The 62,353-nt window shown below is 38.7% G+C and overlaps 1 protein-coding gene across 1 annotated transcript; it reads right to left on the reverse strand.

Moving 5' to 3' along the window:
- Positions 1-40,891: 40,891 nt before the first annotated feature.
- LOC103219651 (spermatogenesis-associated protein 31D4-like) lies at positions 40,892-47,395 on the reverse strand. Its single transcript, XM_073022167.1, has 4 exons — positions 47,179-47,395; positions 46,378-46,423; positions 45,694-45,754; positions 40,892-45,406 (listed from the first exon to the last, which is right to left on the reverse strand). The coding sequence occupies exons 1-4, from the start codon at positions 47,362-47,364 to the stop codon at positions 41,035-41,037; spliced, it is 4,665 nt and encodes a 1,554-aa protein (XP_072878268.1). The 5' UTR covers positions 47,365-47,395; the 3' UTR covers positions 40,892-41,034.
- Positions 47,396-62,353: the final 14,958 nt, after the last annotated feature.

The raw sequence follows: 62,353 nt of genomic DNA on the forward strand, positions 1-62,353 counted from the left end.
TCAAAAAGGGAGTTCATCCTAATACTAACCTTGCATTTGCATCATCAACAAGCCTTACCTGTAATGCCTTAAGAAAGGTGTGTTGTGTATTCACCTTCTTCCCATGTTTGCTGTGACTGTTCTGAGTGTTGCTCATTCCATTCCTGAAGTTAAAGCTTACAAATACATGTGTTTGATAATGTGTTTGATGTCTATTAGCTTTTATAATGTGTCTATTACTATGATCAACTATAAAAAGTCATTTTTAGAAAATATGGTGAGGAGAGAAAAAGTGGTTCTAGAATGATATCAATAGATTGATAGTATATCTAACAGCAAAAAAGGGCTGGCATTAGCTGCAAACTGAAGAAAATTATATTTAACATTTCTATTGAATAATGTATATAACAACTAGTATTCCATCATAATTAGACTGCTGTGGTCACGAGATAAAAGATAATACTCTACTATGAGGCCAGGTGTCCTAAAATTAGGTTAGTTTGGACAACCTTTAAGTCACTGGGCAAGTTTCTTCTACTGCATAAAGAAAGAAAATTAAAAACACAGTCTCCTTTCTTAGTGCCTTATCATGGTCAATGAAACCGTGGATGACAATAAATAGCTTTCATTTGTATACAAATTTATAGTTCACAAAATTGATTCTCATTATGTTTGATCCTTTCTATTCATCTCATTTTGCAGAAATCTGAATTTGGAGAGGTTGAGTCATTTGTCCAGAATTATACATCTTATAAATGGGGGAGCTAAGGTTAAAACTAGCCTTTCCCATAGAATATTATTTAAAGAGACAGAAGGAAGAGGAATTGCCTGCTATATGTTATATAGCATTATAGAGAGTTCTTAGCTCAGATAATTCTGATAACCTTATGAGATAAAAATCATTTATTCTCATTCAGAGACGATAATGCTGAGGCATCAAGCATTATAAAACTAACCAAAAGTCTCACGTGCTGAGCAAGGATGAAAACCTAATAGTGTCTGATACCAAAACCAGATTTTTTCCACGACAAGCAAAGTCATACTTGCATACTTGTATGACATGTACAACTTTTACTATGCAGTGTCAGACAAGAGCAAAATTAAGGAGAATAATGACTTTCTTTTCAGAAAATTACTCCATCAGCAAGTACTTATTAAGTGTCAATTAAATACTTAGCAACGCACTCAGCATCATGGGAGAAATGGAAAAACTATGAAAGAGCCTGCTTTTTCCCAAGAAGATTTCAATGCTGTTAGAACAACTTTTAAAATGCCAAAAACATACATATTATTATACAATAATATTAAGGAATACTCAGTACAAACAAGCAGGGGAAAGGCATTAGTAAAAGCTATCACTCTATTTCACTGGGAAAGAGGATGAGGGCAAGAGGAAAACAACAAAAATATTATGGGCTGGGTAGGTGTGCTATACCAGCGGTATTTAATGTAGGATGGATGATGTTGATCCATGATCTGACTTAATATGGAGTAGTGTTTCATCCAAAATTTTACGCAGTTATTAGTTGAACTCTGAATTAATTTCCCATACCCCTCCTTGTGTTATCTTTCTCATTGTAATTGAGAAGGAGAGGGTCAAGTAGTCAACACCGGTGTAGGTGAAAAGGCACTATATCTAGGAGTGGAGTTTACTAGGGTAAATGTCTAATACATCATTATAAAATTCACGTCATCACTAAACATCATCTATTTTTATTAATCCATTTTTTGTTTACTCTTCCCTTAAATATATTTACTGAGTGTGTACTGCATGCCAGGGGCATCAGACTAGACACTGTGGACACAGTGGTGACCAAGAGAGCCATGGACGTCACCAAGATCATCTAAAGCAATGCACACACTTCACGGGAATCAAGCCATATAATCTAGGAAGAAAAAGTCAGAATTGGGGATCAGAAGATCTGAGATTAGTCGCTGATTCAGTATTTGCATGACTTTGGGCAATTATATGAGACTTTGAGGCTCAATGTCCTCATCTGTGAAATAAGAATAAAATAATACCTGTTCACATGTTTTGTACAAGGAAAAACAAAAAAAGCATTTGAAAGCAACTTCAAACACTAAAAGTCTACACAAATGAGATGAATTATTACTTTTACATTATGTGTCTGGTCTCATAATTCTGGCTCCTCCTCCATATGGGAAGTCATATGTATGTACCACTTCTTCTCAGAAATACATGCCCTTGCCTGAGTCAGAACTCAGTTCACTCTGCATGTGAATAGTGGCTGACTTTTGGTTGTTTACTCCTGTTCCATTCGCCCCACCCATACTTCATGTCAACTAACCTGCTATTACCAATTGCTCCTATGTGTGTGTGTGTGCGTGTGTGTGTGTGTATAAACTTTCTTTGCACACAGCTTTTATATTTTCAAAAACTCTTACCTTCCTTGAAGATCACAACTCAGAGGATCTCATAAATTGGAGTCATGGAAGCCTCCCTCACTCCAAAATATTCCAAGATTCTTATTTGAGCTACAGTCAGTTCCTATAATACCCCAGCCCTATCTCAGCTGTTTGGCATGAATATCCCTGCCACAACCCTACTCTAGAACCAACGAGAAACCTGGCAGCAGTAGCCTAACAGTATGCCCCACAGCAAGACTAAAATGAATTAACTGCCTCTGGCTGGCAGAGGGATAGCCAGGAATTCCCAAGGTACCCTCCAATGAAAGCCTATCCTAAGCGCTATTCCCTAAGAGAAGCTCTACCTTGTTTCTCAAGGAGTGTGGAGCCTGTTTGCCTGACCCATTCTCCCTTATTGGTCTCCCTTATCAGCCTTTATAATGTAACCCACTCAGAAATCCTGTATCTCAGCATCTTGAAAATTGTATCTCTCTTTCCTCTTTGCAGGAACTGAAGCTGGTGGATCTTATAAAATGCTCCAGATTAGCCTCATTCCGTTTTAGATTCTATATCCAATGCTCAGACCTCTTCTCTGGGGGCTCCATTTTTACACTCATTTTGTCCCATATTCATCCTGACTTTCCTCTAGTGCTGCCTTCTCCTGGCTCATGGCCTCTTCTCTCCCAGCAAGCCAAGCCACGTGACTGCAGTGTTTCCAACCTTTTGCCGGAAGCCAGCACTGACAGTTGCAGAGTAGGAGGAGGTGTGACTCACTCTTTTGAGGATTGGTTGCCACACATGTCAAAGCCCCAACACATTTTCATGCAACATTTTCATGCAAGAGACAAGGATAAGCTTTAGGACTCAGCCAACTCAAGTTATTTTTTCCTGAAATGTGATGCCAGCTAACATCTGCCTCATTTGATTATCTTGATTTGCTTAAGTAACTCTCTCCAAGGTTAAGATCTTTATCTAGGGTGATGTAATTTCACCTTGGTGTCTGAAGCCTTGTGTGTAAAACACAGAATCACTGCCTTCAGGTAATCCTCACCTAATGTCACAGTGTAGAAAGATGATCTAAGATCTGATACTCTTAAAGCCCAGATTAAAGTCCCAGATCTCTTGCATGACAATTGTGGGAACTTGGTTGATCCCTTTAATTTTTCTAGCCTCACTGAAAATGGAGGGAGGAATTTTATCAGTTGATTATTGATAATCAGCTGATAGTCTAATATTATTTTCTGTTTTTTACTGAAGAAACTGTAGAGTTTAACAGATGAGTATAAATAGAATTATTTTCATTTTAGCCCCAAAGTGCCCTTCTTCCTAATAAGTTACAGAATAACTTTTTTTTTAGTTCCTTAGCATATCTCCATGAAACCTCTAATAGTTCAATCAACAAATTATTAAGTGATGGTATCAGGTACAGGGACATAGGAGAAGGAACAAACCAAATATGGTCTCTGATTTTGTAATATTTATAGTCTAGCAGGGAGACAGAGCCTTAGAGGAAAACAACTAAACAAAACAGGTTTTCTCTCTCATTTATCAGTGTATATTAAGAGGTATGTAGAATACCTAACACAACAATGACTATTTTTGATTTGAGAATCATTGAATGAATGAATGAGAATGAATGAATGAAATTTGCATCACAGAAACTCCCTCACTATTCCAGGGTACAAGAATAATTGTAAAGCAGAAGTGAAAAATCTAGTTCTCACTGCACTTAACGCTCCTGTGAGAAATGGAATTAGGTACACAAACATTTGTCTTGAAAACTGACCTAATCTGATCATTACAAAATGACCTTTTGGACAAAAAAGAACAGACAAAATGTCACAAGATATGATGTCCCTGTGTATCAGAACATTTTGTGAGAAAGAAGAATAAAGACCTAAATTGGCAGATGTGTACATGAGTGGAAGTGAGTACCAGGGGAGGAAATGAATGCATCTCAAAGGTGGAAAAGATACTTACATTGCTAATAGCACTCACAAGATTCAAGCTCCCAGTGATATAATACTCTAGAAATATATAGTCTCAACTGGTTTGCCTGAATATAATCCATCTTCTACAATCCACAGGACTCTAGCCAACCATAGAGGTATAATATTAGTATCCTGGTTTAAAAAAATAGTGGACAAATGTTTACCTAAATTTATTTATTGGATTTGTGAACACACGGGAGACAATATTTTGAATTTGGTTCCAATGTCAACGTTATTTTAGATCATTTCTACAGTAAGTTTTCCACAACATTTGTAGCACATAATAATAAGACCCATTTTGGCACATTCTTAGGGTTTTCTGTCCAAAGAAGAGACAAAGTCATTTTCGATAGCTCTTGGTATAAATCATACATGGTCAGTGTAAATCAAGTACATTTTATAAATGAGCATAATCAGTTATAATTTCTGCAGCAACTTGCTCATTTGAACAGGGACACAGAACATCTTCTGAGGTCTTAGGTTTATTGAAAAATGAAATTATTATTAAAATCGTGAAAGAAATTTGATTTCCTTTATGAAAAGGTACATTTTCCAGGTCCCTATGTACTCTCTAATCATGTGCTCTTGAGAATATTCTAAGAATTTTATATTTAGAGCTCTTTACTTAAATCATCCTCACACATTTTAATCTCATTGTGTCCATGATACTACTAGGTGCTAAAGTATTCATAGAAAGTGAATAATACTCAGGACTAGACCTTAAAGCATTTATGGTCTGCAGATTTTACTGACTTGTAATAGCCATTCGAATTCTCAGTACAGTTAACAATTTTTTTAAATCAAGAAATTGTAGCATAAAAGTGTATTTAATAAAAGGGCAGTCATTTCCAATAAGGCAGCTCTCAGAGGACGGATGGAAAAGCTTGACATTTGGCTTATGATCAGGTAATTGGATCTTATCCTGATACTTTCATTAGAAAAGAGAGGCATTTGATGTTTCCCTTCAGGACTGAGTTCCAGCTGAAACAGATGCCCCCCTAACTGTCACCACCACCATCACTATAGTTTTCCCAGTAACAAATATCTATCAAGCACAGTTTATATGACCAGTATAGATTGGTGAAAATAGCATGGATTTTAAAACTGGGTAGATAAAAATAATAACACATTACTATGGGTCTAGAACTCTTCTAAGCGCTTTACTCATATTAACAAATATAATCTCAAAAAGCCCATGAAATAAGAAATTTGATGCAAAAAGTTACACACCTTGCCCTCACTGTATGATAATAAAATTGAAATTGAGAGAAGTCAACTAACTTGCTCAAAATCAAAAGTCATGTCAAAGGTGGTGGTAGAACAGGGATTTAGACCCAGAACTGTCCAATTAAAACATCCAGGCTCTTAATCACTGAGTTAGGCTACCTTAATGAGAAATTTGATAAAGGAAACTGTTATCAACTCCTAATTCCTCTTTTATTTATTTGTTTGTTTGTCTCCTTGTTTTTAGGAAAGGTTGCAAAAGCAACCATAAAATGCTTTACAGAGGAAAAATTGAGCCTTTTTTCTCCAGCTTCATTGAGGTAAAATTGTCAAAAACAGTTGTATATATTTAAGATGTACAATATAACGTTTTGATATATGTATACATTGTGAGAGGATTACAATAGAGCTAATTAACATATCTATAAGTATAGTCACCATTCTTTACATTAGATCTCCGTAACTTAATCATCCTGTATAAACTTTTCACCCTTTGACCAACGTCTCCCCATTTCCCCCACCTTCCAGTCCCTGGTAACCACCATTCTACTCTCTGTTCCTTTGAGCTCAACTTTTTAAGATTCCAGATACAAGTGAGGTTATGCTATTTCACTTAGCATAATGTCTTCCAGGTTCATCCACGTTGTCAAAATTGACAGGATTTCCTTCTTTTTTTAAGGCTGGATAATATTCTGGTGTTTATGTGTGTGTGTGAGTGCACGCACGTGTATGTGTATGTGTGTGTGGTTACATTTTCTTTATCCACTAATCCATCAATGGACACTTAGGGTGCTTCTATATTTTGGCTATTGTGAGTAATGCTACAATGAACATGGGAGTGCAGAAAGTTCTTGGAGATATTAATTTCATTCTCTTTGGATATATACCCACAAGTGGGATGGCTGGATCACTTGGTAGTTCTATTTTTAATTTTTTGAGGAATCTCCATACTATTTTCCATAGTGGATATACCAGTTTACATTCTCATCACAAGTGTGTAAGAATTCAATAATTTAAAAAAAAAAATCAACGATGAGACTTGGAGCAGGAAGACTTTCTAGGCAGAAGCAACAGAATTTATGAGGGCCTAGAGGTATGCTCAAACATGCTCAAACAACAGAGCATGTTTGAACGAATAATTAAATTCCATTTACAATAACATCAAAAAGAATAAAATATTTACAAACACATTTAAGAAAATAAGTATAAAATGTACACTCCAAAAACTATATAACATTGCTAAAACAAGTTAAAGAAGATCTAAATAATAAGAAAAAATATCACATTCATGAATCAGAAGACTTCACATTTTTAAGATGGCAATATTCACTAAATTTATAGATTCAATGCAATCTCATCAGAATCTCAGCTGACGGAAATTGACAAATTGATTCTAAAATTTATCTGCAATTGCAAGGGGCTAGAATAGCCAAAACTAAAAAGAAGAACCAAGTAGGAGAACTCTTGCTTCCCGGTTTCAAAACTTACTAACAAAGGAACTGTAATCAAGACACTCTGGCACTGGCATAAGAACAGACATATAGATCAATGGAATAGAACTGAAAGTACAAAACTAAAGCTTTACATTCATGGTCAACTGATTTTCAACAATACTACCAAGACCATTCAATCAGGAAAGGACAGTCTTTTCAATAGTTTTTTTCCCTGTGGTACTAAGACAACTGGATAGCCACATGCAAAAGAATGAAGTTGAGCCCTTACTTCACACCATATTTAAAAATTAACTCAAAATGGTTCAAATAATGTCAGAGCTAAAACTATAAAACTATAAGATGAAAAGATAGGGGTAAATTTTTACAACCTTGATTTAGCAAAGGATTCTCAGAACACCAAAAACTTGAGCAACAAAAGAAAAACTAAATAAAATGGACTTCATAAGAATTTAAAACTTCTGTGCTTTAAAGCACACCATCAGGAAAGTGAAAAGGCAACCCACGTAACAGGATAAAGTACAGTTGATTCTCCTTTTTCACAGTAATTATGTTCTATAAAGTCATTGCAAACACTGACTTATCAAATACTGAATTGTTTCCCTTAGGGGAAAAAAAGGATTAGGTTCCTGTGTGCATCTGGTCACAACATTTTTGTTCAACCAATCCACACATATTACCTTGTTTCATGTGTGTTTCTGTTTAAAGACACTTTATTGAATATATATTGTCGATTCATTAACATTGAACCCATGGCCAGCAGCACTATAGCTAACACCCAAATGAAGCTTATCTAACACATGTATTTTCTCCAAAAGGAACATCACAGCCTCCATGTGCTTTGGAACACTAGACAGCACTTTTGTGCTCCACTTGAGAGCTATTTTAAACAGCAAAATGATCAACGAAGCCCACAAAAATATGAAAAAATATAACACTAAATAGATTGAAAAGGAGAAATTTGTTTACAGGAAGCATGCTGGGAATAAGAAGGTAGAGCATTGACTTGTTCTACCTCATTGAAAACTTAACAGATGACTCAAACTTTTTGCCAATCTGCACCATCTACATGTCCTTGAATGGCCACAAAACTGCCACCAGTACTGATTTGAAAATTACAAATACATTTAGTGAGTAGGTAAATTTGCAAATATGGAATCCACAAATAATGAGAATCAGTTGTACTTGCAAAATCACATATCTCATAAAAATATATATGTAACAAAATACATAAAAAACTATTTAGAATTCAGTAATAAAAAAACTCAACTTAAAAATGAGCAAAGGATGAGAATAAACATTCCTCCAAGGAAGATATTCAAATGATGAATAAGCACATGAAAAGATACTCAACATCATTAGCCATCAGGGAAATGCAAATCAAAACCACAATGAGATACTACTTCACGCCCACCAGGATGGCTAGAATTAAAAAGTCAGATAATAACAAGTGTTGTCAAGAATTAGAGAAGTTGGAAGCTCCGTACCCTGCTGGTAGGAATGAAAAATGGCACAATCACTTTGGAAAACAGCCTGCCATGTCCTCACATAATTACATAGTTATCACATAACTATTACATGACCCAGCAATTCCACTTCTAGGTATATAACCAAGACTTTTAAAAAATATGTTCACGTATAAACTTGTACACAAATTTTTGTAGCAGCATTATTCGTAATGCCTAAAAGGTGGAAAAAACTGAAATATCTGAGTATATAAAATTCAGTATATTTAGACAATAGAATATTATTTGGCCATGTAAAGTAGTGATACATGCTACAACATGGATAAACCTTGAAAACATTATGCTAAGTAAAAGAAACTAGTCACAAAAGATCTGATATTCTGTAATTCCATATAATAATATGAAAGTCCAGAACAGAGAGATCTATAGAGATAGAAATTAGAGACTAGGCATGGTGGCTCACACTTGTAATCCCAGCACTTTGGAAGGCCTAGGTGAGTGGATCACCTGAGGTCAGGAGTTTGAGACCAGCCTGGCCAACATGGTGAAACCCCTTCTCTACTAAAAATACAAACGTTAGCCAAGCGTGGTGGCGCACACCTGTAATCCCAGCTACTCAGGAGACTGAGGCAGGAAAATCACTTGAACTCGGGCACCAGAGGTTGCAGTGAGCCAAGATCACGCCACTGCACTCCAGATTAGGCAGCAGTCAAAAAAAGAAAGTTCATGGCTACTTAGGTCTGGGGGTAAGGGGGTTAATGAGATTAGAGGATGATAGCTAAAGGGCATGGGGTTTTTGAGGTGATGAAATGTTCTAAAATTGACTGTTGTTGGTTTCACATATCTGCGAATATACTAAAACAACTTAATTCTACACATTAAATGGGTGAATTGTATAGTACATTAATTATATCTCAATAAATATTTTTTTTTAAAAAAGAATGCATGGAGTATAGAATTTAATAATGGCCACTCAGATAATGGTGCGGAATTGAAGTAGATGTATCATCAGGCAAGAGAAGGCAAAAAGGACAAGCCAAAAATCTTGTTTCTCTCTATATCAAGTTGTCTCACTCATCTTTTCTCTGGCCAACTAGGTCAAAGAAAATTTTCTGCTTACAGAAACACTTGCCTAAGTGATATAAAATTGAACATTGTGTTTTATCACAACTGATTCCAAGGAACTGAAGCTGATAAATGACCATGAACTCTGAATGACCCTGAGATGCCAGACCCTTCTAGACTAATGAAAGACTCTTTCCTGACCAATGAATAACAGGATTTATTTGAATCGGTCATATACAGACCAAAGAATTCTTCTATTCTACCCAGAGTACTAGTTTTCAATTTTTAATCAACACAGCCATCATGAGACCCCCTTCACAACACATTTCCCGCTCCGTGTCCACTCAGTGAGTTTCTTGACTAGTATGTGTTCCCTGCCTGACAAATAAATACACTCAGCTTTATCTCTTAAATTTCCTTTGAGGTTTGTTTTATTCTTTGATACTCCTTACCCACGTTCTTGGTCCCCCTCTCCTCTCACTTCTTATTCCATTTTGCCTCTTTTTTCAAAGCTTCATTCTTTCCTTCCCTCCTACCTATACTCCATTCCTAGATTTCCCAAACAAGGGATCTCAGGATTGCTACCATCACAAACCATAGCTGTCTTTCTTTTGACCTATAAAAGAGTCTGCACTCACCACCTTCATCTACTAAGCCCTATTCACATCCATCCCCATGTATGGAATGCCCTTCTACTTCCCCTTACTATCTTCACCTGTTGAAATCCACCTTGTCCTTTGAGACTCACCTTAAATTGTCTAATAAAGTTTTGCCTGACAAAGAAGCCTTTCAAAAATGGCCTCGGCAAAAAGTGATCCCTGGATTTTCTGTACTCTTGAAATCTTTGCTAATAATATCCTCATGCCATTTGTCACTTTCAATATGAAGTTTCACATATTCATATTATTCTAGTAACTTTCCTATAAGACAGCAAGCTCTTTGAGAGTCAGAGTATTTATGAGTACAAGGTACATTGTACATAGCCATTTCAGAGGAAACACTGGCTAAGTTAGGCCTTTAGCCTTCGGGCTTTTCAACTTTTTGCAAAATGGCTCTAGTTATTCCTTGAACTATAAAAACAACTGACGTATCTATAATGCTGTATATTTAAAGACATGGGGTTTTTGTTGTTGTTTTGTTGGGTTTTTTTTTTTTTTTTTTTTTTTTTTTGAGATGGAGCCTTGCTTTGTCACCCCGGCTGGAGTGCAGTGGTGCAATCTCGGCTCACTGCAACCGCTGCCTCCTGGGTTCAAGTAATTCTCCCGCCTCAGACTCCCAAGTAGCTGGGATTCCAGGCGCACGCCACAACGCCTAGCTAAATTTTTTTGTATTTTTTTAGTAGAGATGCGGTTTCACCATGTAGGCTGGGCTGGTCTCGAACTCCTGACCTTGTGATCCGTGCACCTTGGCCTCCCAAAGTACTGGGATTACAGGCATAAGCCACCACACCTGGCCAACAAGTTTTAATGTATTTTCTCATTTAGTCCTCAGAGAAATTCTGAGGGTTATTTTTATTAGCTCTATTTTACAGATAAAAGAAATTAGAGAGTTAAGGGGCCTGATGAATGTCAAACAATGGTAACTAGTTAATCCAGTCTGTGAATCCCAGTCACTGCTTCTTGCTGATGGTATCATCAATAAAAACAGGGAGTACTCACTTTCTAATGTGTCAGGCAAAGCCAAGCGGTCAGTATTTCTTCTACATTGTGCTCCAGAATTAGACAATATTAAGGTCTTTAGTATCTTGAATTTCCTTCTCTATCAACATGCGATACTCTGAAATCTTGTTGACTGAGACCAACTTATTATTCCTCTAGTTGACACTTAATATCTACATAATTCTAATGATTTGTCTGATCTATTAATGTTGGATCCCATCTCAATGACACAGAATGCTGAGAACTAATAAGATATAGGAGGTAACTTCTCAGAACAAACATCTCTATTTTAGGGGCAAAGGTCATAGTGCCAGGCTGACACCTCTTTGATAATGTCCCATCTTATAATCATGCAAAGAAACAAACTAGGAGGACATTGCAAAACACTGTAATAGCAAAACAGGTTTTTCTCTGATTTATAAAAGTGTATTCAAAATGTATAATTTTCATGAATTCAGACAGGAATCATGAAATCAACAACTCTGAGATTCTTAGTCCAGACAGGCCTGTATAAATTGATCTAGGACTCTCAAGGAATGCATGTTTCTATAAATGGGGCCCTGACAAGAACAATACCTCGCATTAAATAATCCTATGCTCTTCAATTATACTTTAAGTCTCCTGTGGTTAAGTACCACAGTTTATCAATCTATATGCCTCATTACTATCTTACTCCCCTGTACAGACAATGCCTAGTAAATGTTCCTTACCTTGAATTAAATTAATTCAAAGACATAAATTGCTAGAGGAGACAATTCAACATTTAATACAGAAATGATAATGTGTTTATCAAGAAGTCACATCCAAATAGTCCTTCATATTAGAAAGGGAAGATCTGATTCTTGTTCTGGGTCCCCTCAACTATTCCTGTTTATCTTATAAGTAGCAGATCAATAGTAAATCTCTTTTTCACATATGGGCAAACAGAAGTATGTGACCTAATTTCCAAAAATTCATAAAGAATTAGATTTTCTAGATATTAGAAGATTATATATCCTGTAGATGGTACATTTAGATTCCTCATTTTATTTCTGACTAAAAGGTTTCTAAATAAGAACTATTCACATATATTGAAAAAAAATGCTGTGCTGTTCCTTCTTGGATTTTTTTGAATTATTTAATTTACGAAACAATGAAATGCCCTAATGTTTTCAGCCAAACACTCTTCTTTGGCTCCCAACTGTTTTCAGAAATAACTTTTTCCTTGTTAATTTCCAAATCTTGGCTGCATTTCCTGCTAATTTCAAACATATGTCATATACGAAATATGTTATTTTTCCAAACCTAATTTTGGCAAGAGGGACTTTGGAACTGGCATAGAAAGATCTGGGGACAAACAAACAGGACAGCTTGAAGCTGCTACAACTCAATAACAATTTTATCTTTTTCACCCATCTCCAGGTCCACAAAGGCAAGGGCAATAACAAGGGGTGAGCGGGCTATGATAAAAATTTCAATGTGAGAAAAAACACACCCTGAAGTTTTATATCTTATCCTGTAACTTGATTTCTGAAAAGAATCTGTCACAAATACTAATGATTTTTTAAAAAATATAACGTGTGAAGTGAACTTAAAACCCTGATAACTAGGGTTATATAACCCTAATATTATCACTCTAGTTTCCTGAGACTTACAGTCAAAAGACATAAACGGGTAAAGCAATGTAAAAAAATCCTTCTTAACTTTCAAAAGATTCTCTATATTGGTAACATTTCAATATAGATTCTCTATGCTGAAAACATAAATGCTTTTTATTTTCCTCAGAAACATTCAGATTCATGGTATAGGTAAGTAGGAAGAAAAGCTAGTGCAATAAAAATAAATCTGGTCTAGAGGCATAAAACAGGGTTCTAGTCCCATTTCATCCTTTCCTAAAATACTGTGCTGATTGTAGAAATGACTATAATTATTCACCCCTCTGTGTATCCGCAACCTTTCAAATGTTCTTTGCAGTTCATCCCATTAAGAGATAGGGTCTATTTCATGAACCCTTGCAACCTACTTAGCCAATAAAATATGAAGGAAGTGGCATTTTGTCAGTTCCAAGCCTAAGCCTCAAGGTGTATGGTGCATTTTCTGTGTTCACTTGTACTCTCTTATTCACTCTCTCTCTTTCTTACCTGCTCTCCACTGTCTGCATCACAAGAACATGCCCGGGCTAGCCTGCTGGAGGATGAGACACGTGGAACAGAGGTGAGTCAGTCTAGTGTCCCAGGCAAAGCTCCAGACAAATAATTAAGTGTAGCCAAGATCAGCAAAGTCACCTAGCCAATTCACAGCCGACCGGAGAAACATGAGTGAGCTTTGCCAAACCCAGTCCAAGTCAGGAGAAACCACCCAGTAGAGTTATAGATTCAACTGTTTTAAGCTTCTGGTTATTGTTCCAATCATATAAATTATTTTAAAAAATAATAGCTAACTGATACCTAGGATAGGTTATGTATAAGCAAGTATAGATGATCCTCAACTTACAATGGGGTTACATCCCAATAAGCTGAAAATACTGAAAATCAAAAATGCACTTAATACACCTAACCTACTAAACATCATAGCCTAGCCTAGCCTCTCTTAAACATGTTCAGAACACTGACATTAGCCTACATTCATGCAAAATCATCTAACACAAAGCCTTTTTTATAATGAATTATTAAATATCTCATGTAATTTATTGAATGTTATACTGAAAGTGAAAAACAGAATGATTGTATGGGTACTTGAAGTACAGTTTCTGCTAAATGTGTATTGCTTTTGCACCATCATAAATTTTAAAAACAATGAGTCAAACCACCCTAAGTCAACCTATGATAGGTTTATCAGGATGTAACCTCATCGTAAGTTGAGAAGCATCTGTGTATTTAAGAAGTTTATCTATGTAAGTTACTACTAAGAAGTAAATCGATGTTTTAGGAAAGCATTAAACTAAAAATCTACAAATGGTTCACTGCTTTAAAGATGCATGTTTCATCTATCAGAATTAAATATTAAATTTAGGCCCAAATGCAAGAACTGGCTCAGTTACAACTCAACAGATGGCACCTATTCAAGCACCAAGAGGAGTTTGATTCACAGATTTGAAAAAGTTTAAAAACTCAAACAATAAAATTATTTTTGTATGTCATTGATTTTTAAATGAAGAGATTATTTTAGCAACTTAATTGTTCAATTCAATTTTGAAAAAACTTGGTTTCACTTAGACTCACTTTTAAATTTCCCTTAAGATTAGTTTAGCTTATGGGAGATTCTAGTTTTAAATGGCATCTGGCTGGCTGCCGCTCCCTTATCCTAAAATACCTATACGGACCCAGAAAAAGAGATTAAAAACAGCAATGCTAAAAACTGACTAACTATTGTCTAAATCTGGAAAGAATTTCCTTTAACTATTAAAGCAATGGAGCTGAAATGAGCAAAGCAGGCAATGGCTGATCCATGCATCACTCTGAAAATGAAGATGGCCTAGTTGAAGGCTACAGAATTGTCTTTTTCACCCATTCTCTACCCCTTTGGCTTGGAGTGACATGCTTATATTCAATCAGAAAAAAAAAAAAATTGATCATTTCTCAACTTAATGGAAGATGAGACAGCCATAATACTTAATACTTCTCCTCCTCTGACTCCTCAACATCTTTTTATATCCTCCAAGTCCCCAAAAATAAAAAGACAGAGTAGCCAAAGAGTACATGAGGATCAGAATTCATATACTACATCCTAGGTAGAATGATTTCATAATTTTACAAAGTAAGGAAAACACACTAGGAAAGCCTTTAAAAGTTTATTTTAGGAGACCAATCTATGCCCCCTTAACTCAGACTGCCAAAGAATCAGACTTGGGGCTAAGAAGTGATACTATCCTTGTTTAGCTAGAAGAATCAACTTGGTAAATGCCTATAAATATTAATTATTAGAATTTATGCTGGGAACTAAGTATATCTACCTACCTTTCAGCTAGAAATGGGCTCAATACATTCTCAAGCAGACAATAGAAGAAACTATCTTCACATATACGTGTTGGCAAGTAGTACGTCAAAGATAGTTATTATCTTTCAAGAAGGCATAAAGAAAATAATTATCAAAATAGAGTCAACGGACCAGGCACAGTGGTTCATGCCTGTAATCCCACCACTTCGGGAGGCCAAGGTGGATGGATCACCTGAGGTCAGGAGTTCAAGACCAGCCTGCCCAACATTGCAAAACCCCATCTCTACTAAAAAACTACGAAAATTAGCTGAGCTTGATGGCAGGAGCCCATAATCCCAGCTACCTAGGAGGCTAAGGCAGGGAGAATTGCTGGAACCTGGGAGGCAGAGGTTGCAGTGTGCCAAAATTGTGTGCCACTGCACTCCAGCCTGGGTGACAGAACAAGACTTTGTCTCAAAAAAAAAAAAAAAAAAGAAATTAGAGCCAGTGGACTTCCACTACTGGAAACTAAAGTAGTTATACTTTTCTCTATTTCTCCTGCTAAGTACAATTTAAAAGCCCTGGATGTTTTCTATTAAACAAACATAAGAGAACTCTTTTATTAATATTTTGTGTAGAGACAGGGTCTTACTGTATTGCCCAGGCTGGTCTCAAATTCTTAAGCTCAAGTGATCCTCCTGCCTCAGCTTCCCAAAGTGCTGAGATTACAGGTGTGAGGCACTATACCCAACCTTTTCTCTATTCTCTGAGAAATGGAGAAAAGAAGACAGACTAGCTAGACACCTTAAGGCCCAAGGAAAAACACAAGTGGTGGTGTGTTCCCTTTGTTTTCTTATCGCTTCATGTATCCCCAGTTTGCAGCTGAAGAAACTGAAAACCAGAAAATGCCAAAGGGTGCCTACCAAAGAAAACCCCCCAAAAAACCTACTCTCTCTAGTTAAAGTACCAGGAAAGGGGTAGCCTTGCAAGACAGAAAGCGTATATAATAATAGCTTCACTACAGCCAAACACAACATGCCAGACAGCAGAAAAAACTCAAATTAAATGAAAGCAAAAAATGCCTAATACATACCAACACCAAGATGACATGATAGGATTATTTCACAAAAAATTGAAAATACCATCATAAAAATACTTCAGCAAGTAACTACAAATGCACTTGAAGCAAATAAAAGAATTGAGAGTCTCAGCAAATAAACAGAAAATCTCAGCAAAGATATAAAAGACATAAAGAACCATCAGGTAGAAATATTAGAACTGAAAAATACAATAACCAAAACAAAAAACTCAATGTATGGGTACAACATTAGAATGTAGGTGACAGAGGAAAGAATCAGTGAACTTGAAAACAGTACAATAGAAATTACCCAAACTGAACAACAGACAAAATAGACTAAAAAAAAAAAAAAAAAGTGAACAGAGCCTCAGAGATTTGTGGGACTGTTAAAAAAAAAAAAAAAAAAAAAAAAAACTTAAATTTGCCTGATAACAGTCCCAGAGAAGAGGAGGAAAAAGGTGAGGCTGAAAAAGTACTTATAGACATAATAGCTAAAAATTTCCAAAATTGGCAAAAGACACAAATTTGTAGATTTAAGAAGGTGAGCAAATCCCAAACAGAGTAAATAAAAAAGAAATCCATGTCAAGACAAGGCGCAGTGGCTCACACACATAGTCCCAGAATTTTGGGAGACTGACTGACAGAGGCAGGAGAATCGCTTGAGCCCAGGAGTGCAAGACCAGCCAGGGCAACACAATGACTCCGCCTCTACGAAAAATAAAAGAAAAATCAGCCAAGCGAGGTGACGTGCCCCTGTGGTCCCAGCTACTTCTGGGGCTGAGGTGGGAGGATCACTTGAGCCCAGGAGGTAGAGGCTGCAGTGAGCAGTAACTGTGCCACTGCACTCCAGCGAGGGCAGCAGAGCAAGACACTGTCTCAAAGAAAAGAAATCCATATCAAGGCCGGGCGCAGTGGCTCATGCCTGTAATGCCAGCACTTTAGGAGACTGAGACGGGCAGATGACGAGGTCAGGAGATCGAGACCATCCTGCCTAACACAGTGAAACCCCATCTCTACTAAAAATACAAATAAAAAGAAAATAGCCAGTCGTGGTGGTGGGCTCCTGTAGTCCCAGCTACCCAGGAGGCTGAAGCAGGAGAATGGGGTGAACCCGGGAGGCGGAACTTGCAGCGAACCGAGATGGTGCCACTGCACTCCAGCCTGGGCAACAGAGTGAGACTCTGTCTCTAAATAAATAAATAAATAAATAGAAATCCATATCAAGACAAATTATAGACAAACCTTCTTGAAAACTTAAAAACAAAGGAAAAATATTCAAAGCAACTAAAGAAATGACACTTTACCTTTAGAGGAAAAAAAAATCCAAGATAGTTGATTCCTCATTAGAACTCGTGAAGACCAGAAACAAGTGGTATAACATTTTTCAAATGTTGAAATAAAATACTTCTGAAAGCAGAATCTTATATTCAGTGAAAATATCCTTCAAGAGTGAAGAGATTCTCAGATAAAGAAAAACTAAGAGAATTTGTTGCCAGCAGATCTATCCTTAACAAAAGAAAATGACTAAAGAAGTTCTCTAAACAGAAATCAAATGATAAAAGTAGGAATCATGGAATACCAGGAAGGAAAAAAGAAAAGAGTAACCAAACATGGGTAAATACAATTGACTTTCCTTCTTCTCTTGAGTCTTCTAAACTAAGTTTGATAGTTGAAAAAAAAAAAATTATACGTCAAGTGCAATAGCTCATGCCTGTAATGCTAGCACTTTGGGAGGCCGAGGCAGGTGAACAGCTTAAGCTCAGGAGTTTGAGACCAGCCTGGGCAACATGGCAAAACCCCATCTCTACAAAAAGTACAAAAAATTAGCCAGGCATGGTGGTACAGGGCTGTAGTCCCAGCTACTTGGGAGGCAAAGGTGGGAAGATCACTTCAGCTCAGGAGGTTGAGGTTGCAGTGAGCTGAAATCATGCCACAGCACTCCAGCCGGGGTGAGAAAGTGAGACCCTGTCTCAAAAAATAAAATTAAATTAAATTTTTAGCATTGTCTCATATAGCAAGAATATAAAATTGCATATAATACAATTGTTAGGTACCTGGAATTGCCTTACATACATTAAAACTCATTACATATATTAAAACTTATCTATATTAAAACATATAAAACTCTATAAAACAACTCTATGACATACATAGTATTATCATCTTCATTTTGCAGGTAAGGCAAAGAAAATTCAAGTAACCTAAGTAAGGGCAGGAATTGAGATTTGAGCCCAGACAAACTGATTCCAGAGACCCATAGTCTCAACATACAGTCTCTTTCATAACTAGTACATGAAATATTTACTTACAACACACACACATATACACAAGATAATAAACTGTAAAACTCTTAGAATTACAAAGACTGTTTAATGAAAATTTTAGATACAGGATTAAAGGAAAATGTTAACAATTGGTTTCTTTCCTCTAGCTTCACTGATGCCTATGACTAACTCAAAGAATAGTTAGGAGTGTATCTACAATGGTTCTATGATAAATAAGAATTTCTAGCCAAGGATTTGTACTAGACCAAGACTTGTACCTCATCATTAAAATTCTTTAAATTATTTATCAAGAAATGAGGAATATATATTGATAAGATGCAGCTGCACAAAGGAGATGGGCTTCTGTATCCCTGAAGAGGCTACTTGATAAGTTATGTAAAAGTTGAAGGGATCCTGAGGCTGACAGACTCCCTAATTTGAGATGGTCTATCCCCCTAGTTTCATCTCTCATCACCATGCATGTATTAAGTGTGAAGTAACTGACAAATTCAAATCTGTGCCTGGAAATCACAAAACCTTTTCTATGTTGTTACTGTGCATGCTGTTTTCTTCTCCACCTGTATCTATTCCCAATGCTAAATTAACTGAAAACTGAGTGAAGCCTACTGTGTTTTGTGAGTTTGATTGTTGTTCCAAACCCAAGACCACTGCTGCAGTATGGGCATTACACAGAAAATATCAACTGATTTCTTATAAACCTGAAATAATCAATTAGAAGGTATACTGGAGAATAATATCCTTTAACACAAACAAATGTATACAACAATGCTAGCAAGCAATGTACATCAACATTTAATGATGATAAAGGTGAAGTGAGATAAGCATTTTCTAACTCTTCTTTGGCAGGTTCACACCTTATAATCCCAACACTTTGGGAAGCTGAGGCAGGAGGATCCTTTGAGTCCAGGAGTTTGAGACCAGCCTGGGCAACATAGGGAAACCTCGTCGCTACAAACAAACAAAATTTTTTTTTAATTAACAGGGTGTGGTGGCATGTGCCTGTGGTCTCAGCTACCGGGGAGGCTGAGGTGGGAGGATCACTGGAGCCCAAGTCAAGGCCATAGTGAGCCATGATCATGCCACTGTGCTCCAGCATGGATGACAGAGCAAGACCCTGTCTCAAAATTAAAAAAAAAAAGAAAAAGAAAAAGAAAAGAAATCTACTATAATACACTCTTTCTGGAAAAAAAACTTTTGATATTTATTTAAAACAACATTTAACATGTTCCTGTCTTTTTGACCATTCACTTCATTGGTAAGAATGTATCTTAATGAAATAATCAGGGTCTAGAAAAATATTTATTGCCAAAACTACTCATCATAGTATTATAATAAAAAAAATTTAAGGTACATAAATATAACTTACTATTAATGACCATTAAGAATAACGTTTTGAAGAAAAATGGCTTAAGGTCAGATTCAAGATAAAGAGCTAAAAGAAAAAATAAGAATCCAAAACTGTACGTAGACATGAATCCAATTGTGTTACACACACATATCTTACACACACACACACACTCTGGAAGGAAATGCACTGAAATATTAACTATGTTCTTTCAGAGAGGCAGAATTATGGTTAGTCTTTGTTTTCTTTGTATACCACTAAAATTTAATCTCCATGAGAGCAAAAAGTACATCTGTCTTGTTCACTGCTATATTTTGAGCATGCCTCATATATAATAAGTGCTAAATAAATACACTTCAATTAATGAACATTTTTATTTTTCCTATTTTCTAAATGAGTATTTATTTTCTAATGGGACAAATTTCATCAATATTAAAAAGCGTATGCATGTGAATAATCTACACTTGAATAAATTCTATCCATTCATTTGTAAACAGGATAATTTCTGGATGTTGGAATTTAGACATAATATAATTCTAATCCAAAAGATTTTGTTCCTGAATTCAAACCTGTGCACCTAGAATAGAATATCAGATTTTTCTTACTTATTTCCTTAGCTCAACAAAGACTATTTAGGAAGTATGTTTATTTCCTGAATTTTTTCCTGGATCTATTTCCTGAATCTTTTTCACTTTACATTTTGCCCATTACTCTTCATTTGCACACCAAAAATACAGTTAGTTATAAATATAAGTAAATAGATAATGTAACTCAGAGAAATAAAGTTGGGAATCTATTAACGAAATGTTTTCACAGACATAAAGATTTTTTGTTTTATAAACAAACATTTAAAGTACAAAAAATGATGTTCTATGTGATTATCAGGATTACTGTATTAAACTGTTCTTGCCTTGCTATAAGGAAATACCTGAGACTGGGTAATTCATAAATATAAGAAGTTTAATTCGTTCATGGTTCTGCAGGGTTTTCAGGAAGCATGGTGCTGGCATCTGCTTAGCTTCTGGGGAAGCCTCAGGAAGCCTACAGTCATGGCAAAAGACAAAGAGGGAGCAGGCGGGTCAAGTGGCCAGAGCAGGAGCATGAGAGGAAAAAGTTGCGTGTGTAGTGAGCCAAGGGGAAGGAGGGTGCCTGCCACACACTTTTAAATGAGCCGATCTCATGAGAACTGACTATCACAAAGATAGCACCAACCCATGACATGGGATATGCCCCTGTGATTCAAACACCTCCCCCATCTTCAACACTGGGAATTATAATTCAACATGAGATTTGGGCAGGGACAAATATGCAAACTATATCAATTACATAAAAACAAGAAGACTCTCAATCAAAATTTTATTCACTAATACATGTGATCCTCCAGGAGAAACATGAGGTCCAAACATCAGATATTGACAAAACTCTCTGATTGCAATGGTGGAGGCTAAACTAGTGTAAGCACAAAGGATATTTAGTGATTTGCTGAATCAGGAAACCATAGATACATACAGCTTTTAGTACAGTGAGATCAATGGGCTCAGACAATATCATAAGGGATGTTTTTCTCTCCATTTCATGATTCTTACTCTACCTGGCTACAACCTACACACAGGTTATCATCACATGATAGTCAAGATGGCTACCAGCAAAGCAACCACACCTTTCCAGCTTAAAATCTCCAGCTTAACATTTCCAGAAACAGAATTTCCCTCTCTAAGTCCACATGGAATACTCTGCTCAATTCTATGGAATAGTCTGCTTGGCCCTTACCCAACGTTGGTCAAACTCAAGGTTAAGAGCACAGTCCTCCAGACTACCAAGTCTATCAAGACACCAACTGCAGTGAGTCTGCCAAAGTGCAAAGTCAGAAGAAACAGTTCCTACAAGGTTGATCTCATTTAGACACCAGCCACAAGTTTGGGGGTTCCCAGGACCACCCTCACTTTAGACCAGCTGGCTACAAATTTGGTAGATCCCATGATCACCCTCAGGTTCAATAATTTGTTAGAACAACTCACACGACTCTGGAAAGTATTATACTTATGATTACATTCTTATTATAATAAAAGGATACAAGTAAGAACCAACCAACAAAAAAGATGCACAGGGTGAAGTCTGGGAGGGGTCCAGATGTGAAGCTTCCGTCATCCTTAGAGGTGCATTACCCCAGCAGCACTAATATATGACAAAACCCAAACTCTGTGTCCTAAGTTTTTATTGGGGTTTCATGATGTAGACCCAACTGACTAAATAATTATCCACAGAGTTTAATTTCCAACCCTCCATACTCTCCAGATGTCAGTCTGATATCACATGGTCTGAAAGACCTACAGAAGTCACCTTGTTAACGTAAACTCTCAGTTGTGGTCCAAGGTGCCCACCATGAATAACAAAGGAAATCTTAGCAGGAAATGCAAAGGATTAGAAGTTACCTCCCAGGAACTGGAATCAAGGCCAGACCTCTGTTTCAGCTAAGGCCAAGTTCTTTATTACACAGCCCTACTTGCCCATCCCTAAAAGAATCAATCATTAAGGCTTGGTTAATCAAATAATCTGATTGGTCAAACTGGATCATGTTTATATCTCAGTGGTGAAAATATAGGGTGCTAAAGAGGAAGTTCCTGGAAGGAACCATAAAAAGAAAGCTAGAACAATATACATGAAAGACAGACATAACCTGCAGCCACAGTTGTTCACAATTGATCATAAATATTACCTCGTTACCTAATAATATTCATACTTTAAAAAATAATGGGAGTCTTAGGGAAAGTAGGAAAAATGTATTCTAAACATCCCAGGACTAAAAACTAATCAAAGAGAAATCCTTCTAAGTAAAACATTAAACATTCATATAAGAAAGTTATTTGAAGAGTATGGTTTCAATATATATTTGTTTGTTTTGTTGTTGTGGTGGTTGTTGTTTTTTGAGACAGACTCTCCCTCTGTTGCATAGGATGGAGTGTAGTGGCACGATCTCAGCTCACTGCAACCTCTGCCTCCCAAGTTCAAGTGATTCTCCCACCTCAGCCTCCCGAATATAGCTGGGATTAAAAGCACCCGCCACCACGCCCAGCTAATTTTTGTTTTTTTAGTAGAGATGGAGTTTCGCCATGTTAGCTAGTCTGGTCTCAAACTCCTGACCTCAAGTGACCACCCACCTCAGCCTCCTGAAGTTCTGGGATTACAGACGTGAGCCACTGCGCCCAGCCCATATTTGTTTGCAGCATAAACTTTAAATCAGGAATACACTTTTTCTTTTCTTCTTTGCTTTGAATCATAATGCCTAAAAAATACAACTGTTTTTGTCAAAGAAAAACATCATTCTAAGCCTCAGTTTTCTTATTCGCAAAATGAGGTTATTATTTATTTACCATATAGTGTTTTTAAGAAGATTAAAGAAAATGTTTGCAAAGTACCAGTAATAACGACTAACATCTGATAGTGTCAAACTGATAACTGTTGTTGTTGCTGCTGCTGCTGCTGCTGCTCCCAATAAAACACCACAATTCATATACAGGAAGCAAGATAACCAAATCTAAATGATCGTTACCTGAGAGAAGCAGAACTGAGAAGAATCACTTTTTAGTGCCTCAGAATGACATCACTGCTAGTCCATAAAGGAAAGAGATTTCACTTGGGAAACAAATGTTCTGACGTTAGTCTCTTTTCTACCACTTTTTGTGCTGAGCAACCATGGGTAAGACATTTTACCTCTGTGGACCTCAACTATTTCATTTGTAAGGTGCAAATAATTATAGTACCTTCTTTACTATCTTACAGAATTCTTCATGTGAATTGTTGAGAAAGCATTACATTAAAAGAGTACCGTTACTAGTTTTATAATTATCTTTTACTTTGTCCCTACAAAGAAATGTTACACAATTAAGTAAAATATGCAAATCTCAATGTTTATATAATTGTTGTATTGAGATAAAGGTTATCTTTACCACTCCCCAAACATAAAAAGCACCTTATCATATTTAAAAAGCATAAAATGCTAAAGTTATATCTAGTAATATATGTTGGGTCAAGGGTTACAATTTATGACTACTATAAAGGAAAAGATAGATGGCTGTAAACTTGTATATTTAGCCAAATTAATAGCAGAACTAACCAATGCCAATACTTTCAACTGGAATATTGACACTAGCACAGTATGATGGAATTATGAACACCATTTTATGAATATCCAAGGTCCAAGTTCCTTGGGAACAAATTTTTCAAGCCACATAAGGTATATTTAGTTTTGTTATATTAAGGATCATATGATTTAAACAGTCACTTTTAGCCTGAAAGTGTTAACACCATGTCTAATTCATGACCAAAGAATAATCTAGTCCCTGAGAGAAGCTTCCTCATTAATAATAGCATCTTCCATTTTCCAACTGAAAATGTCAAAGGGCTATGCTGATATAATTTTCCACATGGTCTGAGAGTCACAGTACTTCAAAGACATTGCTTCAAAGCCAGACTCCCAGCCTGGACATTTTCAAGCCATCTTTGACTCCTCCATCCCCTCAAGCTCTCCCATTCAATCAGTTAGTAAGTCTCTTGAACTATCCCTCACATTTGTTTTTTTTATGTCCGTTTGCTCTGCCACCATCACAGTCTAAGTCATCACCTTTGGCCAAAACTCCATTGTCTCCTCCAGTTTCTTCTCCCTTCAGTCCAGGCTAAAAGTCCCTACCAAAATATCTCCCTAAAATACTATTTACATCCTGCCACATCCTTATCCAAGAGTCTATAATCCCGGCAATCATTTGATTCCACAGGAGAAGCTTTTAAAAACCATTGATGCCTAAGCTGTACCTGAAGAGGTTCTGATTTAATTCATCTGGGCTGGAGCCCAGTCATTAATTTTTCTTTAAAAGCTCCTCAGGTGCTTCTAATATGCAGCCAGTTTTGCGAACCTGGGACAGATCTCTGTTGCCTATCAAGTCAGGCTAGAATTCCTGTAGCAGACTCTGCAAGTCCTCGGCCCAGATTCCTTCCCATCCCCACTTTGACCTTTCTGTGTGTCCATCCTTTGGCATCAGTGTGTTTTGCTTCTAATGGCCCACGGCACCTGATACTTTGTCCTGAGCTACTTTATCCCTGCTCTTGCAGAGAAAACAGGAAGGACCTGGAAGTTTACATGCCCTGGAATAGCCCTTAGTTAATACCTAAAGTGGAAGCGTGAATACCTGGCTCCCTTGCCTGGGTCTGCACGTACTCTGAGGTGTAATTTATACTTGAGAACTCCCTGGCAGGATCAGGCTGAGACTGAGACTTTGCCTAAACATACACACACCCTTGCTTGGCTCCTTCCCCTTCCCTCTACTCCCTTATAAATCTCTTCTGGAAGCACTTACTTAAGAAATCACTTGCTCGCAAATACTCACCACAGGATCTACTTAAGAAGAATCCAAACTAATACAGCACCTTTATCAAAACAGTGCATGGTCCCACCACGTTTTCTAAAATTATCCATCATCCACCAGAAGAACTAGTTTTCTCATGCACTGTGCTTATTTCACACTACTTTTTTAGCCTATTTCCCCCAATCCAAGATGCCTCTTCTCTGCCTCTGAGACCATCAATACTTTCTACCTTTCAAAAACAAGCTCTACCCCATGCATAGCTCAGGGTCATGCCCATGATAGGTCCTCAAGAATCATGGATTACACTGGTGACTCATCCTCCATGAAACTTACCAACAACTCTAGCACACATAATGCTGTCTTCTCTAACTTCTTCCGTATTTCATGTCAAATCCACATTCATTCATTGTTTCATTCAACCAATATTTGTGTGATTACTATGGACCAGGAACTGTGTTCATCCTGGGGAATTAAATGATGAGCAAGGATATTTCTGCCCACGTGGAGCTTATAGTCAAGTTAAGGGTACAGCCTTTGGCAAATAATTACTCAAATATATGCTAACTTACAACAATGAAAACCTAAGGAGAGACATACGGTGTTACGAAAGAACATAACAGTTGTATATGTCCTTATCCAGGACCCTCTGAATAAATAATGAAGAAATGATGACCTAAAATTACAGTCCTGTCCTCTATGTTAGGGTTTTTCCTTGGCCCTTCCCCTGCCAAAACTGTGTACAAACTATGTGTGACTGTGTATTATTCTTTCAATAGATTATCAGGGATCTATGACCCCAAATTTTGTACAATGCCAATCTTGTAGATAAACAATGCCTTGTTTATTCATTGTCTCCTCTATGTGCCTTGTTTGTGGGTCTCTGTTTATAGAAATGTTAGCATTTTTCTTTCGTATCTGATATCATTTAGCATAATTCAGGCACACGCTTATCACTTAACAAATATTTGTTTTCCTCCCTGTTTTCTGCCCTTTTCCAAAGAACTCAGACTCTCAAAAGCAAATAGAAAAGTGTCTTTATTTTCCTACTGAATTAGAGCCCATTTTGAGTAGTTGTGGGTGGGGTGAAAATGATTATCTTGCTTTTGTTTGGGTACCAGGAAAACAAGAGCAACAAAACAGGATTTGCATGTTAAAACTTGCTTCTGTTAGACTAGTGCCAAGCAATTGTCACTACATTGCTTCTCAGTTCTTTTTCTTTAGGGAATTAACACTTTTATTCTAAGAACTCCCTGCTGCTTCCCCCATCCCCAAACTCTAACTACCCTAAAAAGACCCTATCAGGTAAAAGCAGAAAACATTCATTTCTTACACAAAAAGATGAAAGCTGATTATTTAATCAATTATATTGATCAATTTTTAGAAAAACAAAATGGAATTTAAATTTCATTTCAAATGCCAATAGAAAACATTTGTGACTATACATACATTGAAAATGGGTTTCATATGTGTATACACTAAAAAATAGGCATTTATAGATGCTAGAAATATGCTTTCAATATATATACTTATAAATGCATTTATGGTGTTACATATAGATAACCGTATATGTAAGCTATAATTTCTCATTCACACTAATAAATATGCAAACAGAATAAAAAAGATTATAACAGGTTCCAATATATTCCTAAAGCACTGTTAAAAATGTAACAGTTTCAACAAATTGTACCTGAATCTCAGGTCTTAAAATACAACGATGTGAAATAATGGTGTGAAATGTGCAAAACATAGAAACCACAGAAAAATATTAAAACAATGGAATACAATAATTAAATTGAATAATCAAAGGACAGAAAAAGGCTTTAAGTTTATTGCACATACCCATCAAAGATCTAAAGAAAGAGACTTGCATAATTCTATATTCTCATTTTATGCTTTTCTTCAATATCAAGCCCACTAAGTTTCAAAGACATGTTGCTAATGAAATATCCTGAACAGATGACACTATATACAAACATCAATATTTAGATAGACTGCTATCTAAATACAAACTAATGCAGCACCTTTATCAAAACAGTGCATGGTCCCACCACGTTTTCTAAAATTATCCATCATCCATCCACCAGAACTAATTTTCTCATGCACTGTGCTTATTTCACACTACTCTTTTAGCCTATTTCCCCCAATCCAAGATGCCTCTTCCCTGCCTCTGAGACCATCAATACTTTCTACCTTTCAAAAACAAGCTCTACCCCATGCATAGCTCAGGGCCATGCCCATGATAGGTCCTCAAGAATCATGGATTACACTGGTGACTCATCCTCCATGAAACTTACCAACAACTGTAGCACACATAATGCTGTCTTCTCTAACTTCTTCCATATTTTCTTGCAATTTCTTACCCATCCAATCCCATCTCCACACACAAAAGCTGCCTCTGCTTTCATCCAGGACAGAGTCAGGCAAAGAGAGGAGAAGGAAGTACCTGGAAATGTCTTAACTTGATTGACGCTATTGAAATCCGAACACAACGGATTCTCTCTCTCAGAAAGCGTTTTAATTTATGTATTTATTCCACAAATATTAATGGAACAACAATCACTTTCTAGGCGCTGTTCTAAACACAGGAGGCACGTATTAAGAAAATAAAAGTTCCTGATGGCATAGAGTTTATAATCTAATGGGGGCTATAAGTAAACATACTGTATATAGTATATAGTGTGTGTGTGTGTGTATGTATGTGTGTGTGTGCATATATATATATATATTAAACATATCATATTTAAAATATATTAGACAGTGACAACTCTTGAATGGTCCAGGAACCAAATGCCAGATTTAATTTTTTTCCCCATAGGTTACCAGACCTTGTTCCCCTGTACCCCTGCTTAGCATTTCCATTATAGGTGTGTGATAAAGTGAAAAAAAGTTAGATGTAAATAATATTGGCATTTAATAACAACACAGGAATAAAGTCTGATAGAGTAGGCTGAAATCCAGAGTTCATTCTCAAAGCAAGATTTGATTTATAGTTTTTTACTGATAGTGTCCCTTTCTTGTTAGCAGGTGTGATTGAATGTATGCTAAATACTTATATATTAGAAACCAAGTCTCAAAGATAACGTCAAGAAGAAAGTATGAAGCACAGAATTAGCTTCCCATTCAGGGAATGATGACAAGGAATGAGGGAGTCTATACTAATATTGCCATCTATTTCTTCTACCTTTGGGGGCCTTTTGGCCTAAATCAGTGGTTCTTAACATTTTGTATACTCCCAGAAACATCATACTGTCATGGAAATATGGGATTCTCCATGTTTACCCTACCCTCTTTTCTGCTGTTTCAATGCAAGTAAATGAAATATTATTTTACTGTAATGCTAGCTTTGACTGAACTCTCATTTTTAAAATAATTTATTCTTAAACATCAGTATTTTAATTATTAATGGCAAATTATCTGCTACACAGTTCATGAGTGATGAAGACTTATCAATATGTCGACAGTCCAAAGGGGACAGTTCCTGGCATTAAACAATTAACAACTAACTTGCCTATTCTAACAAAAAGGCTATAAAGTATCTTGTAGGATATCACAAAAGTGATAGAATACATAGTTACCATTTAGTCTTCTATTTGAGAACTCTTCTCTCTGGAACTCTTCTCTTTTAATACATGTGAGAACAGGTATTAAAACATTATCATAATTTTTATTTCCTCCCTACTGACAGTTTTAGCCACAGTGAGGGAAATGAAGTTGATGGTAATCACAGTAGAAAGGAGACAGGTTGATTAATAATAATAAGAGGAAGGAAGTTTCGTATATGTATTGTATAAGCAATATGATTGTGGATGTGTGCTATAGACGAAACCATGTCTAAGGGCCAGAAAAATGGCAGTTTCACTGTCCCTCAAGAAAGTTCACCAGGCTGTCACAGACCAGAAAAGATTCACTAAAGTTAGTGAAACACTGAGGGATGAGCCCTAAGTGTTTACTTCACTTCATTGTCAGCCCAGTGCTTGCATTGTCAAATAGGATTTACACTTGGGTTACAAATTAAACAACCCAAGAATTTTTTATTAACAATAAATTTTTTAATTGGCATATTAAATCCCCACTCCCTATCCCTACTCCCAAGCCAAGGCACTCCTCCAGTGGATACCGTTAAGCCTTTTGTAGAATTATAAACTTGGAGAGATTTTTAAAGGAGAGACGGATGGAACGCCAGGTGGGATTTAGCTAGAGCTGTCACAGCTCTGGTTGTTACCTCTCATAATCCATCTTGCTGAATCAAAAAGCAAACTGTGAACAAACAGCTTAGGCAGTTTGTTTGAAGATACACTCCTGTCTTTCTAGGAGGGATTAAGTCATGGCTACAGTTTGTTTAAAAAATGATTATCCACATGAAAATTATTAAATTCATGTTGCATCTATTTGAGTCAAAATGTTTTATAACTTTTCATCTCTGGATCACAGTGATAGTAATGCTGTCGTTTTTATACTGAAACAAACCCTCTCCACAGTCTTTCAAAACATTGTTATATTTTTTGCATTGGCCACAAGAATACAGGAGATGTTGACTTTTAAACAGTAAGGATTCAGGCTCTGCCTTTAAAGAAGAATCACAGCTGTATAAGATGTGGAGAAAAGGGGATTATTTTTAGCATTTATTCCAAACACTGGGCTTCATGAAAGCCCACTTGCCCTGCTGCAATAGGGGAGAAAGATTAGGTGGCTGAGAGCTTGAATCAGAAGGGAAGGATAAAGCTGACCCTGCGATACCGTTCAGAAGTAAAATGTTTTCCCATAGAATGGAGTGATGGTAAATTTATATTGTGGTAAGTGGATCTAAATCTTGGAACACAATATCTCTTTATAGACCTAAGCATTCTGCCTCCTTTGTATCATGAAATACTGAATTTCTCATACTCAAAGTACTTTTGGCATTCAAGTAACTCTTGCATCAAGATGATGGGAGGGAGGTTATTCAATAAACACTAAATGGTTGCTACATGTCAAGTACCATACTTGGTCTTGGATTAACAGGATTAATAAAAATGCTGCCCCTGTCTTCTTGAGTTCTCAGTCTAGTAAGGCAGACAGAGGGTAAACAGATTACTAAGCACTGTGATAAAGACCACATAGAAGGATAATCGTTAGGTTGAACAAATAAGCAGAACTCCACAGGATGCAGGGGGAAGTTTTTCATTTGTTCCCCTCACAGTCCCTTCATAAACAATCTGGAGATTTATCTTTCTCTTGCCCTTTGAAGGAAATACTAGGTGAGGGAAGGTCCCAGACTGTTCTTAAATATTCTTCTTTTAAGTCATTCATAGTGCCAAGAATAATCTAGCTCAGTAATTAAAACATCCTGTACAATGTGTCCATTAAAACACCAACTTCACTGTAAGTTAAAATGTCTTCCTTCTGCCAAATTGGCAGTGCTTTTCAGCAGGGAGACCTAGAGTGGATGAGGAGAGGATACGACCTTTTCCTCCATTTGCCTACCTTGCAATTTCTTCCCCATCCAATCCCATCTCCACACACAAAGCTGCCTCTGCTTTCGTCCAGGACAGAGTCAGGCAAAGAAAGGAGAAGAAAGTACCAGGAAATGTCTTAACTTGATTGACACTATTGAAATCCAAACACAATGGATTCTTTCTCTCAGAAAGAGTTTTAATTTATTTATTTATTCCACAAATATTAATGGAACAACAATCACTTTCTAGGCACTGTTCTAAACACAGGAGGCACATATTAAGAAAATAAAAGTTCCTGATTGCATGGAGTTTATAATCTAGTGAGAGCTATAAGTAAACATACTGTATATAGTATATAGTGTGTATTATATATATAATATATATAACACATTATATTTAAAATATGTTAGACAGTGACAAGTACTATGGAGAAACATTAAACCTGATAAGAGAGATAGGAAGTTTGAAAAGGTAGGTGCTATTTTACTTTAGGTGGTCAGGCAAGCTTTCTCTGATAAAGTTATGCTTGCATAGAAATCTGAACAAAATGGAAGGATCTAGCCAGGCAGATATCATGGTAAAGAGCATGCTAGCCTCAGGGAATAACAACTGGAAAGGCCCTGAGGTAAGCAAATGTTTGGTACTTTAAAAGAATAGCAAGAAGGCCAGTAGTGAGACTACAGTAGAATAAGTAAAGGAAAGATTCTGGAAATGGGTCTACAGAAATAGAGAGACGTTAGATCATACAGAAGGTACTCAAAGGCTATTGGGCTTTTTTCTGAGTTGAAAAAGAAGCTTCTGAAAGTTTTGAGCAGAGAAGTGGCATAATACAATATATATCTGAAAAAGATCACTCTGGCTTCAAGGTGGAGAACAGACCCAAAGGCAAGCATGGAACCAGGAGGACAATTAAGATGCTACTACAAGAATTCAGGCAAAAGATGATGGTGGCTTGATCCACTACAACAGATGAGAAGGAAAGAGAATTGGACAGATCCTGGATATACTGTGAAGAATTTTATGATGGACCAATTACAGAGTATAAGAATGAGAAAGAAGTCAAAGCTGACTCCAGAGTTTCTGGCCTGAGAAACTCAAAGAAGGATGTTGCCATTTACTGAGATAGGGGAAAATGTGAGAGGATAAGGTCTGATCTTAAAAAGAAACAAACACAAGGTTTTGGTTTTGTACATATTAAGTTTAGCTTCCTATTTGACATCTAAAATGAATATAGAAGTAGACTGTGTGATATACAAATTTGGAGTTCAGTTCAGAGACATCCAGGCTCATCAGCATAGATTAATATATAGTATTTAAAAATATGAAAAGGCAAGTGTGTGAATGGAGAAATGTCAGGCCAAAAACCTGAAAAAGAAGAGTTGATACTGCATTTAAAATATCTGCAGGTATTAGGAAGAAATATAAGATAATCAATGAATCAAATATCACCTTTAATTAAAGATTACTTAACTTGAAAACATATAAATGTGAAAAGTATATAACGTTTTAGATCTGATTCTAATGTTAACCATAAATCTTGGAAAGTAAAATGGTAGGCGGTCACTTAAACAATTATCAAAAACACTTTCCAACTAAAGGGAAAATGTTTTAAATAAATGCTTAAAATACACCCTCAGAGTTGCTCATAGTTAAACCTTGAAATCAGTTGCTATTATTGTCATTAAATATGTAAAGTCACTAAGATATTTTGTAGACAGTTTCATATCACATAATTCATTTTCATCATTATGCTTTAAAAAGCATAATAATATAATTATCTCCTGAGATATCAAATTAGGATTTTGCTTCTCTTGGTAGTGATAACACAGTATAAATATCTACAAATGTGAAATTAGAGATTTTAAGCCTCTTGTTATGTTCTAAGAGGATATATTCAGATTCAACTGTCAAATAAAGCTCTATCATCCACGCGTTCATGTTGCATGATTACTGCCACTAGTATACCCCAAGTGAGCAAAAGAATTAATATCAGTCTATCAAATATCACAAGTGTTCCCTGTTTTAAGAAGAATAAGAGCTAGATTTCTTACTGCTGGATAAAGAGAGAAGAGAGGGAGAGAAAGAAAACTAAAATGAACACTGTGGTGTTGGATATTTGGTAAGAACTTAAGGTATGGGTATGAACTCATAGTTTTCAGTGTATATAGATAGGTACAGAAATAAATATAATATAAACACATATTATATACAGATAGATAGATAAATCTGTACACTGAGAAAGCATGGGAGCACTGATACCCCAATAGCAATGAACACACTTAGTATCCATATACTGGCTTCTAAATATCATTCTCCAGCAAATGGAACTAGGGTATCTTGGAGAAATGGCTAATTCTAGGATTTGTGCAGGAAAAATACAAGATGGCCCGAACATATATTGCTGGATAGCAAAGTAACAAAATGTTCAAACAATGATGGAGATATGTCAAAAGGACCCAGATGTCAGTTTGAAGGGGCTCCCACTATTCAAACCTATGACAATATGAACATCAAAATAAATAATGATAGTAACAGATTTTAATTAACTAAATAAAATTGAAAACCGTGAGTTCATATGAATATAAATGAATGAATAAATGAAAAGTTTGACAAATAAAATATTTATACAGTCTCAAAGTGTACAAAACAGTAATTACAAAAAAAGAAGAGAGAACTTTACAATGTTAAAGGCTGGTAGACAACACTTAACAAGCAATTAAACTGAAAAACATCAGAAATAGGATTATAAACCATGTATCACCTGACAGTATAAAATGAGAAGAAGTCAGACTAACTGGTATGCTATTTATACCAAAGGCATATATCCTGAAACTAAACATGAAGAAATATTAGACAAACACAAATTGAAAGATATATTTAAAATATTAATAGCTGGCTTATAATATTTAACATGCAATGAAAGTAAAGCACCAACCGAGTCTGTTCAAGATTGAGGGAGACTACTTTTCATTACATAACTTTTCAGTTGTTGCTGTTTTTTTTTTTTTTTTTTACCATGTGCATTTATTTCCTATTCAAACTATATATATATTTTTAAATAAATAATAATACATGTTTTATAAATGTGAACAGTCTGACACAGAAATTTCATTTCTAGGCATATACACGAGAGAAGTACTTGAAAATGTGCACAATAAAGCATATAGAAGGATGTTCATGGCAGCATTGTTAATAATAAAAAATAGGAAATATTCAACAATCGAAAAAATATGAACTATTCATTTAAAGAAATACTACACAGCAGTTACAAAGCATGAAGTACATCTATATGCATTATTATACATAGAATGACAAGATATTTGCTGAATAAAAGAACCATGCTGCAGAGTAACATGCATAATGTGATCTCTTTTTATGTAAAATGAATAAATAAACTATAAATATTCTAGGTCAATGCACAGCACAGAATGCAATGCATACCACACTGAAAATCGTTATCATGAAGAGTTTACCTCCTAGAAAGGAATGATCGGGGAGGTATTTAGACTTATGGAGACTGTTTTATCTTTTTAAACTCAGATAATATAATGATGCATTACTTACATGAGAAAAAATAATTAAAATACTACCTGTCCTAAAGAAACTGATTTCAGGAATATATGGACAATGAGAACTCTAGTATTTCTCAGGCATGCTTTTCCATCCAACCACCCTGATCTTCCAGGAGTTATACCCCTACGTCATGTTGTTTTGGGGGCATTCAACCCAGTGCCCTTCTTATCCTAGAGATAAGTCCACAACCCAATCTGGCCCATCAACATTTCTAGCCATATGGCTACATTTTTTGTTTCAGGGATTAGCAAATACTTAATACAAGGCCATCACATCATTGTTTTCTATTTAAGCTACATTGGGTTGGAATTCTATCAACCTGCATTCAAAAGAGTTCTAACAAATCCAGGGAGACATACACTTAAACAGGTATTTTCAATAGAATAAGCCAAGCGAATGTGAGAGAAACACTATGGGAAGTGATATATCAAACACAGACTGTTGGCCAGGCGAGGTGGCTCACGCCTGTAATCCCGGCACTTTGGGAGGCCAAGGTGGGTGGATCACAAGGTCAGGAGATCGAAACTATCCTGGCCAACATGGTGAAACCCCATCTCTACTAAAAATACAAAACTTAGCTGGGCATGGCAGACTGTGCCTGTAATCCCAGCCAGTTGGAAGGCTGAGGCAGGAGAATTGCTTGAACCCAGAAGGCAGAGGTTGCAGTGGGCCAAGATAGCGCCACGGCACTCCAGCCTAGCAACGGAGCAAGACTCGGTCTCAAAGAAACAAAAAACAACAACCAAAAAAAACTGTTATAAATTAAAGATGTGTAAACTCTAAAACAACCACTACAACCACTGAAGAAAGTTATTGCTAATAAGCCTTCCAAAAGGAGAAAAAAGATATCATAGAAGATTCAGAATGCACACCACCAAAAATGAACCCTAATGTAGATTACACACTCTGGATAATAATGTGCCAATGTAGGTCCATCACATGTACCATTCTGGTGGAGGATGTTGATAACGGGAGAGGCTGTGCATGTGTGAGGGCAGAGGATGTATGGAAAATCTCTGTACCTTCCATACAATTTTGCTGTGAACCTATAAAGTAGATTGAAACCCAACTATATCAATAATCACACTATATATAAATGGTCTGCATTAGTTTTCTACTGCTGCCATAATAAATTACCATAAACCTAGTGGCTTAAAGCAACACAAATTTATTGTATTACAGTTCTGTATGTCAGAAGTCTGGTACTGGTCTTACTAGGCTAAAAGCAAGATGAGAACACAATTCTTTTTTGAAGACTCTATAAGAGAATCTGTTTCCTTGCTCATTCAGGTTGTTCGCAGAATTTATTGTCTGATGTTTCCATTTACCTGCTATCTGTCAGGCTGTTTGAGCTTCTAAAGACTGCCTTCTGCCTTAGGTCATGGTCCCCTACCTCCATCTTCATGACGAGCAAGAGAAGTTCAGAGACTCTCTCACAGTTTGAACTGCTCCTGCCTCTTCTGTCTTTAAATCTCTCTAAAGTTTTGGATTTTAGGGCTCATATCATTAGATAAGGCCCATATGGATAATTCAGAATCTTCCCTATTTTAAGGTCTACTGATAAGCAACCTTAATTCCATCTGAAAACTTAATTCCCTTATGCCATGTAAAGTAACATATCCTTAGGTTCCAGAAATTGGGACATGGACATCTTTAGGGGGCAAGAAATGTGCCTATCATGATCTAATCACTGATTAAAAGGCAGAAATTGTCAGAATGGATTAAAAAGTAAGACCTAACTATGTGATACCTAAAAGAAAACCACTTTAAATATAAAGAAATGAATTGTATGCCATTAAAAAAAAAAAAAAAAAAAAAAAAAAAAAAAAAAAAACAGAAAAAGATAAACTATCTTGATCAAAAGAAAGCTGGACGTAGGGGAGTGATATCAGCAAAATGGCAGACTAGAGAATTCTGAGAAGCTGACCCTCTTCAGACACACAAAGAAACCTGGCAAAAACAGTCAGAATCAACCTTGTCAAAACTCTGGAAGATGGCCAAAGGTTTACTGCAGCCAAGCAAAGACTAACAAGGAGAAAAACCACTAAAACACTGTACAAAGCATTGTAGCATTTTTAACTTACCATTGCTCCATCTCATTCCCAGCCCATTGGCAGCCTTGAAGATATCAGACCCTGTACAGAGTGTGGGCACCTGGTTCCAGAGGAAAAAGCAGAGCAAACCTTGTTCTAACTAGTTCAGTTTGTCTGTTTTGATCTGTCTGGGAAGTCCCTGAAGAACTGATCCAAGGGGCATGCCTTTGTTTCACCTAACTCAGAACTTTCTCAGGGCAGAGAAGTAGCTACACAAAGGACTTTCCTCAAAAACACAAAAAAAGCAAATGAACAAGCCACTGCCAAAGGGCCAAAGATTAACCATTGGGGAAAACAACAGACACACCAAACACTTTGTGTACAAGTTTCTTTGCACGCACATGTTTTCATTTCTCTTGGTATATACTTAGGAGTGGATTTGCTGGGTTATATGCCAACATTTTGAGGAACTGCCTGTTTTCCAAAGCAACTGCCCCATTTCACATTCCCACTCTCAGTGTATGAGGCTTCCAATTTCTCCAGGTTATCTGAAACACTTATCTTTTTTATTCCAGCCATCCTAGTAGATGTGAAGTGGTTATCTCATAGTCATTTTTATTTGTATTTCTCTGATCAGACTAATGATGTCAAGCATCTTTTCGTATAATCCTTTACTCTTAATGGCATTTTGGGAAGGAGGGTAGATAAACATGTATATTTGATCTACTTTATTTAAGTGGAAACATGAAAACTCATTTTAAATGTGTGATAGAAAAAACTTCTTTTACGTATTAGAAAACATTTATATGACAATCTCAAAGTTTTAGCAACATGTAGTTTTCTACTCCTATTTTTTTCCAGCTATAGTTACTATGTGATTAAAGGACTGCAATATTGTGCACTGAATTTGCTCCGTAAGATTGCTTCTTGTGTGGACTGTGGGTAGGAATTCAAATGACTCCTCGGAGTTGACTTAAAGTCAAAGGAGAACTGATTGCCAAAGTCACTAAAGCTCAATGTGTTTGTCACCAATGCTGTGTACATCTGTTGTACATAAGTGTCTTCCTCATGTGATAAGTATCAAAGGAATGTGACAGCATTGACAGATGGCACATGGCATATCTTCTAAGAGATGGATGGCAAGATGTTTAAATGGACTTTTACACTTTAATCATAGTGTAAAAGATGGTATGTACCATCCATACCAAATGATAATTGTGAAAGTTAAGTGGCGGGTACATGAGGAGTTATATTGTTCTACCTGCTCTTGTGTATGTTTAACCATCCCTTCAATGAAAGGATTTAAGAAATAAAACATGTTCAGTGCCTCATGAAGGAAGCAGCAATAAGGATAGCTGGTGCTTTGTCTACTTTGATAAATAAGTTCTCGCTCCTCCACCAGGTTTTCATCTTCCAAAAATGTGTTAACTCCTTTTGGTGTACCCTCTTGCATTCTTGTTATCCTCAAGAACTTATTCTTTTTAAATCCTTTAAGTTTTATTGCAATATAGTACACATATCACAAAATTCACCCATTTAAAGCATATACTGTGTACCTATTACAAGGCAAGAATGGATCAGTAAAAAGACTAGAGTTTAGCTATCACTCAGTAGAGACATTTCAGGAAGTATAATTCTTCTGAAGATAGAAACCTTGCAAGGTGGTTGAGCACGATGGTTCACACCTGTAATCCTGGCACTTTGAGAGGCCAAGGCAGGCGTATCACCTGAGGTCAGGAGTTCCAAAGCAGCCTGGCTAACAAGGAGAAATCTCATCTATACTAAAAATACAAAATTTAGCCAGGTGTGGTGGCGCACAACTGTAATCTCAGCTACTCAGGAGCTTGAGTTGGGAGAATCACTTGAACCCAGGAGGCAGAGGTCTCAGTGAGCCGAGATCACGCCACTGCACTCCAGCCTGGGCACCAAAGCGAGACTCCATCTCAAAAAAAAATGAAGAAACCTTGGAAGGAAACAAAGGAGCGATGGATATCGTTTTTGAAGAATTTTTTATGAAACGTTTACATCCAATGGATTTTAGTTTCTCTGAGTGGTGAGGCCAGCACATCTGCTGAGTAAGTGGAGATGGCCTAAACTTGAGAAAAGTGCAGAAGGTTTGAAATACATTTGAGTAGCATGGATGACAAAGTGGACTAACGAAAAATGACCAAAGCTTCATTAGTATTGTTCTCTGTTAGTAAGCACAGGATAAGTATTTTTGGATAAATGAGTGAATTATTTCCAGGTAGTGCTAAGGCTGACCATGCAGCATTTATCACGGTGTCAGTAGAATTGTGAGATTTAATCCAATAGTGATTGGTCATTTAAGGGAAGACATTTATGGAAAAGGCAGAGAGATGGGATTTTGTCAGACAGGAAGGATTAAAGGGAATTGGATAAGGCATATTTCAAATAGGGCTTTTTAAATATTGGTTATAGGATAGACCATAAAATCTGCATTGAAGAAGAAGGAAATTAAGACAAGAACTTGGTAGATAGATAAGTAGAAAAATAATAACCCAGTGTGAAAATTTGACAAATTGAGGGCCTAGACTGGAAGGATAGTAGGATGAGGTCAAAGGGTAGAATGTTAGACTGTATTATTACAGATGTAGATAGAGGTGGTTTTAATGAGGTCAGAAATGGTGGCTCATGCCTATAATCCCAGCATTTTGAGAAGCCATGGCAGACAGGTCACTTGAGGTCAGGAGTTCAAGACCAGCCTGGCCAACATGGTGAAACCTTTTGTCTACAAAAAAAAAAAAACAAAAACAAAAAAAAAACCGCCGGGCGTCGTGGCATGTGCCTTTAATCCCAGCTATTCAAGAGGCTAAGGCAGAGGAGAATCGCTTGAACCTGGTAGGCAGAGGTTGCAGTGAGCCAAAAACATGCCACTGCACACCAGCCCGGGCACCTGAGCAAGACTCTGCCTCCAAAAAAAGAGGTGTTTCTGATGATAACTTTTAGATGTTTCTGATGATAGCTTCTGGGTGTGGCAGTAACTGAACTGGAATGGAGGTAAAGGACCCTAAGATGGAATGACAGAGCAATAAGGCCAGGTTATTGGCAAGTCTATCCACATGGATGTTTGGGTCCTCCATGGATTCCCTACATCCACAAGTTCTTTGCTCTGGACTTTATCCCAATTTTGTGCTTCTTAAGGCCTTCACAGAATCTGAATTATTTCTGCAATCCTAAGCTTCAGACACTGCAGGGTCAGTGGCATAAGCATGGATAGGAAAAGAGAAGGATGGTGAGGGAGCTATAGCGGATATCTGTTTTGTTTTACTCTCTTTTGTTTTCTTGTGTTTTTATTTTGATGTTAAGCATTCACAATTTTTCTGGAAAACGTACCTCAAGTGACCTCTAGAAAACTCACCTCATTTACTAGTCCCAGTTTGTGTATGTGGAGTTGCCTTCTCTTCAGAGCCCTAATATTTTAAGAGTGCATATGTGCACGCTCTTAGAAATACGGAGCATTCTGTAAAGATTCATAGTAAGCCCCCAAATATCTGTAAACCTCATGCGTAGTCCAGGACTAACCTCTGGACCATGAGCTGCAGGTGTTTTAGACAATATTATATTCCACAAAGCCCATGAAGATCATAGGTGACACCTCCACCTTGCAGGTACACTGTATACACTAAGGGAAGATCTTGCATGCTGCCATCAACATGGCTAGAAGAAAGGCACAAAGATCACCTTCTCTAAAGAGAGGGATGCCATGTTAACAACAGCCCTGCAGATACTGTTTAAGTACTTAAAGAACAGCCCCATGTACACTTCTGCCAAAATGGCATCTGTCAGCGCTGCAGCACCCTGGCAAAAATCAAGGGGGTGGTGCCTAGATCTAGATTGAGAAAGGGTCCTGATATGAGCATGAAGGGCATAAACCTTTTTCCACCAGCTTAGTCATCCTTTCCTAGCTTCACTTTTTTCTTACTTTCTCATTCATTCTAAGGCATCTTTGCCCTACCCTTAGCTTTATTTTACCCCAGGAGGTAGGTGGTTGCCTGGTCAACATTCCTGCCACAGACAGCTAGGTGATCTTTTTGCTCCGTAAAAATGCCATCAATCCAGGCAGCATGGAGAAATACACAGGGAGGGGAACTACTTCCCCAACTGACTTATTAGTAGAAAGACCTCAACGTTGAGGTCAAAATATGCTTCCCTAAATCATCAGGATGCCCTGCTTTTCAAATTCTTAAGCAACATTCACAGTGTTCCTGACACTCTACCCCAACCAGCAATACCCCAAACACTCCCAACAACTTATATGATCCTGTGGTCAGTGACAACTTTTTTAAAATAGAGATTAAACCACTATTTCTGAAAAATGTACCTGTACTTCACCCTCTCTTCAGATACAGAAGGCCTGCCTTCCTTACTGCTCTAAAGGAGATGAAGCAGTGAATGGGGAGGAAGGTGCAGGCTGCCATACAGTATCAGTAAGTCTCAAGCAAAGAGGTAGAAAAGAGCTCATCTCCTCAGACTTCATCAGGGAGAGAAGGGGCTTTTGGAGGCACATGATACTCTTTCCTCCACAAGAGCTCCAGGGGATTGGGCAGATTTTAAAACTCACACTAGGGAGTCAGTAAGAGCTGAGATAACTACTACGTTTCCCTAACCATAAGCTTCGGTTACCCAAAACCTATTCCCCGCAACACAGTACACAAAAAAGACATCCTTCTTATTAGTACATTTATTAGGGAGAATCAAGATTCTCAACAAGGAATGAATTATTTTGTGGGGGGAAATTTTCCTCCCTGGAAATGCTTCAGAAGCATTTTCTGTCTAGTTAGTAAAGGCACATCACTGAACACAGTGCTTTTAGCACTGATCAGGACGGCTGGACACACCAGGCTGACCTGATGCCGGCAAGTGGGATTTGAATGTGGCACAGGCTTCCTTGTGGGGCACAGATTGGGGATGCCTTTGACACAATATCTTCCCCTTAAATGCCTCAACTTTCTCGGGCTGTCTGTTCTTGTCTGTGATCTCTCTAATCCTTGTAGGATAATTCTGGCCAACAAAGACAGCTTGTTGGCTGCAAGATTTGGTACATGTCACTTTGCAGGAGGGAGCGGTGTAGTTGCAGGGATAGCCCAGGACAGGCTCTGCTCTGACCTGCACTTCTGGGTTGTGCTGAGCTTTCCCAGGCTCCACTGGGAAGGAAACAGGCTCTTGGGGACAGGTGACATCTATCCCACGCTTATGCCCCAGCTTTTCCTCCAGGGAATCCCTAGTGTCTTTCCTAATTTTCTGACCTTCAGTAGTCCCAATAAAGGCAGCTCTTCTTGTAACTCGACCTCTATTCTGCACAGATGATGACAGGGAGCTACCCTTTGCCCGAGAAATTTCTTGTTGTTCATACGCTATGCTGGGTTTATTAAACCGCTGCAAAAAGGTCTTCATCCATTTTCTGAAAAGGTTTTCAGGAGGAGCCTGTGTTTTCAAGGTTGGGGAAGATTTGCTCCCAAGCACCTCCCCTGATGTCTTGTTATGAATAGTGTAGCTCTTTCTCCTGAGTTGGGATGTCTCCAACCCTGCATCCCCCCCACCAAGCTCTCCTCCTTTGGGTCTCATAGGGCTCACTCTCTTTGTAGCTGGTGGGAAATTCTTAACTTGACACTTCTGTAAGACATGGGTAGGGACCCTGGGCTCCTGCTGCTGTGCCACACGGATCCCTCTGTCCTCCAAGTGGACATGCAGCACCTGGGAAGTTCCCATATCCCCACTCGAGATGCCCTGGGGATGAGTCAGTAAGTCCTTGGAACTCAAATTCTCTAAGGCAATAGATGTGTCAGTGAAATGGCTCTGAGGTTGGCTATCCTCCCTCTGGACCAACTTTAACTGACTCAGCATCTGATTTTTAAGATATGATGATTTAGGATCTTGGAGAACGGACACTCTTGGTGGGAAAATTTCAGTTTCATGAGATGTGCTTGTTTTCACATTTGTCACTGAGCAGCTTCCTGACTTGCTGGATGTCAAGTTGTTCCTAGTTTGTGATTGAAGAGCACAGGTCTCCTCTTCCTTGAACATCTCCTTCGACCCACTGGTGACAGGAAAGGTCTTTCTACTGCCCTGAAGCCTGTTAACATTACTGGCACTCTCTCTCTTATCCCTTGACTCATGGCCAACTCCAGCTTGCATTATGGGCAGCTCTGCGCTGGATCTACTGGCCGGTACAGTCTGTTTCTGACTGACCTCATCTATGATGCTGTGTGCGGGGGGCAGAAAAGTCTGTCCGCCATCCTCAGTTGTTGGGACACTTTCTGTAAGATCATTGTCAGTATCAGCGAATTCTCTTTTCAGGGTCTCATGCTTTTCTTGATCAACAGGTGAGGTGACCAGTTGAGGATGACCCAGGGTGGAGAATGAGCTTGTGGTTTCTAACTTTTCTCCTTGAAAATCTGTAGTGACTCTTCTAAGGGGCATGGAGGCCCTATATTTGGAATCTGTCTCTATAAGGTCATGATCAGTATCAGAAAATTGCCTTCCCAGAGTGTCTGATTTTTCTTTGCCAACAGGTGAGGTGACAGGATGAGGACAATCAAGGACAGGGACTGAGCTTGTTGTTCCCAACTTTCCTCCTTGGAAAGTGCTTTGTCTATTAGACTTAGAGACCCCATCTTTGGAATCTCCCCGAGAAATAAAGCTGGCTGAGAAGGGAAGGTCGAAATGGGAAAAGGAATTGGAAAGGTCCTCTTTCAATTTGAAGATTTCTATGGATTCACGGACCTTGTGGGGAAGGCCCCACAGCATTCTCATGTGGAAAGATTTAATATGGGCTTCCAACATCTTTTGTTTGTTGGAACCAAGGAAAGAAATCTCCTGGGAAGTATCAATGCCGTGGTCCTCACTCACCAATGCTGCCATATTTCGATGTTTTATTTGGCTGTGGGATTCCTCAGCAAGAGACATTGTCTGCTTGACTGAATGCCATGAACTATGCACAGTCCCAGGCATTCGACCCTCATTGATTTCCTCAAATTTCTTGCTCAAATGTACTGTCAGGGCATTTTCAAGTTGTTTCTGACCTAGGCGCTCCCCTGAATGATTCCCTGACAGATGCATCATATGAGTGTCCAGGTCTCTCTCAGAGTCAGACCTCAGATCCTCATCTGAAGTTGTCTCTGGATCTTGCAACAGATGATTTTTTGGACCAGTTTCCTGGCTGCATCCCTGATAATTTCCCACATTCTCCAGTGAAAGTATATTTGAGCTCCTCTCATGCAAGGTTCTAGGGATGATTGATCCAAACTTCTTTAGAACATTGAGGCTCTGACCCGCAACTGAAGAGCAATGTAAGGGTCCATGAATGCTTTCTGACACAGATAGCTCTGAAATTTTGCTCTGAGGATGTGGCAATGACAGAGACTCATGGATTCTACGAGGCAGGCCCCATCTGCGCTGGATGAGCCTCTTTCGAATGTGTTGCTCTAGTTTCTTCCTTACCTCAGAGCTCAGTGGAAAATCTCCAGGAATTATAGAGATGGGAACATGGACCTTGAAGGACTTTCTGACCAATGCAAGATTGGGAGCTGGAGGACAAAAGTCTTCCTGGGATTTTTTAACCACAGAGGGTAAACCCCACACACTTTCCTGCACTTTCTGCAACACGTTACACTCCAAAAGATTAATTTCAGATGGCGTAAGAGACTGTGCCTCATTCTGGGGTCTATGAAAACACACTCCACAGATCCTAATCCAGAACAGAGGACTAGGGAGTAGGGCTGGGAGTGGAGATTGATGTTGAGCCTGGGACTGGACCTGAGTGAGATGTGGGGACTGACCTCGGGGCAGGGTTTGAGGCAAGGGTAGAGCTTGGGTACTAGGCAAGGACAGAGGTTGGGGAGGGGGAAGTACTTGGGATTCCTGGGATATAGATGTATTTGTAATGCCATTGAAGAATACAAACATGGAGGAACAGCCACATTTGACAAGAACAGTAGGGTGAAGAGACTCGCTGTGCAGAGATGGGAGACCCCAGAAGAGCTGCACATATTTTTGTTCTAAATGGTCTTCAAAGCACTCAGAGTATGGGGGCTGCTGATGGATGTGCTGCCCCTCTAGTTTGCCTTTACTGGCCCCAAAAGGAAAGGATTCTGCCAAGTCATGCTTATCAGCAATTGAGGCTAACATTTTCCGTGAAGAATTTAGTTGGTAGTTTTGTCTAAGTTGTGTTGGGAAAGATCCTGGTTTCTTTCCATTTTCTTTCCACATCAGGAAATCACACCTTTTTTTGACTTGTCTCTCCAGGAGTGCCAGAATGTCATGGCTGACAAAAGAGATGTTAACAGGCTGTATGACATTGGCCACAGAGTGCCCCCCTAAAGAGGCCTCAGAAGAATGAAGGGTAAGAAGCTCCTCCATGAAATCAGATGGCACAAAATTGGAGGAAAAAGAGTCCTTGGCATGAGGCTGCCACCAGGAGAATTCTGAAGATGCAGGGCATGAATGGTCAATGCCTTTGATTGTTGGGGCATAGGTAGATGTCCCACCAGAGCCACCTAGAGATAACATCTCTGCAAAAGGCTTCAAAATGGTGAGTCTTGATTTCGACTGAGTCACAGAGCAGTCTTCCAGTGGTAAAGCAGCTGAGATTGGTGGTTTGTGATGATGAGCACATGAATCAGTGGGATTCATGGCCTGGGAAATATCTTGGCATTGGGTGGAGTCAAGTGAAAAGATGGTGTTCAGACAGAAACTGGCCTCAGGTTGGAGACTGGGCTCCGCTCTCTGAATGTGATGTGGTGGCAGAAGGGGAAAGGGAAGCTGTAGGGGTGAGGAATGGTCTACGGGGAACTTGGAATCCAGGGGAGAAACAGGCTGTGGTGGCAGATGGTTCCTCAGTGATGAGGGTGAAAACAAGTCAGCTAAGGAGGTGATGAAGTCAGATGAGAGAATTAACTGGGGTGGAGAGAGCTTGGGCCGAGGGGACAATATTAGGTCTTCTGTAGGGGTTGCTGAGGGGGCAGAAGACAAAGTGAACGATGACTCAGTCACAGAATCTGCAGAATCCAAAGGGGACACAGAGGGAGCAGCATCTTTCAGGGACTCCCAAGACAGCAGTCGCTGGATATCAGCAGTTGCTCTGTTACACACCTGACAGACAGGGTCTGGGCATAACAGTCGACGAAAGCGGGTGGTATCATGATGCTGGCCCAGGGGACTGCAGGAAACAGGAGGTCCAAAGCTGCAGCCAGGACCAGAACAAGGAAAGGAGGGTCTGTTAGCCTGGCAGGGGTGGGGCCCCCTGAAGCCTGCTGCCCACATCACATTGCCCCCCACCCATGACCTCACCATATATGAGGTCATATGACCTCACTATAGCCTCTCCCCAAAGCATTCATTCACATACCCGTTCCTATGGCTACCCACTCCCAAAACTACAGCAGGCTACAAGGAATCCCTGAAATGAACAGAACATACTAAAGAAAAAGGAGGGGGTGGGAACAGAACCCAAGGGGAAAGATTAATCACCTTTTCAGAATAGAAAGCAGCTTCCTTTCCTCTTCCACTTCTCTCTGGAAACATTTCCGGTCTGGGAAACCAGAAGAGTATGTTATATGCAATGAATGTAGAGGCACAGGGATCATACAGAAGTCACTCTGTGGAAGACCCTTGGGATATTAAACTCTGATAGCCCCAAGAATCAGTAGAAAATAGTCCCTGATAATAGAGTAATTGATAATAGTCATTGATAATATTCACAAGTTCACATGTGTATGTGGAATCATTAGTAAACTTCTTTCACATACATTACCCCATATGATACTCAAAACAACCACGTGAAACACAGACATCAGTGGTTACCTCCAAGAGGAATCCGAGCATCGAGGAAGTCAACATACTTATGCAAACTTGTGAGACAGAAGCTCTGACTCCAAGTCAACCAGTAGTCCTTCCTCGGTATCTCAGTTGGCCACAAATTGGGCAACACCCATTACTCAGGTCCATCACTCCATCATGCCCATGAATGGGCAGAACAGGGCCTATAAGCAGTGTCTCAGGTCTGATTGCTTTCCCATGAGCCTGTCTTCTGAGGGCTCTGTTTTCTAAGACTGTATCTAGTAACTGACATTCTAGGAATTCATTGGACTGAGTCCTCATGAAAGACACAGAAAGGGTCACCCTTGAAGCTCAGATAGAGCAGGCTGACATTACCTTTAAATGTCCCACCTTTCCTTCTCCTCCTGGCTCTGCCCTGATGCTGAGAACAAAAGAAAGATAATGACAGACTGGGACACACTTCTCTCACACTCTATGAAGTTCATTCATTCATTCATTCATTCATTCATTATACAAGAATGATATGACTCTTTAATTAATAGAAATACGTTCCTGTTGTCAATTTTTAACGGAGATAAAATATTTCCCATTTTCCCTTCTCCAAAAAATCCTCAAAGAGGATTTCTTCTGTGAGAGCCACACTTGATGTGTTGAGTTAGAAGTCCTCATCCAGGGCACAGACTCAGAGTCCAACAGTCACATCTGTGCTGCCTCACAGGACAAGTGTCCCAGAGACAGAGCTCTGGCTCCAGCCTCTGCTCAGAGACTCTCAACATTACTTCCCTGGTCAGCCCAACATGAAGGAAGGCTTTGTTGAATGACAGGTGACATGGGAATGTGACTCATGATCAAATTTCAGCAGAGACTGTTCTCCTTCAGAGAACCCACACTCTCTAAATAATCCCATCTGGGACCACAGAATTACTGTGTTTGGGATTTTATCCTGGAACTCCACCACAGCCAGATAGGTAGTCTGTGAGCTACAGATGGAAACCTTAGTCCTCCTGAACCCCTACGTCTGAACCTCTTCCATAGAAGAGTGAAGCTCTATCCTCTCTTCAGACTTCCCATGTAAGACATGTCTCTGAACCAACCAGACTTATTTAGAAATGTGGGAATAGGATTGGGAAACAACAACAGGGCATCTCTCTTGGGTGTTCACCCACAGTTCCTTACCTTTTGGATGTCATTATTTTTTTCGGTGGCTGACGAATACAGGGTCAATACCACGTAGAACAAGTACAGTATAAACAATCCCAACCCACTCAAGCAGATGAAGTTGGGGTCAATATCCAAGTAATGTGAGTCCGGGCTCAGCCCTGTCTCAGTATAGCTGTTCAGAAAACAGAGGATATTCTCCATGGTCTGAATAGCTCGGCTGCCTGAAGCAACTGAGCACTGAGGGTGCCCAGGCTTAACTATAAACCCAGGCCTGCATCACAGAGCTTGGAAGAGTCACAGAGGGTTTCTGAGGGTGGAGGGAGCAACAAAAGGAGGGTGTGTCCACAGCCCCAACCCCACCAGCAGAGCCGACTCTCCTGGGCTCTCTGGGTCCCTTTGCCCTATCCTGCCACTCCATTTCCCAAGTCCATCCTTTTTCATGTCATATATTTATCTTAGTGGAATTTTCAGTTTGTTCCAACAGTAAACCAGGCATTACCCAAGTCCCGCTTTACTGTCTGGAGCCTTTAACTTGAACCCCACCAACTACACTGCCTTGAAAGCCTGAAATACTGCCTGGAATATTTGTTGTACCCAGGCATTGCCACTCTCAGAATCACATATGTCCTCAAATCCGTCTTATCTACAGAATGTTTTTGCCTTACATAAACGCAGATATAAAAAAGTTCCTTTCCATTTACTTCATTTTTTAAATGATGAACATTACATTTTTTGTTTTGAAGTCAGGCTTTACTATTTCCAATCAGAGGAACTGACACAAATTATTATAACTAATGTTACTGAGGAAAAGAAGCTCACTGTCCAATTTGGGTTTTTCAGAAAAGAAGGTTTTTATTGTAAATAAACCAACAATAAGACAGGAGTCCAGCTCAAATCCGTCCCCTGTGCTGGCTTTCATGCAGTCATTTTATTAGAAGAGGTTTAGGGAGTGGCCTCTGGACTTCATAGTTGGTTGGTGGAAGGAAAGGGGAGGTTTGAAAGTCCTTGGCATGCACAGTTTTGTTTAACACTGCCTCATGTATCACATGTGCACATTCATGGGGAGTTGGTTGAAACGTGGCAGAAATTTGTGCTGTGACATCAGCCAGCTTGTTCTGTGCAAACTCCAGTTGGCCTTAATAGCTTTTATCCACTTTAGCCAGTTTTTAAATCTCAGAAGCAGGGAGAGTTCTGGCATTTTAGTAAGTTATTGTTGTTGCTGTTTTTTAATCGGCTATCCTGTAAACTGATTAATTTCATTAGTCATTGGTTTCTTCAACTCTCTGGGGCATGGTTTCACTAATAATGCATTATTTAACATCTACAAAATGAAAATAAGTGTACAATAAATGTATATAATTAAAACTTCAAGGGATCTTGGGGTTAATTTACAGAACTTACTTTTCTGAAGTTAGTGAAGTTAAAACTGTTCAAGCATTTTTGGAACGTACTCTCTACATAAACACACATATACATCGACCTAAAAGGAAGAAGTTGAGGCAAATTACTATAAGTAGAGAGTTCATTTGGGTCAAGCTTGAGGACTGCAACCTGGGAACACGGATGCAAGTCAGCCTAAATATACACTCCAATTAGCAGTAGTTACAAGTGGGTTTTTTAAGTCAAAAAAAGAAGTCAAGGAGTGAGCTGATACAAAGCTGTTATCAGGAATTCTCATTGGTTTACAGAAGCAACACTGATTGGTGATTGGCTATACATCATTAAACTACAGGGTGTAGGTTATAGTGTCAGGTGTGGCATTGCTGGGTTACTATATAGCTCCATGTGGCAATAGCAAGCAGTTTCAAGAGATGAATGCATAGCTCAAGGAGGAAATAGGGCTGTGATTTCTGTCTCATTTTAATGTCTCTCCAGGCCTGACAACTTAAAAGGACTCACATTTCTCAGATAAAAGTTATTTTCTTTACAAACACACCCACACACCCATCCTGTGACAAATCAAGTAGTATTTTCAAATCCAGACTTGATTATTTCCTCCGTTTATTTCAATCTCTTATTTGTCATTTTGACCCCACATTTTCTAAGTCTACCTCAAATACAGACAGTCCCAACCCTCTATATCAATTTGGTAGCAAGTATGCAACTCCCTTAAACCAGGGATTAGTTACAGTGCCCTAAGCTATTGTGATCTAAAAGACCAAAATAGATGCCCCTTTATCAACTAAGACAGACCCTAAGGTTAAGGAAACAAAGTTACCTCTGGGTCAAGGGTTCAGGGCCTGGATGGCATGGCAAATTTCCTAACTTTCTATAACTAAACTCCCTCTAACCAAATGAGCTATCAGCTCTGATCGGACAGAGGACCAGCCTTACAAACATTCTTTTCTGATAAGCTACTAATATTAGAGATTGCCAGTATCTGCCAGCTATAGAGGCTGCACACAAACCACTTTTGTAGTTCACCTTATGATGTAAAGGGTCAAATTCTACCTCATTTTAGTGCTAAACCCCCATTCCAAAGTCAACGTGGGATGTACGTTACATATGTTTACTCATTATGGTGTACTGGGTACCCACATAAGTATGTATAGCTTCTCCCCCAAACTTGTTGAATATGTATGAATATGAATATACAATCCAACCTGTCCTTCCCCTATTCCAATAGAGAGCACCTTCAGTCCACACTGGATGCTCTCCCTTACTGGCTTGCAAACTGGTAAGAGCAACGAGGCTCTGCTTTCTACTATTAAGTCATCCTGTTGGTATTTCGGATGATACTACTGATGCCATCAGTCCTTTGGTAGCAGAGTGGGACTTAGTTGTGCCAAAGCCTTAGAGCAGAATGGAGTCTTAGGCAACCTCACCTGATTACACTGTGGGCCGTGTAAATGTGATCTTTTCCTGAGTGCCTTGGCATCCAAAAATACTTGAGAACATCTGCTCTATATTCTATATAATCACCTCTGCAAATGTCCAAATACCAACTGCTTGTCCTACTTTATTCGGGCGACTCTTGTCAGGTTTAAATAATCCCAGTATCCCCCACCCCTGACCCATCTTCCTACACATTCTTTTCTAAACTCTTCATCATGACAGCTGTCCTCTAAACTGTCTTTTAATTTCTTATGTCTTTCTTAAACTATTATTAAAGCAAAATAAGTATGGCTTGAGAAGGACTCCATACTTCTATATTTGAGTCCTTGGTGATGAACTGTAACCTAGCTTAATAGTCCAATAAATTGAAAACCTAACTCAATAGTATGCACCTGTAACAACAGCTGAGCATTGGCCAATCCCAGCGGCCATATTTCAACCACTCATAGACTGCTGAATGTTCAAACTGTGTTCAAATAAGGCAAATGCCAAGCTTTAAACAATCTCACTCTTTCTGCACCTCACTTCTGATTCCTATACGTCACTTTACCTTTTCTGTCTATAAATTTGTTCTAACCACGAGGCACCGCTGCGATTCTGGGGGCCGCCCAATTCACAAATCGTTCATTGCTCAAACTCCTTAAATTTGTCTAAAGTTTCTTTTAACACTATAAAGCTCTTTATTTGACACCAATGGGCCATCACTGTTCATCGATCTCTTTTGAAGGGATAAGACAGCCTCCAAGCCAGGCCAGGTCTCTTTTCAATTATGCAGAAGCAGGTAACTGCCTTGAGGATAAAATCTCCCAAGAGATGCCCTTTCCTCTTCTCTTTAATATGCAGCCTCAGCCAAGTTTTCATCTAATAAATATTTACTGCTGGAAACTAGGAGACACAAGCATCTGTAAGCCACAGGCTCCACCCTTGACCTCCTCGTGCAGTTGGAGCAATTAGTTCTATGCAGCTCAAGAGGTATACAAATGCAGAGGACAGAGGTTCCCCCGCCTCCAGCATTTACAATCGCCAAGCGATCTCTGGAACAGAGATACTGTGGGTCATAACTCCTCAGACACATCATGCTCTTTAGCAAAAAATTCCTGCACGTGCACCCTCTCCAATTTCCTGATATGGATTAATGATTCTTTGAGGAGATGGTCAAAGAACAGCTTCTCTCTTTTAAAATGTCATTCATTGGCTAGAAATCTTTACAAACATATGTGTGCTACAGTTAAAACCTACCGGAAGTTTCAGTAAAATGGCTTTTCCCCAAAAGCTAATAAGATTCCTTTTCTGAACCTGGCAGAAGCTCCTTCAAAATTTAAAGGAACAAGAGACTAGAGATATATTTATTTTCTTTTTTTTTTTTTGTACTACCAACAGTAAATTCCATTGACATTGAGTGGCAGTGCTTCACACCACTTATCTTTTCTGCACTAGCACCAACTATAAATAATAGATTTGTCTACTTTATAAAGAATTCTACGTCCAGCCATCTCAGTGCACTTTCACAACTTATGAGGTTAGCAGGTCAGGTATTATACCTATTCTTTTTTATTATTATTATTTGTTTTTATTGTAACAGGCACTTTGATCTTATTCTGAATATTGTGCCTATTTTATCAATGAAAGAAACCGAAGCCCAGAGAGGGTAAGCGATTTCTCTAGATCAGACGGTAGTAAATATTAGAGCCCTAATGAATAAATTCTCTACATTGATAATGCTTCTACTTTAAACAATATTAATAAGTAATTTCTTAAAGTAAAAAGTATGCCCTAATATTAAAATTAAAGTAGTTGTACAGTTAAGAATATTCACTTTGTCCATTAAAAGCTGGCAAATTTGGGAAGTAATGAAAAGCTATTTTTGGTATTCTATCACCTCTTAGATAACTTCTCCTTTCCACTTGTAGTGTCAGTGTCTTCATAGGTTTTTTATTTCCCTATCCCCCTCTTAAAATCTGCTTTTAAGAACTATATTACATGACTCCCAGTAATGTATAAAATAAAAGTTTAAAATGTCATCCCGGCCGGGTGCGGTGGCTCAAGCCTGTAACCCCAGCACTTTGGGAGGCTGAGACGGGTGGATCACGAGGTCAGGAGATCGAGACCATCCTGGCTAACACGGTGAAACCCCGTCTCTACTAAAAAATACAAAAAACTAACCGGGCGAGGTGGCGGGCGCCTGTAGTCCCAGCTACTCGGGAGGCTGAGGCAGGAAAACAGCATAAACCCGGGAGGCGGAGCTTGCAGTGAGCTGAGATCCGGCCACTGCACTCCAGCCTGGGCGGCAGAGCAAGACTCCGTCTCAAAAAAATAAATAAATAAATAAAATAAAATGTCATCCCTCCCAGGAAAACATTTCACACATTCTACATATTTCTACCACCAAGCCTTGTGATAAGCTCTTACCAGAGCATTTTAGGCAGCCTTTGGGAGGTGGCGGAGGTCGCTTCTGGCAGGATGAGACTGTCTCAACACTGGACCCATGACATCTTCCCAATTTACCTACACTGCCACACAGAAGTCTGGTCTTGGATTTCACACTGCACTTGGTTTTATTATCTCCAAGGAGGAGTCTTTTCCAAAAGCTCTTAGAGTAATATGCTACCACTTGAGGATGCTCAGTATAGATAAACTATTCGTTTAGGACTTTCATATATTCCCAATTTCCTAGGAAGTTTCCTCAATGCTCACACCCTCACATCCTGACCTCTGTCCCTGGGATAAGCCTCTTGGACGCAGCTGTTTTCAGGATCCCCAAAAGCCTGAAGCAGAACAGGTTCTGAGGCAAAATCCTTTATATTTGTATTTCAAAACAGTAGTTTTATCCCAGAACATTGGGAGGCCAAGGCAGGTGGATCACCTCCCTTTTACAGATCAAGGGATCTGCAAAACACTCCTAGAAGTTATACATTAGTTCAGCAAAGTCAAAGGATACAAAATAAAGACAAAATCCTATTGTTTCTATATATTATCAATCAGTATATAGGCAAGAAATTTTAAAATGCAATATCATATGGAATAACTAAAAAAAAATACTTAAGGGTAAATCTAATCAAACATATACAAGACTTGTATGCTAAAAACTACACAATGCCAATGAAGGAAATGCAAAAGACCTAAATAAATGGAAAGCTTTAGTATAGCATGTTCATGGTTTGGAAGATTTAATATACGAAGATGTCAGTTCTCCCCTAATTACACAAATATTTAATACAGTAGCTATCAAAATCTCAGCATATTTTTTATACACAAGATTATTCTACAAATTATATAGAAAGGGCAGACGGGGCGCAGTGGCTCACGCCTGTAATCTCTGCACTTTTGGAGGCCGAGGCAGTCGGATCACGAGGTCAGGAGATCGAGACTATTCTGGCTAACATGGTGAAACCCCATCTCTACTAAAAATACAAAAAAATTAGCCGGTCATAGTGGCGAGCGCCTGTGGTCCCAGCTACTCGGGAGGCTGAGGTAGGAGAATGGCGTGAACCGGGAGGCGGAGCTTGCATTGAGCAGAGATCGCACCACTGCACTCCCGCCTGGGCAACAGAGCGAAACTCCGTCCCAAAAAAAAAAAAAAAAAAAAAAGGAAAAAAAAGAAAAAAAGAAATAGCACGTTACAGGAACAGCTCAATTTTGGAAAAGAAGAATACAAGAGAAAAAATCAGTCTACCTAATTTTAAGACTTGCTATGTAACTATAGGAATCAAGACTGTGTAGTGTTAACAGAGAGATATACAGACCAGTGAAACAGAACGGAAAACCCAGAAATAGACCCACACGAATATGCTCGATGAATTTTTGACAAAGTACAAAAAACAATTCAACGGAGTAAACATATTCAATTCGATTCAGTAGTGTTGAGCATATGGATATCCATAGGGGGGAAAATCCTCTGCCTAAGTCTCACACTTTACACAAAAATTAACTCTAAATGAATCACAGACTTGCATGTAAATACAAAACTATAAAAAATTTAGGAAAAAAAATAGAAAGTCTTCAGGATCAAAGGCCAGGCAAAGACTTCTTAGACATGACAACAAAAGCACAACTCTTAAAAGGAAAAAATGGCTAAGCTGAATTTCATCAAACTTTAAAACTATTGCTCTGTACAAGACTCTGTTGAGAATATGAAAAGAAGCTACAGACTGAGAGAAACTCTTAACAAATCATCTATCCAACACAAGACGCGTATCTAGAATATATTAAGAACTCTGACAACTCAACAATAAAAAAAGCAAACAATCCTGCTAGAACATGGATCAAGACTTAAAGAGATATTTTACCAGAGAAGATATACAGATGGAAAATAAGCACATGAAAAAGGTTCACCATCATTAGCCATTCAGAAAAGGCAAATTAAAACCACAGTGAGATACCACTACACACTTGTCAGAGCAGCGAATTTTGTTTCTAAAAAACAGTGACAACACCAAATGCTGACAAAGATGAGGTGAAACTGGATCACTCATACACTGCTGATGGAAATGTAAAACAGTACGGCGACAGTTTGACAGTTTCATAAAAAACTAAACATGCAGCACTCATACAACTCAGCAGTCATACTCCTGGTCATTTATCATAAAGAAATGAAGATTTATGTTCACACAAAAACTGTACAGAAATGTTTATGAAAGCTTTAATCATAACAGCTCAACACTGGAAACAACTCAATTGTCATTTAATGAGTGGTAAAGCAAACTACAGTACACCCATGCCATGGAATAAAAAGAAGAAACTACTGATAAATGCAACAGCTTAAATGACATTCAAAAGAGTTAAGCTGAGGGGAAAAAAATTCCCCCAAAATTACATACTATATGATTCCATATATACATACACATACACACACATATACACATATATACACACACACATATATATATAACATTACTGAAATGGCAAAAATGTAACATTGGAAAACAGATTAGATGGAGTAGAAGGAGGCAGGAAGTTGCTATGTCTATAAAATGGCAACATGAGAGGTTCTCATGGTGAGAGAAATGTTCTGTGTCTTGGCTATTTCAATGTCAATGTTAATGTCAATGTCAATGGTTGTGCTATCATACTACAATTTTATAAGATGTTACCACTGGAGGAAACTGGGTTAAGTGTACATGAGCTCTCCCTATTATTTCTTACAACTACACATGAATGTATATTTATCTCAAAATAGAAAGTTTAATTCAAAAAAAACCTCAAAATGAATGGGGGAATATGGATATGTTTGCTATCTTGAGTGTAATGATTTAACATGTACAATATTCACATATATCAAAACTCCTTAAACTGTACACTTTAAATACATGCATTTTTTGCATGTCAATTAATCTTCAATAAAATAAGGGGTGAGGTGTTGGGAGGGAATACAGTATGTCTCTTCCTCTTCCCTGAGGAATTCAATCTTATAATCATTAGTTAAGTCAAGCAAAATAGGCATCCAAACCTAAAGAGGAGGAAGGGAGCAGTTAGGAGCTGTTGCAGTGTCCCAGAGCAGAGTGTAAGAGCCGAAGCAGGGTGAATAGGCATTTTTCGTAGAAAGGTTGCCTGATTCCAGGTTTTGGATATCCAGTGGGTTGAGGAGGGTGCCTACATAACACAGCTGCTGGGCACACAAAGGTCTAAGCGCAAGTGGGTAGGAGAGGACAGCCATACCTGTAGGGCCATAGTGGTGATGAGAGATTGCTTACAGATGAAGGACTGACAGCAAATACATTGAGGCTAGCAGGAACCAGATTTCTCATTGTTGGAGAAAGAAGTCACCAATGTGGAAAGCAAGAAAACAGGAGTAAACACTGTAGTGTTAAATTACACCTAGAGGTACTGATGTAAATTCATGATTTTCAAGATACATAGATATGTAGAGAAATAGGTTGAGATTTAAAGGATGAACATGTGTGTATACTAGCTCTGTCCATTGAGAGGGCCTAAAACCAACAATGCCTAATATTAATAATAATGAACACAAGTAGCACCCTGACCTTGACTTCTAAATACCATTCTCCAATAAAGGAACAAGGGGTACTAAGAGAAATGGCTGAACCCGGGACTGATGCAGCAAAAGTATATGATGAGTCTGAAACATCTTTTTGTATCAGAAAGTAAGAAATAACAGAGATATATCCAAAGAATACAGAAGTCAAATTGAAGTAACTAGCTAAATCTATGACAATTTGGGCATTAAAATAAATATTGATAGTAACAGATTGAACTGGATTCAGTAAGAAAACAAGAATCTATAGTGATATAAAGTAAGTCAATAGATAGAAAATTTTATGTGGAATTGCATATCTGTTTTTGTTTTTGAATGGGATATTTAACCTTAACAAGAATATTTTAATTTTGACTCGGATTGTGAATAGGTATTACAAATATAATTAAAAGTGTACTTCAAAGTACAGCTGATGACCTGAAGGTTCTTAAAGTCTACTGGGGGGAAGCATAGTGAATAGTGAGAATTCTAGGATTTCTTTGCCCAGCATATATTTCCACTTCATCCATCTATTAGTAGACTAGCTATGGAGAAAATGAAGAGAGAAGTATAGAATGGTTTGGTTGTTCTGTTTCTAGCTTGGGTGTCCTGGTGCTACTAATTAATAATGGGAATGTCAGAGGAAAAGCAGCTTGGTGACAGAAGACAACGGTTCAGTTCGTAAGATTTTACCTTGAGGATGTTTAGCAATCCGTTGGTTTCACTGGCTTAAAATTCAAAGAATTAAGTTAGTGCTAAAATAGTTAACTACACGAGGGGATAACTTATCTAAGGAAACCAATAAACAGAAAAGTGAGTAGGACAAGGGCAGTAAGAAAATAAACATTTAAAAAAAAGCTTTCTGCTGTTTGTAATAGAACAGTTTATAAGCAAGTACAATTACGAACAAACACGGTAAGCAAAATATTTTTAAATGTTTTAATTAGCAACTACTTAAATGTCAATAAAAAGTACAATTGACAGATATTTCTCACAAGAAGACATACAAGCTGCCAAACATGAAAAAATGCTCAGCATTACTAATCATCAGAGAAATACAAATCAAAGCCACAAGGAGATACTATCTCACACCAGTCAGAATAGCTACTAAGAAGTCAAACAACAGATGCTGGTGAGTCTGTAGAAAAACAGTGAATGCTTATACACCACTGTCAGGAATGTAAATTACTTCAGCCACTGTGGAAAGCAATTTGGGGATTTCTCAAAGAACTTAAAACAGACCCACCATTCTATCCAACATTCTCATTCTGGGTGTATATCCAAAATTATTCACTCTCCCAAAAAGACACATGCACTCCATATGTTCGTTGCAGCACTATTCACAATAGCAAACAGATGGAATCAACCAAGGTGTCCATCAACGGTGAAGTGGATAAAGATATTGTGGTACATATACAGCATGGAATACTATGCATCCATTAAAAAAAAACGAGGAAATATGTCCTCTGCAGCAACATGGGTGCAGCTGGAGGCCATTACACTTTGCAAATTAAAGTAGGAACAGAAAATCAAATACCTCATGTTCTCACTTATAGTAGGAATTAAACATTGGGTACTCATGGACATAGAGATGGCAACAATAGACACTAGGGACTACTAGAGTGGGGCGGGAGGGGGAAAGCATTGAAAAAGTAACTATTATTATGCTCAGTACCTGGGTAACAGGATCATTTGTATCCGACACCTCAGCATCATGTAATATACCCAGGTAATGAACCTGCCCTGAATCTAAAATAAAAGTTGAAATTATATTTTAAAAAACTAGAAACTACTCAAACATCAACAAAAAGTAAAATTAATATTCTACCATTTAATGTTATAAAGATTATTAAAGTTTATAATCACATAAAATGTGTATGATGTGTGTTTTTCTTTTTAAGTACTTATTTAAGTAATGCACAAAAAATTTCATAGCAAAATCTGGAAATAAACATCAAAATGCTAAGAATAATTGTTTTAAGGATGGAAATCTACGGGGTTCTCCCTTCTACTTTTCCATATCTTTCAAATTTGCTATACAGATGCTCCTTGACTTACAAGGGGGTCGCATCTGATTAAACCCATCATAACTTGAAAATACCCTAAGTAGAGCCATCAAGTCAAGGACCGTCAGTGTACTACTTTCTTTTTTCTTTTTTCTTTTATTTTTTTTTTTGAGATGGAGCCTTGCTCTGTCTCCCAGGCTAGAGTGCAGTGGCTTGATTTCGGCTCACTGCAAGCTCCACCTCCCGGGTTCACACCATTCTCCTGCCTCAACCTCCTGAGTAGCTGGGACTACAGGCGCCCGCCACCATTCCCGGCTTTTTTTTTTTTTTTTAGTACAGACGGGGTTTCACCATGTTAGCCAGGATGGTCTCAATTTCTTGACCTCGTGATCTGCCCACCTCAGCCTCGCAAAGTGCTGGGATTACAAAAGCGTGAGCCACCGCGCCCGGCCTGTACTACTTTCTAAAAAGGCAAACAGTCACAAAAAGGATTCCCTCTCACCTCTTACGAGGGCAAACATAGCGATATTCCTGTCTAACAAGGAACACAGACACGTAGTAGGCTCTCAATAAATGCATGACTATATCAATATTTGTGTAATTAAAGACAGTTACCTGAGATTTTCTGTCCCACAAAAGCCTGCAGTCCTTTCTGCTGGAGAGCCTCCTGTCTTGCTGTCCTGGATCTCGAAAGGCATGACAAACGGCTGTGCCTCCACTCTCAGGAGTACACCTAATCTCTGTCCACTGGCGCTGCGCCTTGGTAGATCTTTATCTGGGGTTCCCAACCACCGTTCCTACTAGATACACTTCTGGGTTCCAGAGGGAAGGGGATTAGAGCACTTGACGCCTCTGAAAAACAGTGTGTAGAGACAGCATCCTTCTTCCAGTTACTGATCCTACAGAGAGGGATGATGAGCTCTTAATTTTGTGTATGGACCAGCATTTCGGCATCTTAAACTGTCCTTCTGTCCAGCACAGGCATTTATTTCCAAGGCACTGGCCTCTCTGGTGTCTGAAAAATTCCATGTTGTAACCGCATCAGAGCCCTTAGCCCATTCCTTAACTTCGGCCCTTAACTGAACAAAGTTCTTTACTCGTTCATTGCAGTACTCAGGGCCAACCCTACTAGCAGATATCAGTATCTCCCCAAAAAATACGTGAAATAGGAGTTTCAGGTTAGGCTACTCGTGCAAACCAGGCAGTTAATGCAAAGCCAGGCAGCCAATGCAAAGCGAAGCCTTAATAGCGGTCAACATTGTGACTATAATTATTATACCATCATCTCCATCGAGTGCCATCGAGTATACTTGGAGGGTGCAGCCCCTCGCCCAGGGCTCTGAGCGGTTTCCGAGGCCTCAAGCCCCGGCGGGGCCGTTGGAGTTCCGTTGGGGGAACGTCCGAGGCGCGCTGCCGGTTGGGATGAAACTAGCGGTCCAGGCCGGGCACTTTGGGAGGCCGAGGCCGGTAGATCACGAGGTCCGGGCATGGAGACCATCCTGGCTAACACGGGGAAACCCTGTCTCTATAGAAAATACAAAAAATTAGCCGGCCTGGTGGCGGGCGCCTGTAGTCCCAGCTACTCGGGAGGCTGACGCAGGAGAATGGCGGGAACCCGGGAGGCGGAGCTTGCAGTGAGCCGAGATGGCGCCACCGCACTCCAGCCTGGGCCACAGAGCGAGACTCTGTCTCAAAAAAAAAAAAAAGAAAGAAAGAAAAAGAAAAAAACAGAAAAGAAAATGGCGGACGAAGGGAAGGATCCTCCTTCAAGCAGGGTAGGGAAGAAGGGTACTCCGTGACCAGAGACCTTTTCCAGGACCATGTCTTTGAAGCAAATCTCAGCTCTTGTCTTCCGGAAGCGATGGACACAGAATCCAGAAGCCTGAGGTGAGATTTGTGGCCAACGCTGCCGCCTTTAGGAAGCCCAGCGGCGCGTCCTTCAGGCCGGGTCCCTGGATGAAGCCTCGCCCCTGGTCGTGACTCCACCCCCAGGCAAGATTGGGCCCCAAAGGACGCTATACAATTTTGCTATACAGATGCTGTAGTATCTGGACAGGAGGCAGTGCCTTCTGTCTGAAATCTTTCCTATTGCTCTTTCATTCCTCCAGAAGTTTCTGAGCTATCTAATTACCAAATGCTGGGCACAGAGCCTTGATGAGGGAGACATGATCTCAGTCTGGAAGACAGACTATTAAGCCAAATATTCCAATACACTGTGGAGGGTGTTGTGAACTGGAAACCAAGGACGGATCACAGCTTGGGAGGATCAAGGCGGGTATCTGAGGGAAACCTCTTTCAGTATAATGGAAGGAAAGAGCAAAGTAATTTGATGGGAGTTCAAGGTGTTTGGGATATTTTTAAGTTTTATGATGCAAGGTTCCCATCTGTTGGCTTCTCATTCCTTTGTAATGTGTATGGTCCAGCACATATGTTCAATGGGTGAGTACGGTGGAGAAAATTAGGAAAGTGAAATTATAATTTTCAGTAGATAAGCAAAGAAATTTACTAAGAAAATAATAAGATAAACTCCACAAGACAGAGAGCTTTGCTCACTGGTGTGACCCAAATGCTTAGAAGACTGCCTAGCACAAAGTACTCACTGGAGGAATGAACGGATTATTTTCAGGCAGTGTTAGAAACTGGCCATTAGTTGTAGATAATGAATTAATGGTGGCACCAAACACTTAATTGTGTGATTTTATCCAAAAAGAATCAGCTTGTTTTTAGAAGACAGGTCTAGTAAACGTAGCAAGTTGGATTTTTCCAGGCAGGAAAGATGAAAAGACACTGGGATAGGTTGTTTGGAGTAGATCATAAAGTCCAGATCTTAACCAGGTTTGTGGTTAAGTGTGGATCATGAGGTTTTTCTTGAAGAGGAGGGAAATTAAAAGGTTACCTGATTGGCAAGGAGAAAGTTTAAAGTGGCTTGCAATTCCTGAATTGGTTGAAGAACTGGCATACTGAGGGCATAAGTGAGAAGGATAAAGGGTGGAATGTCAGACTGTCTTTTTTCCAAAAGCAGAGATATTCCTGGTAGTTCTAGGGTATGGCAATAACTGAACTGGAATGAAGGTAAAGGGCTTTAAGATGACATCTATTCACCTGGATGTTGAGACCTTCAACTGATTTCCTTCACATTGAGGGTTCCTTACCCTGAACCCCATCCCAACTTTTTCCCCTCCCAAGGCATCCACAGAATTACCATTCTTCCTGAACCTCTAAGCTTTGGTCAATGACATGACTCTGAACAAGAAGGAAGAAATGGAGCAGTAAGAGAGAGGGCTTTAGTAAATCCATTTTATCTTTGTCACCCAGAATTGTAACCTTCTGGAAATATTTCCTCTATTGCCTTATGGGGAACTAACCCCAGTTTCGGTTTCAGTCCATGTGCAGGTGGAGTTGCCTTTCCTAACACTACTATTTTGAAGATGGTATGTAACTCAGGCTTGGCCAAAAAGATCATTCCACGTTTTTGGCAATAGTGATTGGTTAGGAATGGGCATGCAACCCAATTGGAGCCAGCAGGGTACTAATGGAACTTTTGAAGGAACTAGTGGGAGAGGCAACCTATTTTTATCTGCACTTGAAGCCTGGAGAATATAGCTATGAACTTACCAGATACAAAGTCTTAATGAAGCCAACTCATAACACAGAGCAAAGGCATGGATAGAAATGAATTCTGAGGAAATTAATGCAGTCCCCATATGAACCGTCCTGCCTAGGGCCAGTCTTACTTCCAGACTTTTTGCCCCTAATTTCTCCTCTAAGTTTGAATACTGGCAGTGGTATTTCAGGTGGTTCTGAGGGATCCTTTCACTTTACCATTCATGATGACCCCACACCACTTCTACCTTCATACCAACTTTCTTTTTCTTTGGATGCTACAACTTCTTTGATATTTGTGGCAGGGGAGGGGGTTATTTTTGTTGTTTAACCAGCCACCACTCCACTCAACTGTTAAACAACTTCCACCTTGATAATCTGGATATGGATCAGGGTGACGACCTATTTGGCACCTTTGGCCACTTTGGCTTCAGTGAACTCAATGGGATGGCCAAGAAGAGACCCTTTTGTTAGGAAGTCTTCTAAGAAGTCTCCAGTGACTCTACCTCATGGTACTGACACGTGTGTAATTATCCCTCCCCTTAAATGTGGGCTGGACTTTCTGATTTGCTTCTAACCAGTAGAAAAAAGGGAGAGATGATGGGATATCATTTTCAATTTTAGTTTACAAAAGATGTAACTTTTGGTTTGTTAGCAGACTCTCTCCTTTCCTGACTTTGATGAAGCAAGCTACCACATTGGAGAGGCCCAATGATAAGGAACTGAAGGTGGCCTCCAGCCAGCTCCAGCCAACAGTCAGCAAGGAATTGAGGAC

Source organism: Chlorocebus sabaeus, chromosome 12 (genome assembly GCF_047675955.1).
Source record: "Chlorocebus sabaeus isolate Y175 chromosome 12, mChlSab1.0.hap1, whole genome shotgun sequence".
In the NCBI taxonomy this organism is placed as follows: domain Eukaryota; kingdom Metazoa; phylum Chordata; class Mammalia; order Primates; family Cercopithecidae; genus Chlorocebus; species Chlorocebus sabaeus.

Bases quoted from the DNA above. Each gene is read 5' to 3' on its own strand.
- LOC103219651 (XM_073022167.1), bottom strand. From the start codon at position 47,364: ATGGAGAATATCCTCTGTTTTCTGAACAGCTATACTGAGACAGGGCTG. The intron at 46,424-47,178 runs GTAAGGAACTGT...TTTTGTTCTCAG, and splicing joins AAAATAATGACATCCAAAAG to CATCAGGGCAGAGCCAGGAG. The intron at 45,755-46,377 runs GTAATGTCAGCC...CTGGTTTCCCAG, and splicing joins GAAAGGTGGGACATTTAAAG to ACCGGAAATGTTTCCAGAGA.